Raw genomic sequence first — 72,089 nt, forward strand, 5'->3', positions numbered from 1 at the left:
GCCTTCCTTTGTGGCTATGGTTTGCATGACCTCTTGGTGACAGCTTTCCTGGAGAATTGTTGAATTACACCACTTCCACTTGACTCCCTCTGGTCCCTCCTCTCCTCTATACTCTCCTTAGGACAGTGCCTTCCTGGACTGTCCCAGCCTTCTGAGACTGACCAAACTGGTCATGATGGATGCAAGGGCACTCCTGAGACAACCAGATCATCCTCATGTCAAGCTGTTTTTCTGCTAACATGCATCTAAAAGGAGATCAGATGCTGCAAGGAGATTGACATCTTAATCTGCCCTAAACATAATTGTGCCATGTGTCCTTGAGGTATATGCCTGTAAGGGTTCGTGTGTGTGATTATCAGATAGTCATGGGGAAATGAAAGATTTGGACTGATAGCTTTCAGACCAATTAAGTTATAAAGTGCATTTCAAAATGGAAAACACTGTGTAAAAGTTGTTCCTGTTATCTCAGGAGTGTTTCAGTTAATTAGATCATAATCTGGGGTCATAATCCTTCATGAGTTGCTCCATGGATTTTCTGCAATGAAGGTGTGATTCCTGCTCCATGGTCATGGTTATGTCTTCCCAGGCAAGGCTAGTATGGAATGTGTAAATTATCTGAAACACCTCACACACGGACAATTTTGCTTCATCAGGTGAAAGAAAATTTACATTCCATACATTTCACCAATTAAAAGTGTACAATTCAATGTTTTGGGGTTTATTTTGGTATAATCACAGAGTTATGCAATCACCATAATCTAATTTTAGAATATTTCATCACGCCCAAAAGACACTCCATACTCACTAGCAGTCCTTCTCAAGTACCCTTTCCCCCAACCTCTGGAAACCACTAATCTATTTTCTGTCTCTATAGATTTGCCTATTCTGGACATTTTATATGAATGGAATCATATAATATGTGGCCTTTTGCATCTGGCTTCTTTCATTGTGTATAATGTTTTTGAGGTTCATTCACATAGCATTTATCAGTACTTCATTCTTTTATCACTGGATAATATTCCATTTTATTTATATACCACATTAAAAAAATCTATTGATCCACTGATGGACATTTGGGCTGTTTCCAACTTTTGAAAATTGTGAATAGTGCTGCTATGAGCATGGATGTATGTGTACTTATATGAGCACCTGTTTTCACTTCTCTTGGGTATATATCTAGGAGTGGAATTGCTGGGTCATATGGTAAACCTATGTTTAACTTTTTGAAGAGCCACCAAATTGTTTTCCACAGTGGTTGAACCATTTTACATTCCCACCACTAATGTATGAGGGGTCTAGTTTCTCTACATTCTCAGCAATTCTTGTTATTTTACCTCACTGATTATAGCCATCCTAAGGGCGTGAAATGGAGTCTTATTGTGGTTTTGATTTGCATTTCCCTAATGATGTTGAGCATCTTTTAATGTGATTATTGGCCATTTGTGTATCTTCTTTGGAGAAATGTCCATTTTGATCCTTTGTCCATTTGTTAATCAGGTCATTTAAATTTTTCTTATTGATTTTTATGAATTCTTTATATATCTGGATACAAATCCCTTATGGAATACATGATTTGCAAATAGTCTCTACATTCTATTTTTTAAGGTTATATTCCATTTATAGTTATTATAAAATACTGTCTATATTCCCTGTGTTTTATAATATACCCTTGTAACTTGTTTTATACATAATATTTTATACTTCTTAATTCCTCACCCCTATATTGCCCCTCCCCTTTCCCTCTAGGCATTGGTAACCACTAGTTTGTTCTCTATATTTGTGAGTCTGCTTCTTTTTTGTTATATATACTAGCTTGTTGTATTTCTTAGATTCCAAATATGTACTTGTCTTCCTCTGTCTGACTTATTTTACTTAGCATAATACCCTCCAAGTCCATCCATGTTGTTGCAAATGGCAAAATTTCATGCTTTCTTATGGCTGAGTTGTATTCCATTATAATATATGTACCACATCTTTATCCATTCATCTGTTGATGGACACTTAGGTTGCTTCCATGTCTTGGCTATTGCAAATAGTGCTACTATGAACATTGGGGTGCATGTACCTTTTTGAATTAGAGTTTTCAACTTTTCCGGATATATATCCAGGAGTGGGATTGCTGGGTCATATGGCAGCTCTATTTTTAGTTCTTTTGAGAAACCTCCACATTGTTTTCCACAGTGGCTGCACCAATTTATATTCCCACCAAGTGCAATAGAGTTCCCCTTTCTCCACACTCCATTCTATTTTTGAGAATAGAAATAAAAGGTTAAAAATGTTGTCTTTTTACTTTCTGGATGGTAGCATCTGTTTTTTATATTTTGTCACCTGTATTTTTGATGTGGTATCTAAGAGCTTATTTGTGCCTTCCTTTTGCTGGTGCATGTGCTCTGGTAGCTTCCTGAGAAGCAGGTAGGGAGGAAACAAGAAGCTAGCTGAGATTAATCCTTTGTCTGTTGCTTCATTTGCAAATATTTTCTCCCATTCTGTGGGTTGTCGTCTTGTTTATGGTTTCCTTTGCTGTGCCAAAGCTTTTACGTTCAATTAGGTCCCATTTTCTTATTTTTGTTTTTATTTCCATTACTCTATGAGGTGGGTCATAAAAGACCTTGCTGTGATTTATTTCAAAGAGTGTTTTTCATATGTTTTCCTCTAAGAGTTTTATAGTGTCTGGCCTTACATTTAGTCTTTAATCCATTTTGAGTTTATTTTTGTGTATGGTGTTAGGGAGTGTTCTAATTTCATTCTTTTACATGTAGTTGTCCAGTTTACCCAGCACCACTTGTTGAAGAGGCTATCTTTTCTCCACTGTATATTCTTGCCGCCTTTGTCATAGATTAGGTGACCATAGGTGCATGGGTATATCTCTGAGCTTTCTATCCTGGACCATTGATTTATATTTCTGTTTTTGTGCCAGTACCATACGGTCTTGATTACTGTAGCTTTGTAGTATAGTCTGAAGTCAGAGAGCCTGATTTCTCCAGCTCCATTTTTCTTTCTCAAGATTGCTTTGGGTATTTGGGGTCTTTGGTGTTTCCATATAAATTGTAAAATTTTTTGTTCTAATTCTGTGAAAAATGCCATTGGTAATTCGATAGGGATTACATTGAACCTGTAGATTGCTTTGTTTAGTATAGTCATTTTTGCAGGGCAGGAATAGAAACGCAGATGTAGAGAATGGACCTGTGGACATGGGGATGAAGGGCAGGGTGGGATGAATTGGGAGATTTGACATAAATACACTACCGTGTGTAAAATAGATAGCCAGTGGGAACGTGCTGTGTAGCACAGGGAACTCAGCTAGGTGCTCTGTGATGACCTAGATGGGTGGGATGGGGGTGTGGGAGGGAGGTCCAAGAGGGAGGGCATATATTTATACATATAGCCAATTCACTTCACCATACAGCAGAAACTAACACAATATTGTAAAGCAATTATACTCCAATAATAAAAAAAAAAGGAGCTAGCTGATTTGTGCTTCAGATTGTTGCTGAATGCCCCCTACTCCCTATGTTCCAGACAACCCCTCCCTCAGTGGTCTGCTCTCCAGGCCCTCTCTGGCTCACTCTTTCAATAGTGATCTGCTTTGTTCAGCAACCATGGGGAGGAGCAGCTTCTGCTGTGTGGCTGGAGGAAGGGATCTGTTTTTCTTTGTACATAGATCTTAGGTTTTTACACCTCTTTGCTCTTTTTAACCTTACCCTGTGAGCTCACCACAGAGTGTCTGTAGTCCCTGTTTCTCTGCTCTTCTAGAGTTCTGCAATTGAAGCTGCCTTGCTTCCTGATGCCTCCAAGCAACTGCAGGTACCGAGGTTTCTGCTTTCTCTGGTCCACCAAGTCAGTTACTGCCTTCTCAGCTGCTCTACCTTCTGCAAAATGTGGTTGATATCTGTCATCTCTGGTTATCTTTTCATGTGTTTTCTTTGTGCTTGAAGGTTTAGACCTTTTGATCTTTTTACTGTTATTTTGTGAAGAAATAGACATAGACTTGTGTTTTCAATCTACCTGTATCAGATGAAGTACACTGAGGATGAAAGAAACCATCCTAGGCATTTCAATTAGAGGAGATTTAACACAAGGTATTGGTTACACAGAGCTGAAAGAGCAGAGTGAAAGGAACTCTGCAGTAACTCAGGTATGAGGAACTGCAGGAAGCAGCTATTATACTTAAGGTTATAGAAAAAAATGGAAATGATGTTCCCAGATCTTAGGAACTCAGAGACAGGGCCACTGAGGTCTTCAAAGGGGCACAGTTGGCTGGTGGCTGGACCTCCGAGGGCACAGCATATATGTTGAGCTGCTGAGACGTACATCAAGGGCAGCTGTCATAATCCTAGTGGTGTGCTTTAGAGCCAGGGCTGGAGTTCCGAAAGACGTTGGAGCTAATGTGTTTTACTCCTCTACTGGGAGGCAAAATTGGGTGCCGACAGGAGCCCATTCTCCCTTTCTCTCGCCATTGTCTTCCACTGGTGTATCTTAACCAGAGCCAGCTGGCTCCTAAGTCTGGGAATGGCTGTCTGCAGATTTCCATCCTTGAATCACAGAATAGAGTAGGGAAGGATGGGCTTGGGGATGAAAAACATGATTTTTTGCAGCAAGGTAACATGGCCACCTTGGTGGTCCAAGTGGAGGATGGAATGAAAAGGATGCAGTCAGGAGGAGCTTTTAAAAGGATGTTGCAATAGTTTGGGAGCTAAGCTATCAGAGCTGGCCTGCAGAGACAAGGTGAGTTGGACAGTTATTTGAGAGGTAAAGTCAATGATATTTGGGGAGTAGTTAGGGTAGTGGATGAAGAGGGAGAAGGAGAAGTCAAGGATGATTTTCCAGCATTTGATTTGGGAAACTGGTTGACTATTAGTCGATTCATTGGATCTGGGCACACAGAGCAATGCTGAGCTCGGTTCTGAGTGCAGGTACCTGCGGGATATCCATGTGACAGGCTGTGGGATGTTAGGTTGAGACTCAGGTGAGAAGTCCGTGCTGCAGTCCCAGATTTGGGAGCCGTTGGCATTTGAGTGGTGATTTTAGCTCTGGAAATGGATGTAGAGGGTCCTGGAGCAAGCTTCAGGGGACATTAACCTTTACCTACAGACAAGTTGTCCTTCTAAGCCGTAACTTCCTCAGGGACAAGCACCAGGTCATCCTGTGCAGTTCGTGGTTGGCTGCTCTGTAGAGTGAACCTTGTTCCCAGCCGGCCTGGGAGACCCCGAGCACTGGGGCCTTCACACGTTATCTATCATCCAATCAACGCTGACAGCTGAGTCCCGTGTAGCAGCGTTGGAACCCTCGAGGTTCTGTTCTCCTTTCAGGAAAGCTGCCCCTGTGGGGGTAGGGGGCAGGGTGTTTTGGCCCTCTCCCCCTGCAGACAGCTACCTTCCAGCCCAGGAGCACATCCAGCTGCTATCCTGGGAGAGTCCTCCTCGTCTCTCCACTGAGCTGTGCTGGCTACATGGGAGAGTTTATCTACTCACTGGAGCACAACAAAACATGCTGCTTAGAACAGAAAGGCTGCCATCAGCCTTGCTGGGCTTATCACGGGCTCATTCACTCTGCTGGTTCAGGCTGTGCCTTAGCCCCAGTCTGGAGAGAGCATGGCAGACGGAGCCCTGGGCCTGGCCAGGACTGGCTTCTGACACCAGTCGCACTCAGCCCCTCTTTTGCTGTCATTGTGTTCACAGGCCTCCTCATCACAGCCCAGGCAAGATCTGATCAGAGACATGGGCCGGCTCTGTCAAGTGCTTCCCCACTCACTCAATTATTCATCTATTCCACGGAATATTTCTGAGTGCCTCCTGCAGGTCAGACACAGCTGATGAGATGCTTTGGAGTCTTGGAACGTGGGTTCCGGGAAGTGCACCTGAGCTGGTCCCAGCAAGTCAAGAAGTGGGCAGGGGAGTGGGCAGGGCTTGGAGCACAGAGTCAGCTGGAGCCAGCATGGGGGCTCCAGAGGCAGGAGAGGGCTGATGGGGTCACTAGGCTCAGGTTGTGCAAACCTCATGAGCCACAGCAAGGAATTTGGATTGCAACTTGGGGCCATCAAGGCAAGGGGAGGTTTGAAGCTGCCCTTCAGGAAGGGCTGCATGGTGAAGAATGACTTGAAGATGGGAAGATGGTGCCAGGAAAGGCTTTTGGGATCGTCCTCTGTACACATAAACAATGATCTTATCTACTTCTGTTCCTCCTGTAAAGATGGTTCTTAGAAAAAAAATCCTTTCCCACTTGTTTGTTTGAAGGAAGGCTGCCTTATCTTTGTGCTGAAGACTGCTGCCCCAGTCTGCTGTGATAATTAGCTTCTTTTATATCTCTTGCTAATACTCTTTGTCTGTCCAGGTTATTAATTAAGAAAAAGATGCTGTGTCTATATTTCATAGGACCCATAATTGCATATGCCTAGTGTTTGTCTCAAATCCCTTTAAAATGTACCAGGCAATGGGCAGTGTATTATCTGTAGAGGACATATTGATACTTTCCTAAATTAACATTTTGTATTTCTTCAGCAGATTTGAGCTATGAAAAATATTCCGATAAATTCTTATTGTTCTGTTAATTAAAGTGTTTCTCTCTTGAATATAGAATTAATGGTTAGTGGGCCCATGGATAATCTTTTGAGACATAATGAAGACCTACATAATAGGCATTGGCAAGAAAGTTCTAGAGGAGAATTTTGGCCATCTCAATACTGGGAAAGGGAGCGGGGAGCAGGGGTAACTGGGTGTCATGCTGGGTGTCTTTTCAGTAGAACAGTTGCATCTTGACGCCATAATCAGAATCAAAGCATCTTCCTGAGCAACTTCTCTGGTTTAGTTGCTTATAGGATACACTGTACATACAGACTATGCTGGCTGATCTGCCGAACACTGCTCGGTTGAATCTCTTTTTACTTTTTGTTAAACTCAAATTTTTTGGGGGGTCCTAAGTCATTCATTTTCCATAATCAATTTCATTGACCAAGAATCTGCTAATTACTTTTGATAATTGATTCCATTTACTCACCAGGTAGGTTCATGCTTTTCATGATCTAATTTGAACCTCATGACACTTGTGTACAGTTTGAACAACAGGAGTGAAAGCTCCCACTTGATTGACAGGTAAACTGGGGCTCAGGGGTTGCATGTTTTCTCAGGTTCACACAGACAGTAATGTGAGCTGGGCAGTGAATGAGCCTGGGTTCCTTCCTTCAGTACTGGGTTTGCACCATCATATCCAGGGACAAATGTGCTTTGAGTGAAGATCAATGACGCGTTTTATCACAAGGTTCCTGGACTTGCCCCTCTGTGAGAATTTTGACATGAGGCCCACCTTCTGGAAGACGGAAGTACCATCAGGGGTTCACCTGCATTCCTTACAGTTGGATCTATCTCCCTCCCACAGTAAAACTGCAGAGAAGATGTCAGGGCTAACACGCTGGAAACACTCTTCTGGGACAGGCCCCTGGAGGAGCCCTTAGCTCACATGTCCGTGTGTTATTAATATTGACATGTATAACTACATCATTTTAATGACTGTGTCCTGAAGTAACTTCTCCTAATTTTTTCACAGAGGTGGAACTAGTACAGCTCCTCATTCACAGATAGAAACCTAAGGAGCACAAACATCTGTGACTGGTGAGGATGCCGCAGAGAGCCAGGTCCCGTGGCTCACGCGTGGGGGTCTCCTTGACTCCTGTTGACTAATCCACGGGGTGGGTATGTGCCCATCTTCCCCACCTAACGGCAGCTCTGAGTCAGGCTGATGGAGTGATTCCCTGGAGAGCATGGGGCAGGCTCTGAGCTGGACCCCGGGGGCCCGGCCTCCCTGCCTGTCACCGTGTGGTGCCCTTCACCTGGCCTTGCCTAGCAGACGCGCCCCCGACTGCTGCAGCCCGCAGTTCTCCTTTCCAGGCACATGTGCCCGTCATCCTGTCTGTGCCCACAGCTCCTCTTAATGATTGTCACAGCGGTGTCAACAAGCCTGTCGCTCCAGCTCACTGCCCCTGTAGCTCTGATTGTCACAGCGGTGTCACCAAGCCTGTCGCTCCAGCTCACTGCCCCTGTAGCTCTGATTGTCACAGCGGTGTCACCAAGCCTGTCGCTCCAGCTCACCTGCCCCTGTAGCTCTGATTGTCACACTGGTGTCACCAAGCCTGTCGCTCCAGCTCACTGCCCCTGTAGCTCTGATTGTCACAGCGGTGTCACCAAGCCTGTCGCTCCAGCTCACCTGCCCCTGTAGCTCTGATTGTCACAGCGGTGTCACCAAGCCTGTCGCTCCAGCTCACTGCCCCTGTAGCTCTGATTGTCACACCGGTGTCACCAAGCCTGTAGCTCCAGCTCACTGCCCCTGTAGCTCTGATTGTCACAGCGGTGTCACCAAGCCTGTCGCTCCAGCTCACTGCCCCTGTAGCTCTGATTGTCACAGCGGTGTCACCAAGCCTGTCGCTCCAGCTCACTGCCCCTGTAGCTCTGATTGTCACACCGGTGTCACCAAGCCTGTCGCTCCAGCTCACTGCCCCTGTAGCTCTGATTGTCACAGCGGTGTCACCAAGCCTGTCGCTCCAGCTCACCTGCCCCTGTAGCTCTGATTGTCACACCGGTGTCACCAAGCCTGTCGCTCCAGCTCACTGCCCCTGTAGCTCTGATTGTCACAGCGGTGTCACCAAGCCTGTCGCTCCAGCTCACTGCCCCTGTAGCTCTGATTGTCACAGCGGTGTCACCAAGCCTGTCGCTCCAGCTCACTGCCCCTGTAGCTCTGATTGTCACAGCGGTGTCACCAAGCCTGTCGCTCCAGCTCACTGCCCCTGTAGCTCTGATTGTCACAGCGGTGTCACCAAGCCTGTCACTCCAGCTCACTGCCCCTGTAGCTCTGATTGTCACACCAGTGTCACCAAGCCTGTCGCTCCAGCTCACTGCCCCTGTAGCTCTGATTGTCACAGCGGTGTCACCAAGCCTGTCGCTCCAGCTCACTGCCCCTGTAGCTCTGATTGTCACACCGGTGTCACCAAGCCTGTCGCTCCAGCTCACTGCCCCTGTAGCTCTGATTGTCACACGGGTGTCACCAAGCCTGTCGCTCCAGCTCACTGCCCCTGTAGCTCTGATTGTCACAGCGGTGTCACCAAGCCTGTCGCTCCAGCTCACCTGCCCCTGTAGCTCTGATTGTCACAGCGGTGTCACCAAGCCTGTCGCTCCAGCTCACCTGCCCCTGTAGCTCTGATTGTCACAGCGGTGTCACCAAGCCTGTCGCTCCAGCTCACCTGCCCCTGTAGCTCTGATTGTCACACCGGTGTCACCAAGCCTGTCGCTCCAGCTCACTGCCCCTGTAGCTCTGATTGTCACAGCGGTGTCACCAAGCCTGTCGCTCCAGCTCACTGCCCCTGTAGCTCTGATTGTCACACCGGTGTCACCAAGCCTGTCGCTCCAGCTCACTGCCCCTGTAGCTCTGATTGTCACAGCGGTGTCACCAAGCCTGTCGCTCCAGCTCACCTGCCCCTGTAGCTCTGATTGTCACACCGGTGTCACCAAGCCTGTCGCTCCAGCTCACTGCCCCTGTAGCTCTGATTGTCACAGCGGTGTCACCAAGCCTGTCGCTCCAGCTCACTGCCCCTGTAGCTCTGATTGTCACACCGGTGTCACCAAGCCTGTCGCTCCAGCTCACCTGCCCCTGTAGCTCTGATTGTCACAGCGGTGTCACCAAGCCTGTCGCTCCAGCTCACCTGCCCCTGTAGCTCTGATTGTCACAGCGGTGTCACCAAGCCTGTCGCTCCAGCTCACTGCCCCTGTAGCTCTGATTGTCACAGCGGTGTCACCAAGCCTGTCGCTCCAGCTCACTGCCCCTGTAGCTCTGATTGTCACAGCGGTGTCACCAAGCCTGTCGCTCCAGCTCACTGCCCCTGTAGCTCTGATTGTCACAGCGGTGTCACCAAGCCTGTCGCTCCAGCTCACTGCCCCTGTAGCTCTGATTGTCACAGCGGTGTCACCAAGCCTGTCGCTCCAGCTCACTGCCCCTGTAGCTCTGATTGTCACAGCGGTGTCACCAAGCCTGTCGCTCCAGCTCACCTGCCCCTGTAGCTCTGGACCTGCACATCCAGCTGCCCCTTTGATGTCCCAAAGGCATGTCCAGCAGACCTGCTGGGGACCAGGTCCCAATCTTCCCCACCCAGCGGGTCCTTTCCTGTGACCACCTGTCTCAGCTGTGGCCCCCTCGTGACCTGGTGGGCAGAGAACTCGGGGTCCTCCTGGCCACCTTCTCTTTTGCTCCCTTGGCCTCTCTTCCTGAGCCCACTTTCTAATTATGTTTTGAATGCAGACAGCTCTCCAGGGCCACTGCCAAGCGCCCTTCATCTTTCCTGTTTGGATGAATGCAGCCTGATTTCTGCCTGATTTCTCGGTGAGATGTCTTTACAAACTAAAAAAGTCATTGCCTGGCTTAAAATTCTCCTTCAGTTAAAACAAAAATCATAGCTGTGGTTCACTAGAGCTTGCGCCCTGGTCACCTCCCTCTTCCTCAGACACACTGGGTGCCACTCCTCCCTCCCCCACCCCGTGCACAGCCACATAGGCCTTCCTGGCTTCTGGCTGAGTGTGTCCCCTGCACCCAGGGCCCTTGCAGGCTGCTCCCCTGTCTGAAGCACCCCAGGTAAGGCTGTGTGCCCCTGGCCTGGAGCCCATGGCTGTGTAGGATCGGGGTGCTCCCCTGGGCATCTGCCAGAGGCTGCTCAGGACCCGACCTGCTCTCCCCCCTCCTCCCCCACCCCGCTGCACCCCTCTGTCTCGGCCTCTCCTGGACTGTGCCGGCTCTGAGGTTCTGAGCGAACATGATCCGAGAACTGCTGGTGCCAGGTGGGGCTTGGATCTTCTTAAAGGGCAGGAACTTGACTGTGACCCACGGCGAGGCGTTTCCTCCTCTGAGTCTCAGCTGCTCCTTGACGTAACAAGGACCACTTCTAGCCCTTTCTCTTCCCTCCCTACAAGCAACTCACCTGTCTGTGTTTCCTCTCGCTGGACCATGTGCTGTCTCAGGAGAACACTGCTCTCCCCCCACCATGCTGGCCAGGCAAGCTCAGCGCTGCGGCTGCATGAAGATGAGAAGGGGTGGCTTAGGGGGGATGGACAGATGATGGATGTGCTGCAGAGGGGAAACACGCTTTGTTCACCGGATCCCTCACTGGGCAGAGCGCTGGTTCCTGAGGGAAGACCTTACGGGACTCAAAGAACACGTGCACCTCGGCTGCCTTCTAAGGAGCCCTTTGTCCTGGTGGCCACTGGGGGCTGTTACACAGATTTGGGAAGAGACACTGGGAAAGCCCCGAGTCCCCTGCAACATGGAGGAAAGAGGGCCCCCAGAGTTTAGGGGACAGTGGTGATGTGTTATGGGTGGGGTTGGTTTTAGGAAGACTAAAAGTCTAACAAGAATTTAGAAGTTTCTGGCTAAGATGTGCATGATTTAATTCCCTCCCTGTCTGTCCATTCTGTGTCTAGTCTAGATGCCTGCTGACTTTTCTGTGAGAGTTGATTCTTTCTGGGACCTTGAAGAGGTGCTGTGTTTTAAAGGAAAACAGGGACTGTGTGTGGAATGTAGGGGTTAGAGAACTGGGCACACAGATGAATTGCAAATAAGCCAAAGCATTTTATGTCCCCAGAACTTATACCCTTAAGGACAGAGATTCAGAATCATCATCCTATCCCACATGAGGTCACACCACACTTCCTCTTCTTTTCTGAGGTTGTTCAGGGTCAGAAGCACCCTTTCAGAGATGGGTTTCCGGGCATGCTCAGTCCCACTGCCCTGGCAAGGAGCAGAGCCCTCAAGGCCAGTTTTGGAGACCTGTACTCATCTGCATTGCCCGACTTCCTCCAGCCTCCTGGAGACAGGGAAATTTAATGAGGTCAAAGTAGACAGGCGTGAGCCTTACTCTCCAGGTCCCAGGCAGGCTGGCACGTGTCTTGGGCCAGCACTGGGGATCAGAGGAAGTGCCTGGAGGTACAGGCCTCCTTCACATGGCACAGATCCTAAAGTTCTGCGGGCTTCCGAGTTGACCAGCAGAGGCTGAGGTGGGCAGAGCCCACAGGCAGGGTTTATAAGGAGCCTCTCTGCACTGATGCCTGCTCCTCGAATTTTAAAGGGCCAGAGCAAGTTCTAGGAAGAGAGAAGAAAGCAAGAGGTAGAAAAAGAAATCATGGCTTTTAAAAGCATCTATTGTTACTATGATGCCTCCCATAACATTTGTGTTAGTCGGGATTACTGATGCTAGCTAATGTAACAAACCACCCAACACCCGACATAACAGAGGTTTATTTTTGCTGACATTAAATCCTGAGAAGGCATTCAGCAGGCAGCCTTCCACTTGGTGATTTGTGAATCCAGGCTCCTCTGTCTTTTTGTATTGCTATCTGCTAGGGCTTCCTCAGCGTCCTCCACTGGGTGCTCTGGATCCAGCGGCCAACGGTCAGGGCAGAAAGAGGAGAGCTGCTCAGCATGGGTGGGCCTAGCCTGCAGGTGCTGTGAGCTACCTGCCACTGGCCCCGCCGAACTCCAGAGAGGCTGGGGGATGTGGCCTTCCTTGTGCCAGGAAGGGGAGAGGGGACTGGGGGGCACTGGCTCCACTTCCTCCAGTCCTCCTGACAGCTGTGAGGGCAGGTATTGGCCACAGGGGAGGAAGGAAGGCCCCGGGAGGTCAGGGAGGCTAAGGCTCCCCACTGGTGAGATGCAGAGCCACGCCTTGACCTAATGGCATGTCTCTGATCTGAAGTCCCAGCTCTTTCCTTCTTGCGTGAAGGTTCATTGGCTGAGGCCAGGCACCCAGGCTCCATGCCAGTGTGTCCCACACTCACAGCAGGATCCATGTCCTTGGGGTGAGGTGAGGACTAGATCACGGGTATAGGTCATTTTCCAAGCCTTGCTCTCTCTCTTAGTTGAGATGCTCCATGAATCTGAGCTCTGTTCCCTCTTGGACACCAGGGAATCCCCCAGGATCTCCCAGTCTGAGACCAGACACTCAGAGGATCACCTCTTTAACCTAGAACTTTGGTCCTAAGTCAGACTCAAAAGCACAAGCAAACTGCACCCTAGGGTGTTAAACTGCTAAGAGTCTACACCCATGTATAAGTGGAGGGCCTTGAGCAGGTCTGCACTTTCACTTGGCAGTGTACTTGGCCTTCCAGGTGAGCTGGAGCCTCAGAAAGCAATCTTCTGGAGTGTCAACTGAGGCTGGATGGCTCTGGGTTTAGTGAATCCAGTCTTTCAACAATGGATCATGTCCCTGTCCACATTCCCGCTCTGTCATTCTCAGCCTGCCAGTGACAGCATCTTCACGGTCCTAATGTGGCTGCCACAGTGCCAGGTGTCACGTGCTGATTCACCACCCTCCAGTGGAAGAAGAGGGAGTGTTTCTTTTCCTAAGTCCCTTTTATCAATGTGGAAAACTTTCCCAAGAAGCTCCCTAGAAGATTCTTTGTGTCTCAGTGGCCAAAATTATGTCACAGGTCCATGCCTAAACAAATTGCTGGCATGAGAGATGTTTGGTGGGTCCCCACCCACTCCCAGTTCTGAGGATAGGCCCTTTTCTCTGGAGCACACAGATACGTGGAGGAGGGTGGCAAGCTGAACAGATTGGAGTCTGTCGGCAAGAATGAAGGGGAAGCATGGTTGAGTGGATGCCCAATGGGGGCTGCAACGTCCACTGTGGTTTTGAGGCCCCTTCTAAGTCTAACAACAGTTGAATATTGCATTTGATGTAAGTCCACACGTGTTTAAGTGGTTTCCTCCTTCAGGAGGAAAATTCATAAGAAATAAGTCACTTGGAGGAATTTCAGGAGAAACCCAAACTTCTTCACCCATACCCCCTCACGGCTTTCTGCCTGGAGGTTCTTCATGACTCTGGGTCTTTACACAGACAGTTCTGTGTCTTTCTTTCCCCGCCTTCCTCTGCCCAGCACACTCCATCTGAAGGAGCACCTCTAGGAAGTACCCCCTGCTACCCCAGGCGATGTCCGGTGGTCTCTTGATGTGCACGTGCTGTGCCTTTTTCCTGTGTCCAGTCCTGCACTGCCCCGTGACACGGTACTGCTCATGTCCTTCTCCCCCAGACTGGGGGCTCCTGAGGGCCTGGGGTAGTCTGGCTTCCTGTCCCAGGTGCTATTGGGTGAATGGGTAGATGGATGAGTGAGGGGTGGTGAGGCTGGTAGAGGTGGGGGGATCTTTGAAGTTGGAATGTGAGAAAGAGTTGAGGAGAATCCCCATGGTCTTTAGACAAAACATGCCACCATCTCTGGCCAACCAGAAGGTGAGCATCTTGGGGAGACCCCCCTCTCTGACCTTAGCCAAACATGGCGGTGCTTGCAATGGAGCCTCCAACTGAGATGTATCTGTGTAGAGGTCGTCCTCCCAGAGCATGGCACCAGGGCATCCCTGAGGAGGACCCCAGATGGAGCAGAGATGAGCCAGTGCTGCTTCAGGGCCTCCCCGAAATGCCAGCCTTTTCTTAGATACCTGAAAACCCTCCAGGGGCTTCTCATTACACTTAAGAGAGATCACGGCCTCCTTACTGTGTCCTACCCACACTCTGGCCTCGTTCCCATCCATACAGCCTTCTTATTCTCTCTCAGACATGCCAGGCTCATTCCTGCTCAGCCCAGGGCCTTTGTATCTGCTGCTCCTCCCTCTTGGGATGACTCTTCCTCAAAGCCACATATAATTGCCTAGTTTTCATTCCTCAGGTCTCATCTCAAATATTACCATCTCGGCGTGGAGGTCCTGGCCTGGTGTAACTAAAGCAGCTCTTCACCTTTTATTTTTTCCATAGCACTTCTCCATACCTGAAGTCATCCTGTTTATCTACTTAAGTATTTGCTGGCTGTCTTTACCGGTAGACCGTAAGCTCTTTTTTTTTTTTTTTTTTTTGCAGTATGAGGGCCTCTCACTGTTGTGGCCTCTCCCGTTGCGGAGCACAGGCTCCAGACGCACAGGCTCAGCAGCCATGGCTCACGGGCCCAGCCGTTCCGCGGCATGTGGGATCTTCCCGGACCAGGGCATGAACGCATGTCCCCTGCATCGGCAGACTGACTCTCAACCACTGCGCCACCAGGGAAGCCCCGGACCGTAAGCTCTTTGAAGGCAACTACTCTGCTGTATTTACACTATTTCGTGCCCAGGACAAGGCGAGACTTGATGCTCATACATACATAAACTCGCCTGCCTTCTAGACTGTGGAGTGCTCTGGAACGAAGAAACACTCCCTTGAATTTCCACTTACTGTTTAAAAAACTAGCATGTCATGTATGAGGGTGTCCATAAAAGTAGCTCTATTTTCTAATGTGTGGTCTCATTTTCCCCCTTGGGGAAAGATTTTGCACACTCTTGTTACTTCCTTCCCAATGTGGTATTATGCACAATACAACCAGAGTGGGTGTTTTGGGAGGGAAAGGGTTACCCAGAGGCCTGGTGCTCCCAGATGCAGCATCAGACCTCTCAGAATGCATGCCCTCTCCTGAAGGCTCCATCCACCCCAGGCAGGCCAATTAAGTGGAGAGGCTCCTGCCCTGAGAAAAAATAAGCAAACTGTGCCGAAAACAAATTGGCAACTTGGTCATAGAATCTATAAAACAAAGCGAGGTCTTAATAAAGCAGAGGGAAAATAGATGAAATCCTAAGACAAATGGTGTGTTCTTTGCAGCGACCTCATTCTTTCTTCCTTTACATTCCCGTAGCTCTGGAAAGCTCTGTAATTAAAAAAAGGCAATATATGTGGGACTTTAAATAATTGATCGGCGTTTAAAGCCCCGCCCCATCAGAAAGCTCTGTGGGAAGGTGTCAAGTAATATTTAGTTTCCCCATCAAAGCCATCACACAAATAGCCCTGCCAACCATTGCTACACCCTCAGTCCCTTGATTAACAGTTATGGTTTTTTTTAATTAGTAAATAATTAGAGAGGCTGTGAAACAGTGAGCCGTACCTACTTTCACAATTCATTTAACCTCCTCCATTCCACAGGGGCTGGCATGGCTTATGCCTGTGTAGGGAAGGAGTTGCCCAGCAAAGCAGCCAAGTGACCACAGCTGTTTCTTGGGGAGGTCAGAGTCCTGGGGACAGCAGGATTCTTCCCCAACAAAGGGAGCGAACCCGTGGGCTTCTGGTGGAAAACCTTGTCTGCCCATGCAGAGTTCTTTCACAATTTGGAGCAAATTGAGTTTGAAGTAGGAACATTGGGAGGAACGCCCAGCCAAAGCTGGGAGGAGGTGAGGTCTGCAGACCTTGGAGACGTGCAGTGGGGGTGTGAGTACTTCTGTGGACCACGGGGAGCGTGCAGCTGGAGGAAAGGGCTGGTCTCAGCCTCATTTTAATGTAATTGCTCACTTGAGGATTTTTCTTTTGTGGCATGATTCTCAATAGGGCGATACCATCCCCACAGGAGTAAAAAATTGGTGTTGGGGGCGGGGGGACAAAAAACTTAGCTATTACGATGGCTTATTTTTCTCCAAGACTCAAGTTTACATCACAAACTCCTACTCCTTAGTCTCTAATTTCCCTCTTACTAAATTAATGTACATTTGACATGGAATAATCAGACATTATTTCTCTTCCCTGTGAACTGCTCCCCCTGCCTTTTCCTATTAGTTCTCATTTATTTCTCTCATAAAGTTAAACTTAATTTTTCTCCTTGGGGGGTGATCTGATGATGATGATATTAAAGGCTGAGAAGCTCTGCTCTAAGGAGTGACTGAATCAGGTCTCTTGCCTATAGTGCAATCCCAGAACACACCCTGGCTTGCAGCCTGTGGGGGAAATGAGTGAGTGTCTTGAAGGACGTTCAGTGGCAAGACACAAGCATCTCAGCCAGAGGGTCTGCTCTTAAGACAGGGTGTCAGCGGAGGGTTTGGACCAGTGGAGTGGCTCTGATGGGACTTTGAGCTGAGGATCTGGGGTGAGGCTTTCTGGGGAGGTGGCATTAAGCTGGCACTCTAGGCCTGTGGAAGGGGGAGCCTGTCTTATAGAGCCTGTGCCAGACTGTGACCCAGAGAGCCTGGAGCTTCCTGAGCTGCCCAGGAAGGGTCTAGACTGGAAGGATGGAGCCTGGGTGGTGAATGAGATGGGGGATGGGGGAACAGATGTGCTCACAGGAAGAGGCTGCACCTTGGGCTCTCGGCACGGGGGTGTGGCTCTCCTCCAGGGCTCTGACGTGCTGAGGCCCTGCTACCAGCTTGAAGCCCTGTGTTCTGGGGCTGAAGCACGTGAGGGCACCTGCTTTACACCCTCCTCTAAGTGAGCACTGTCTCCCAGGAGGCCAGAGGGGTCACCCCCGGGACTAGGGAGTCAGTGGTTTTCAACGGGTTGCCTAGGCAGGGCTGATGAAAGGAAGAGAATCACGGGCTGTCTACTCCAAGCTAAGCCAGGTCGAGTCATTGTTAGAATAGCAAATCTGCCCAGGGAAGTCATCTCCCAAGGGCTGCTCAGGTATGTGGATGCTCGTCACAGCTGCATCCCTGGTTAATCCCTGGTTGGTCAGCCCCCAATACCGCACACAGATACCACATCCCTGCCTCCAGGCCACGGATAGCACAGACCTCTCTCTCCCCACCAGGCCGGCCTTGGGTGGCGGGGTGCCTACCCTGCAACTGTGTGTGGCAGCAAGGGGCACCTGGCCTGTTCTTCTTGGCCTTCTGAATTCTGACCTCCTTGAGACATTGCGGTAACTTCAGTGCTTACTATGGGTTGCTCCATAAATCTTGTTCAATTGAACTGAATTGAGTATTTAACTTTGTAGATTATTTTGTCTAATCCTCCCTCTTAAAGACTGGAGAAAAAGAGACATTTCTGCCCCCTAATTCAAGCTGTTTGGGTGCGATCATATCTCTGACGCTTTGCGGTAACGTTGGTGGTATCACTGGTTACCTCCAGAGTTTGGGCAAGCAACTCTGGGTGGAGTGGGTGAAAGCCCACCAGCCTTGGTGTTAAGGAGAACTCATTCTGGGATCAGATCCGTCACTCTCCGCTCTTATAAAATGGTAATAATATTAATAATAATCCCAATAGTCCCTGACCTGTGTACCCTAAGGACTTTTTGTGAGTCCCAAGTAAGCCAACGTAAGTAAAAACAGATGAGATTCTCACCTTGGGTTCAGGAGTGTCTGGGCTACTGGCCTTTTCCACCAGGACCAACCGCTTAGGAACTTCCACCAATTGCAGAAGAGGTGGCTCCTTGGCAAGCACAAAACCATCAAGTGAAAGCTCGAGAACTGATGAGGATGGTTCCTGGGGCTTCATGGGGTCAGGAGCTGTGCTTCTCACTTGGCCGCTACTCTCTGGGGCTCATTCCAGGGCTGTGCAATTTATAGAAGTGATTCTTGAAGACAGGTTGCCCTTGTCTTTAAGCAAACCCATTAGGGGAAAATTAGAACTTTTCTAAAAGAAATAGGCTTATTCATAAACATCCAGCTCCTTTAATGAATTTAAAATAGAAATTTAATTTTCAAAAATTGATTTGATTTTTAAGACTCTGTCATATTCATTTACATATTGTGTAATTTGAGGTACATTGTTAATCATCTTGGTCACACAGGAGCCTTGAAGAGAATATATAAATATTTAAGGGTTCTTCTTCTCCCTTCACTGTAGAGTAAGGATTTAAGGGGTGGGAGACCAAGGGTAATTGTTGATCATCTTATAGAACTTTCAGAATAGTCCCATCATTTCCCGTTAAGTCTCTGAAGGTTTTACATATAAACCCACTTACAGAGGAGGTATGGAGGTAAAGATTTTATTCCCCCAGCAAAATGAAGGCACCATTTGCTGTGAGAATGTACTTTCAACAGCATCAACAATACGCAACGCAATCTTAACCATAGCCATGACCATCACCACCTCCACCACCACCACCACCACCACCACTCATAGAGAAGTCTGTGTAACAGGATCTCATTTACCCTTCAGAATAACTATATAGAGAATAAATCATTATTTTTATTTAGTAAATGGAATGGAATCTAGAGAACTGAAGATAATTTGAAGGATACTTTAGACATTCCCACTCAGTCATTCATTCAACAACAAATAATTATTGATAGACTCTATGTTCTAGATACTCTGTTAAATACAGGCTATATTAGTTGAAAAAAGAATCCCCTGACTTAAAAAATTAAAAACATTAAGCACGACATCAAACACTTAACATACCTTTATAAAGTGCCAATTATGTTTTCTTCACGAAACAATTTTACTGAGGTATGATCTACGTGGTGAAATGCATATAAGTGTAGAGTTAGACAAACGTACACGCTCATGTAACCTACAACTACATCATGATATAGAGCATTTATATCACCCCAGAAAGTGTGCTGAAGCTCATTTACAGTCAGTCCCTCCACCCCAAGATAGCTACTGTTTTGATTTCTATCAACATGGAGTAGATTTACCTTCTCTAAGAGTTTCATGTAAATAGAATCCCACGTATATATTCCTATGTATTTGGCTCTTTTTGCTCTAAAAGGTGTTTTTGAGATTCATCCGTGTTCTTGTATGTGTCAGTATGTCATTTGTTTTTATTTTTCCTTCCTAATTTCTTTTGCTAGTACTTCCAGCACAATGTTGGATAGCAGTGATGAAAGTGGGCGTTCTTGCCTTGTTCCTGATCTTAGGGAGAAAGTTTTCAGTCTTTTACCATTGAATATGGTGTTAGCTGTGGGTTTTTATAGATGCCCTTTATTACTTTGACAAAGTTTTCTTCTAATCCTAGTTTTCTGGCTGTTTTTATCATGGGAGCATGGATTTTGTCAAAAGAATATTTTTTCATTGAGATGTATTCTTCCCCTCATTTTATTAATGTAGTATATTACATTGATTAATTTTCTTATTTTGAACCAAATAAAATATTAATATTTAACCAGCTTATTGGAAACATGAAATGAGATAGTGTCCATAAAACACCTAATGTAAGGTTGGCAATGCTTTGTGCTACAATCCTCCTATTCATCCCCTTCCCATTTCTAAAGTCTTTGAATCTTGGAATAGTTAACTCTTAGTTCCAGTAAAAGTTCTACCTTACATAAGGATTTTGGTAACATATTTAATAATTTAAAAATTTGTTTCTGTGTTGAGAAATGTCATTATCTGAGGTAGAACTTGCATTGAAAGCTTCACAGTATACTTCTGCATTGGTGGAGGAAAATTAACAAAGCCAAATTTTCATCTTTACCATTAACTAACATTAAACATGTATGAAAACACAATATACATATTTTAATAGGAATTTCAATCTTTGTTATTACTTAAAAGTGAGCATTCTTACAGTTACTTTAGTTCTTCCACATCTATAAAAATCACAGAGGTGGGCTGGACTTTCTCACCAACCTCTTCTTGTCTCACCTCCCTCTTCTTGTCTCACCTCTATGCCCTACAATGCTCAAGAATAAAAAACACACACATGCACCCCTCCCCCCCCATAGATTGCCTAAAACTATCTGCTAACAAATACAAAAGGCTCCAGCATTTTAAAAAAGCCACCTGTTATAAGGGGACATCCATCAGCATGCTGGTGTCTGTCTCTGTAGAACCCTGTGAGGGGCTGCCAAAGGTTCTTCACAAAAAACAATTTTTTAAAACTGAGATTTGTTCATATATGGGTTTTAGAATGGAGGTGCTGTAGCCTTCATGTCTGTCATTGGTAACTGGGACAGCACTGAGAAGCATTCCTCTGGGGAGGGGTACCAGGGCAGGCCCGAGCAACACGGGCCCTTACGAGAACATGGAGCTGTGTGGGCAGAGGGGTGAGAGGGTGCAGAGGTTAATGTCCCCCATTTCTCTTGTGCAGTCCTGCACAACCTCCCCACCCTCCACCCTGGCTCAGATGATCTCTGAGCTGTGCAGTGACTTCTCACCCCTTGCCCACCTCCTCCCCCCTACCTCCCCATGGCTCTTAGGAATATCTCCAAGCTAGGTCCTTAGTGATTAGGTTGTGTTGTTTGCATGTTCATTGTTGAATGATTTCAGTTTAACTCAGCAGCTCTTGACCTCAGCTTTTTTGTTATCCAAACAAAGTATCCTCTTTTTATTATCATTGTATCTGCCCAGTTATCAAAGTCAATTTGACCTTGACTCTTGGCCAAACAGGAGCCGGTTGCTCTGTCATTGCCAGTCTCTGAGTTGACCTAGACAGAGGAGGTTGGCTCTGTGCTCACCTGGTCCACTGTTGGGAATGACCTTTCAGCCACTCTGTCCATCACCTTTCCTGACAGGCGTCTCCCTCCCCCTCTCCGGGCTGGTTAACCTCAGCATCTGTGCTCTGACTGCTGTTGGTGGTACCCTTCTCCTTTGAATTCTCTCCACCTCTGGTGGGGTAATAATGACTTGACCCAAGAAATTACTTCAGCAGTTATTTGTCATCTGGGCCTCCTTCTCTCACAGCTGCAGTTTCTGATGTCGAGAAAGCAAAATGTAGGATAATAATCCTGTACTAGCTGACAAAAATGCAGTGTCTACTCAGGGTTCCCTCAGAGCTGTTAGAATCTCTGTCCCATTTCCACTGCCCCATCCGAAGGCGCGAATCTCCCCCCACTCACTGTCCTCTTCCCACTCCACCCCCAGGCCTCCAGAAGAGTCTCCGGTTCCCCTTTCTATCATTTCCACCCACTTCCTCTTTGGCTATTTAACGGGCTCGCCCCCACCCCCAGTGCATATGTGCTCCTCTCTTGACCTGAGAACATTATCACTTTATGTCTCAAACTACTGCCCCAATCCCTCCCTAGCAGTCACATTTCCTGAAAATTTTGCCTATTCTCCTATTTTCACTTCTTCACCTCTTTCTTTTGTTCAATCCACTGAATTTGGATTCTCCCACATTCCCAGGACACCGGAACTTCATGTTCTCTGGTCGCCAATTAGTTGCCAAATGCAGCGGATACTTGCAGACTCCTCTGCAGGGTTGTGAGACAGGATGGGACCTGGGACCTGGGACCCCAGCCTTTGCTGCAGTGCTCGCACCTGGACAAATGTCTCCTCAAGCAACAAAATACAAAGAAACTATAAGGGACTAAAAATAACTGTGTACATGAACAGTTGGGGCAAATTGTGGACAAGATACAAAACGACCAAAAAGCCCAACTGCCACTTCTGGAGCCGGGAGAAAAAGCAGAGTGTTGGGAGCACAAGCAGGGTACTGTGCATGCCCCCTGCACACAAATACCACCAAAGGGGTGGGCAAAGCACCTAAGCCACCCCTCTGGCCCGACCCCTGGACCCACCCCTACCTTCACCCCATACAGCGCAAGGAACCAGCTTGAGCGAACAAGGAAACCTGTTACTTGTTCTTGCTTCCCCCGGCTGCAGCAGGGACCACAATAAAGCCTTGCCTGAACTTCTTGTCTGGCATCTGATCAATTTTTATTAATTAAGGAGGCCAAAAACCCGGGTCGGTAACACTGTCATTAAGCTCACACCCCAGCACAGCTCCTGGAAGCTAGGCCTGTGTCCTAGAAGGAAAATGATGTGTGAATTTGGGCATCTCACTACAGTTTCTGAGAGCAGAAGGAAGCCAGCCAGCTTCAATACCTCTGGGTCCAGCAGGCTGAGAGATGGTGGGGCCCTCAGGGAGACTCCTCCCTGACAGGGCACATAGCTCTAAGCATCACCAGCAACAGCGGTTTTGGTGGGAACGATGGCAAAATCATCAGGGCCCTCAGTATTGCCAAGGGCAGGAGACATTGCCACCCAAGTCATAGGAGTGGGAGGGAAATGGTAGCCCCAGAATGGCCTAGAGGTCCAGTTCATGACAACTGTGAATGTCCCAGAACTATCTGGGGCTGAATTCTCATAGTTTGGACTGGGCCTGAGCCAGGAAAATATGGAGTCCTGACTGTTGATAGATATCGTACTTAATATGTTGTTTGTCCAGGTTTTTTTCTTAACAGTTAGCTCCAGAAGCTCCAGAGCCCTGCATCTTCACACTGGGAGCTCAGCCAAATCTTGAGCAGTGGATGAATATTTAACACTGAGTGACCTGGTAATTGAGATCGTAATATTTCATATTTGTAGCATTCTTCATCCGATAAAGAGCCTGCATGCTTTCTCAATGGATGCTAGTAAGGATTGTTAACATTTTCTGAATCGGCACATTGAGGCTTAAAGCAATCCAGGGCTTACGTAGAGCTACTCAGCTACGGAGTGTGGAGGCAACACAAACCCAAGTCTCCTGGCCAGTTTGGCCCTCGGCTCTCCTCTCTGTGTTTCCCGTGGAGCAAAGGTATGCTTAGCTAGTCGTCCCCTTGAGAACGCCGCTTTGCAGTGAACATGTTTAGGAGGCTGTTTGGGAGAGTCACACTACACAGTAACATGTCAAAGGCTTGGAGGAGTTCTGCAAATGTTAGGAAATGTAACATTTCCTAACATTTTTAGAACACCAACTAATTTTCTTTTTTCTACAATTCCCACTGACATCGAGGAAAAACAATGTGGAAATTTGTTCTTTACTAAAAGTGAAACTAGCTTATACGGAGGTATTAATTGTTAATAGCTTAATTTATTTTCCCAGGCTGCAGATTCAACATTTCAGCCACCCAATAAAATCAGAAATTCTGTATGGTAGAAAGAAGAATCAACCAACTGGCAGGATAAATTCTCCCTGTCTTTTGGATAAATGCTCCCTGAAACATCTGCCCACAGGAAAGTCCTGACAGCTAGTCCTGGGCATTGAGAGGAGAACTGGTGTGATATGGACCCCAAGGGCCAAGAGCAGCAGAGGCCTAGGCAGAGAGTCAGGGCAGATTTAGGGACATTCAAGTCATCCCTCATGTCTGAACTTGGCCAAGTTTTAACATGTCCAGGCCTCAGACTCCCCATCTGTAAAGTGAGGAATCTTCCCATCCTGTGGGTGCCCCAAGTGTGGATCAAGCAGGGATTTATTAAGCTTCCATCTATAGAAGAAACAGTCTCCATTGTCAAAGAGCTTCAGTCTAGGAGAGAAGAGTCAGATGCAGAGCATTTTAGAGAACAAAGCAAGACAGATGCTGTGGGAACCAGGCGGAACACCAGGTGTGGCCAGAGGCTGTGCTTTGGCACAGGTGGTGCTGCGGCCCACCTAGGTGCAGGTCTTGGTCGGGAGCTGATCGAAAGGTCAGAGAGACCGAGGTCAGGAGCAGAGCTTGGGGGGGCGAGGTCCCCAAGCCCAGAGTCCTTCTGGCCAAGACTGCGGCCTCTTGTCAGGAAGAGCTGGTATTAGATGTGAATCATGATACTTGTGAACAAAATGAAGGCACTCACCCCATATATGAAAAAGTAAAAGCAAACAGGGGTAAAGGAAGGAAAGTCATCCTGGCTGTGGGGATCCATGCTGTACATTACCTTTATTTTCTAGAGGATTCCTCCTTTATCATGCAGTCAGCCACTTCACTAAGCTATGCACCTCACTGTATAGAGGATATATTTCTATTCCTTATTCCTCATCTTCTCTGGGCTAATAACTCCTTGATATGAAATAGTGTTACCTGTTAGCACATTCGTCCTTGCTTCTCAGCCATTCATCTCTTAAGAAATAGAGCCAGTGCACGAGGGAGCTGGAAAATTTAGTTCAGTTCCCAAAATACTAAAAGATGTATCCATCACCAATCCCTTTTTCGTAACAACAGGTCAAATGTTGAATAGTGGTAGAAAATGAGCATGTAGGATGAAAAGTACTCTGCACTTGAATGAGTCCCAACTTCTCCATGCCTCAGCTTCCTTCTCTACATAGTTGGATTCATATCACCTGCCCTTCCTACCCACAGAGTTCCCATAAGGAAATAAGAGGATTATGTCATAGTGTATAAGCCATCAAATAAGGGGAAATGACTTTTATTATTATCTAAACAGATAATGGTAGTGTCTATGTTGATGGTACATTGTGTTATTTTCATCAAGTAGCATGGAATTAATCAGCTACTAATAGTTAAATACCTGCTACTGTGGAAGCCCTGGGAAAAAGAGCAGGCGTGAGGAAAGAGTTTATGAGTTGGTTTCGGTGCAGGACCCCAAGAAGGCATGGCACGTGCAGGTCTGGAGCATGGGAGATACAGATTAGGGAGCGGATGAGACCACAGAGTGTCCCCCACCGGTAGCCCAGCCTCCTACCCTTGGTCTCAACTGCGGAAGTTCCTCTTCCTCCTCCCAGTAAGCGGCCATGGTCCCCAACATGGCCGCAGACCCCGGTCTCTCTCCTTTCCCGGGAGGCTCGCCCTTTAACGGTCCCCCACTCTGATCCCCCAGTCTCTCCCTCTCCACCGATCATTCCTATCAGCAAACAAGCATGCTCTGGAATCTCTGTGAGAAAACAAACCATTCCTTCCAGAAACTTCTGCATTTATCTTATTTTCTCCTCAGAAGAAACCCTTTCAAAAGAATTGCTCACACTCGCCGCCTCTCTTTCCCCCTCCTGCTTACTCATGGGTCCATGGATTCCAACCCAGCTGCCCCTTTTGTCTGTACTGACCTCTCACAACATCGATGTGGGAACAGTCCCTCTTGGCTCCTATGACACTCTCCAGTCTACTTTCTCTCTAGTATCTCTGACTCTCCTCTCTCAGCCTCGTCCCCCTTCTCCCCGCCCTGTCCTCTCAGCTTTCCAAACACCCTGAGACATTGCCCTTGGAGTTCCCTCCACCTGCAGTACAGCTGTCACACCCTCAGGATGCTGCACACTGAGATGTCTCTGGACCCCTTATCCTGGAGTAGGTCCCCCTCATTTTCACGCTCCATCACATGACATGTATCTCCATCATAACAGTATGTAATTGTCCTGTTTATTATTCAATTGCTTACAGCCTGTCCTTTTACTAGGATGTGAACACCATGAGGGCAAGAACTTTATTTGTCTTGCTGTCAAGTTACACTTTGATCCAGCATAGGAACCTAATACAATTTGCTGAATAAATGCATACACATTTATTTATGAACGCACAAGGAAGAGCCACTCATTGATCCCCATAGGTTGGGTTGTGCTATAGTAATAACAACCCCCAAATCTCTGGGCTCAAGACAGTGAAGGCTATTTTGTTGTTAAAATTCCAATGCAGTTGTGGGTAGGCAGAGGAATCCTGCTCATTGCAGTCATGGGGAGCTAGGTGGACAGGACAGCTGTCAGCTCAGAGGGAAGAAGAAAGCCTGGGGGGTTGCATGGCAGCAGTTAAATGTCCCTGCCCCAAAGTGATGCATGTCACTCAGGACTCGCTGTCCAGATCTGACCACAGGGCCATGGCAGGCACGAGAGGATGAGGAAGCCCAGCCTCCCGTGAGCCTGTTGGGAAAGGCAGGCGGACATCAGCATAGCACAGGACTGCCATGGCCACTGAGGGACACTGGTGGAAGTCAGCCTAAGAGGTGAGAGTCCTACCATAATTAGGCCTCTAAATAGTTTTAGATTTCAGTTTTGATTTCCTTTTAGTCTGAGTTATTGAAAAATATTTTCTTTTTATTTTTAGAGTTAATCAATTTTGAGGGGGCTATCCTTTTGTGGTCCATATTAACTTTTACTGCACTGTGGATAATGATTGTGGTTCCTATAATTTCTGCTTTACGGAATTACTTGACATTTTCATTTGGCCTTATACATAACCAAATTTTGTGGTTACAAGTTTTCTTGAAAATAATGTGTGTTCACTACATATATGGAACAAAATTATTATATATATAGGTTTAGAAGCCAATATCTAGTGATTTGATGATGGACTGGCTGTGGGATGAGGAAGGAGAGGGACGATTTAATACTCTACCTCAGGTTCTGGCTCACGTGATCCAGCTGATGGAGGTTCCACTGAGATGAGGGCATGGAGAAGGACCTAGCTGGTGTGGGTTAAAAGGTGAACTCAGCTGGACATACTGAGTTTGCTATACTTTTGCAATACCCAAGAGGAGGGGTTGAGGTAGGGCAGGATAGCAGGTGAGCTGGTCACCTCCACCTGTGGAGGCCACAGATGAGATCAGGTCCGGGCACACAAAAGAATCAGTTGCTGGCATGCTGGTGGCACCTGTGGCTAGGGTTGTCCAGGGCAAGCCAAACAGGAGGTGAAATGGGGGGCTGAGTGGCACATCGATCAGCTCAGACATTTGTAATCAGGGACTAGGGAGTGAGTACAAAGGAGGCTGAGAAGCATCTTGGGAGATAGGAGATGTGGGAAGACAGCTTGTGGGAAATGTTGACACAGAAGCCAAGGAAGAGGGTGTTTCAAGAAAAGTCAAACACTGCTGAGAGTCAACTGTGTTTTTTTGCACCTTTTTTGGGATGCCATTTTTATTAAATTCCTAAGAACTAATATTGTTGAATTGCTGCTTCCTTTCTGTAGCTTAGATTTTTCTTGCTATAACTCAAACCATCTTTTCCATAAAATAGGCATCCAATAAAAAGGGTTTTTGAGAGAACTCCCTGGGGACACTTTTCATTAAATTTATTAGCAGCTGAAGTGGGTACTAGAAATTTAAAGGTATGCTAACGCAAATTTGTGTGTTTCTGGGGGTAAGGGGTGGAAAAGGGGGAGGCAACATCTACGCAAGACTCAGAACGATCCTACCACTCAGCTGTTTCAGTGCTCATCGTGTACTTTGGAGCATGATTTGTCCCCATGCCTTTTGATCACTGTGGTGATGATGTGTGTCTGAGATGGGGCAGGGAGCTCTGTGGTGGGGCCTGACAGTCACTCACTAGTGTTGACCAAGATGAAATGGTGGCAGACACTCCATTTAAGGTGTCCTTTAGCATTTTTTTTTAAGGGCTTCAAATGCTTGGCTTTTTATTTATTTACTTATTTATTTCTGGCTGTGTTGGGTCTTCATTTCTGTGCGAGGGCTTTCTCTAGTTGTGGCAAGCGGGGGCCACTCTTCATGGCGGTGCACGGGCCTCTCACTGTCGCGGCCTCTCTTGTTGCGGAGCACAGGCTCCAGACGCGCAGGCTCAGTAGTTGTGGCTCACGGGCCTAGTTGCTCCGCGGCATGTGGGATCTTCCACAGACCAGGGCTCGAACCCGTGTCCCCTGCATTAGCAGGCAGATTCTCAACCACTGCGCCACCAGGGAAGCCCTAATGTGTCCTTTAACATTTTTAATTAGCTTCATCTTGGGTGGCAAATGCAGTTTGCATAATTCACAAGATGGGCTTGTGGTGGAAAGGAGGACAGTAGATGGAAAAACGCATAAGCAAATTGATTTTCTTTTAGAAAAAGCAAAAACAGCTGTTGGGAAGAACTGCAAAACATAAAATCATCATGTTTATGCCAGAGCTTAAAAGGCCCTCAGAGAGTCATCATTTGGCTCACTCCCCTCATTACATGACGGGGAAACCAAAAGACCCAGGGACGTTGTGATGGGTCAAGATCATGCGGTGTCCTTGAGGAACGCCTGCCCTGGGACTCAGGCCTGTCTGGCTTTGCCAGAAGCGGGTGAAGAGCTGGCACATCCCCAAGGCACCTTCCTGTTGGGCTGGTCCAGGGTGGCCTGTCTTACCCTGAGCTGTAGAGATCAGCGTGTTCCAGCGGGGTACCTGAGGGCAGTGACTTCCAGCTCTGGTGACCCCGCCAGGACCCTCCAAGGAGACTCTGGTCCTGTGGAGGGCTGGGTGACATTCTGATAACTCACAGTTTTCCAGGCAGTGACCCAAAGGCACTAGGCTAATGGTGGAACCTCCAGCCACATGAAAAATATAGAAACATACTTTCCACCGGGAGATGGGCTTTCCAGTGGTCACCCTCCTCCGTCACTGCATGAAAAGCCAGTCCTCCCCTCACTGGTCAAAGGCCCTCACTTCCAAGTGGGCTTGGGTTCTTTTCGCTTTCCTTCCTCACTTTGAAGTTGTTTGGGTGCCTTTAAGGAGAAACGGACCTGGCCCATTACCTCAGGCCTTGGGCAGCAGATGCCTGTGAAATAAACAAACAAGCACTGAATAAATAAAATGAAAATGGTTACAAAATAAACCATGTATGTTGAGACTCCCTGTGGCTAGTTTCCACCCAACTCTGCTGTCCTCTGCTACCAAAGGTGTGATGCTGGTCTCAGCTGGTGAGGCCTGCAATGAATGAGTGCTTCTTGTATTGGATTCATTACCCTGATTTAGTTTAATAATAATAATAAAAAAAAAATGATAATAAAACACAACCTTCCTTGGTGTGAAAAATGCTCTAAGATATCCACCCCCACAGGCCAAGAGCAAATAATAAATGGTAACTGTCTGTGCTGGTGGAAGTAAGACCTTGTTAGCATGGGGGCAAGTGATTTAAAAAGAAGAATTTCTCCAAGAAATGCAGGGTCTGTTCTGGCTTTCCCAGTGGGCTTTACTCCCCTTGAACATACACTTTCCTCAAACCATTGTTTTTCCTCTGAGAAGATTTATTTCCTCTGTCTTTTATTTTATTGTTCTAAAATAACTGGCTTACTGCAATTTTGAAAACTGAGTACATGGGTATCTATTGTGTGGCAGCGTGAATTATTTTTGTAAGTGGAGTAAACCTCCTGGGCTCATCCATTAGTTCATTTACTCACTCACTCACTCATTCATTAATCTACCCCTTCCTTTACTGCCACTCATAATTACCGAGCACCTCCGTGGCCTCCCTGTACCCGTCAATCGTGCCTCCCTGCCCCAGCCTCCCTTGCTGAGCTTGTGGTCTTCTAAGGATCCTGTGTGATGATTCATGAGATCTCGAGTGAGTTGAAGGTTTATGCCATGGCCACGAGGGGCAGGTCTGCTGCATCCATGAGCAAAGTACGGTGGTCCTGCACCCTTGGAAAGGGAAGAGGACGGTGAGACATGGAGGTGGCATGGGCATGAGGCCCTCGTGGTGTCTTCTGCTCTCACCCATGATTTATGCTTCTCTCCACAACTCTAGTTCTCACGAGGCTAAGGGTAGGAGTTGGGCCCCGAGCAGAGGCTGTAGCCAGCTGAGGATGCATTGATTTCAATTTAGCTCTCAACCAGGAAGGAACTCCCCAGGGCCTCTCACGGACCTTGGCTGCAGAAGGGCTGCAGGGGTGTCCAAAGGAAGGGCAGCGAATTTGGTTGGGCTCCTTCCACAGACCAGCGGTGGAATTCATTAAGGCAAAAATGAAGGCATGGCTCAAAGTCTTGCAAAGAGCACATGGCAGGGCTGGGAGTCAGACTGGGGCTTATCTTAGCCCATGTGTTATGAGTCCAATCTCATACTGCTTGCCCTGTGACAGGCCAATAAATCAAGAGACAAGTTGTTGGGTCAAAGGACTAACAACTTTTTTTGGAAAGCCAGCAGACCAATGAAGATGGTGGACAAGTGTCCCAAAGGACCATCTTACCCGAGTTAGAATTCAGGCTTCGTGGTGCCAAAATCCTGTTAGGGTTAGGGTCCACGTAGGTCAGGTCCTGATGCTCCTGTAAACCTCCAACAAGACAAATGCTATTCTGTGTTCTGAAACTTTTTGTCTCTATATGAATGGAAAAGTGTTATACCTTTAAAGGTCAGAGCCTTGAGAATGGGCTATCCTGTATACTTCAGGCTCTAGGCAATATTCTTAACTTTTAGCAAAAACAATAGAATACAAAGGTTAGAGTAAAAGAAACAGGTGTAATATGGAGTGAGATTTGTTCTTCCCTATTACACATAGACCATGCTCGCTGTAGGTGACCATGCTATAAGAAATGTACAAGGCACGTGCCCTATCCTTCAGGGCCCTCTGGCAGAAGTAGGAGTGTCAGACTGCAGCCAGAGCTCTCACTCCCAAGCCACGTAGCTGTGACCATTACATGGCTCAGAGGAGAGTAACTGCTGAAGGTTTGCACGTGGCAGGGGCCTGTGGGTGTGGAAGAGGCACAATTGGGGCTCCTATTGCACAACAGCCTCCTTCTATGGAAATTGCCTCTGTGCTGTTGTACTAACAGAAGAGGTGAGCCCAGGCACCTGCACTTGTCTCAGATGTGAGAGGTACTTCAACCCAGAGCTTCAGGCAGAGGCAAAGAGTTTACATGAGAACAACTGAAGTCATCCCACAAAGGAGAACTCTATACAGTTTACCACAGAATCAATTTTATACACACACACACACACACATGTAAATATTTACACATGTACACGTATGTATATGTAAGCTGATTCTGTAGTAAACTGTATACAGTATATCTATATATATATAGATATATGCAAGTTGATACATATGTAAATCATATACAACACAATGCATACACATATGTGTATATTTACATACACACATAGAATATAGAACACATGCATGCATGTGTATCTATATACACACATATCATAGATAACACATGCATACATGCACATCACATACAACATACATATCCTCAGTATTGTTCTGATGTAACTCCCACCCCTTCCACTGTAGAAGTGCTGCACCAGCCATGTTGTTGCTTGTCCCCTGTGCCTCCCCATAGACGTCTGTGACAGCAGGGTCACCTCCCCAGCATGCTCTACTCTTACAGTGCCCCCTCTCTATTTACAGTTGCTTCTGGCTCATGCAGTGAGTACTGAGTCACCACCAGCTGTAATTCCATGTCTAGCGTGGTAGCTTATTCTCCTGTGAAGATTAGTGAAAATGATGAAACATACAGGGGCTTATGTCCTTTCAAAGCTTGCTCTGTAAAACTTTTACTACAGCCTCCTTTTACCTGTTTTTCTTTATGCCCATGCCTTCTATATTGAAGTAGTGTAAGAAATATTTAGTGACTTGCTTTTGGCAGGAGGGAAGCAAGCTCCATATGAGCTGTCCATTAAAAACCTCTCCACTGTGTGGGGCATCTTCCAGCCATAATCACTCTGTGCCCCTCTCCTCTAGCCTGTATAATAGTCTAGGGCCTCATTGGTTCACCTCCTTATTCCTGGATTACCCCCAAGAGTAATGTTCCAAACATTTAGCAGCCAGGGTGGCTGTCCTGGAGGACCTAGCTCCACATCACCTCCTCCTTGAGGTTGTCCCTGCCTGAGATTGTGCTCTCAGATGGTTCCAAGGGGCTGTATGCTCATCTCCATTAATTACAAATGTATATTTTTGTAGTAAAAGGACTCCTGCAGAAACCATGTGCCAGAGCCAACTTTGTCACTCAAACTCATTTCCCCACGAGCACCTCTTAGGATCTTAAAGATGCTTGTTTTGAATTCAAATAGGCCTTCAAGACAGATTTTAGCACTGTGTACAGTGTTAAAATCCTCAGTGAGAACCTGTGGTTTGACAGGTCAGTCTGCCCTCCATTTCTCAGGACAGGATCCCAAGAGCGAACCAGACTCTGGGATAATTGAACTGCTCTTTTTAGTAACTTGGCAATCAATACCTTATGATTGGCTTTACAATACTAATTAATTAAAAGATTATATCTTAAAATTTTTAAAAATCCTGTTGAATATTGTTTGTTTACTTTTTTGGAGGACAGCGGATTTAGCCATTTTCACATAGGTTGAATTTATCCTTTGACATTCTGGCAGATGGGTTTTCCAATTTTAGCTTCTGCCCTTCTATCTCTCCCTCATGCTGCTATTATATTCACTTTACTGGTCTTTTAAAATAAAAAATATGGGGTTTTTTTGTTTGCGGTACGCGGGCCTCTCACTGTCATGGTCTCTCCTGTTGTGGAGCACAGGCTCTGGACGCGCAGGCTCAGCGGCCATGGCTCATGGGCCCAGCCGCTCCGCGGCATGTGGGATCTTCCCGGACCGGGGCACGAACCCGTGTCCCCTGCATCGGCAGGCGGACTCTCAACCACCGTGCCACCAGGGAAGCCCTGTTTTTTTTTTTTTTATAAAGGCGATATACTTTCATTATAGAAACCACCCAAATATAGAAAATAAGGAGAAACAGATTTTTAAAAATCACCCTTAACCTTCATATCCAGAGATAATATCTGTTAAAGTCCCTGGTGAATTTCCACAGGAAATAGTCATATGTTTAGTTCATTGGTTTCTTTTGCATAAATGTCACCGAACCGTCATACTTTTCTCTTAGGTCACTGCCTGATCTAAAGCGGTATATCAAGATCTTATTTCTTTGTCTGACAGTGCTGGCCACTGGAAGTCTGGTCCAACCCAGCACCGCTCTGACCTTGTCCTTAGCATATGTAACTGCTCTTGATCTCGGAGAGACAGCAGCGAGTGGTCCTGAAGAGAGGTCTTAGTTCCCTGCCCAGGAATTGAACCTGAGTAACCTGGATGAAAACCAGGAATCATAACTGCTAGACCACCAGAGGCTAGAAGCTAGAAGCTAGAAGCAAGAAGCAAAGTTTCCCTGGCTCTTACCTCTATTGAAAGCAAGAATGGTTCAAGGAGGCAAAAACTGTAAAAAAACAGGTGCAAACTTTATTATTAGAGACACAGCACAACTGATGAGAGCACACACAGAGAAACAATTTAAGTCAGAAGCAGGGCAGAAGTACACACCTGGAGAGGAGTGCAGGGGTCCTGAATGAGGAGCAGGTGATTTAAATCACTTATACAGGACAGTTCTGGGTCTTTGTTTACCTTTGGCCAATTATCTGGTTTGTTTTTCCACACCTGCCCTGCTCCAGGACCCTCCCCAACATGCATGTGCAACTTTTGCTAAGCTGGATCCCACCCCAGAGGCCTGTGGGTGCATGTCCATGCTTATTATGGGGTGGCGGCCTGTCCCTTTTTGACCGCCAAGGAGCCTTCCTGCACATGTACAGACAGGGAAGTTTTTCTTGACCTGAGGAGTGGTCATCTATTTACTTCAGCAGAGCTCACCTTCTGCCACTAGCTTTGTCCTTGGAGTGTCTGGGTGAGAACAAAGCTTCAGTTTTACTCCACTTGACAAACCCCGGCTGTCTGGTCCAGGGGCCCAGCTATCTCCTACCTCATTCTGGCTCTGGGGCCTTATATTTTCATTCATTCATTTATGCACTCATTCATTTGTTCATTCAACAGACATTTACTGAACACCTACCATGTTCCAGAATCTGTTCAAGAAGCTGGGCATTTAGCAGTGAACAAGGCAGACAAAAATACTGCTCTAATGGAGTTCACATTCTACCATGGGACAATAAACAGGCAAACAGATACATAGATAAATACAGAGCAAGATTTCAGATGGTGGTTCATGCTATAAAACTAGAAGGGGTTGGAGAGCAATGGGGTGGAGACTGGCTTTTTTATAAGGTCATCCAAAAAGGCTGTCTGATATGAGGCAGGAGGGCAGAGTCTTGAAGGGGGTTAGGGAGTGGCCCCCAGCAGTGTTTGTGGAGGGTGCTCTCCACCATCTGCCGGTCTAAGGTGTATTCATCCTTAAAGTTCAGCTCAGGGTTCTTCTCTTCCAGGATGGATGACATCTTTTTCACCTGAGCCTGCGTCCATTTCCCTTTGGAACAACTGTCACGTTCACTCTCTTTATTTTGTATTTTTATACTGTGTTATAAATTTTCTCTGTTGTTTTATTTCTCTAAAACAGATAACTTTCTTCAAGGCCAAGACTATGCCCTTGTACTTCTGTGAATCACCTCACATTAAGTTGCATAGTGCCAGGGCCATGGAGGGTACTATATCAATATTCATTGAGTGGAGTATTGAGGTCACTCTTAAATCGATTGTGTGGGCTGCAGTTAAAAGATCTATGTGAATAGAAGGAAACTGTCTCAACATAATAAAGGTTATATATTAAAAGCCCACAGCTAACATTACATTCAGTGGTGAAAAACTGAAAGATTTTCCTCTAAGATGAGGAGCAAGACGAGGATGCCCAGTCTTACACTATTATTCAATATAGTACTGGAAGTCTTAGCTAGAGTGATTAGACAAGAAAAAGAAATAAAAGGCATCCAAAGTGGAAAGGAACAGTAAAATTATCTCTATTTGCATGATCTTATATGAAGAAAACCCAGAAGAGTCAACCAAAAAAAAATGTTAGAACTAATAAACAAGTTCAGCAAATTTGTAGGTTGTAAAATCAACATATACAAATCAGTTGCATTTCTTCTTGTTAACAATGAACAATCCTAAATGGATATTAAAATACAACTCCATTTTCAATAGCATCCAAGGAGCAAAATATTCATGAATAAACTTAACCCATGAGGTGAAAGACTATTATACTGAAAAATATAAAATATTGCTGAAAGAAATTAAAGACACAAATATATGGAAAGACATCTTGTTCTCATGGATTGGAAGAATTAATATTGTTAAGATGTCAATACTATGCAAAGTGACCTATAGACTCAATGCAATTCCTATCAAAATCATAATGATGTTTTTCACAGAAGTAGAAAAATTTGTATACTGAAATTAATATGGAATCTCAAGGAATCCTGAATATCCAAAATAATCTTGAAAGAGAAAAACCAAGTTGGACTCACTCTTCCTGATTTCAAAACTTACTACAAAACTACAGTAATCAAAATGTGTGGTACCTGTCTAAAGAAAGACACGTAAACTGATGGAATAGAATACAGAGCCCAGAAATGCACTTCTACATATATGGTCAAATGATTTTTGATAAGGGTTCTAAAACTATTCAATGGGTAAATGATAGTCTTTTTGACAAATAGTGCTGGAAAAAATGGATGCCCACATGAAAAAGAGTGAAGCTGGACTCTTATTTCACACAGTATGCAAAAATTAACTCAAGTGGATCAAAGACTTAAGAATAAGGCCTAAAACTGTAAAACTCTGAGAAGAAAATATTGGAGAAAATCTTCATGACATTGGATTTGGCATTGATTTCTTGGATATGACACCAAAGCACAGATAACAAAAGTAAAAATGGATAAATTGGACTCTACCAAAATTAAAAACTTCTGTGCATTAAAGGATGTAAGTAACATAGTGAAAAAGCAACCTACAGAATGATAGAAAATATTTGCATATCATGATAAAGGGTTAATATCCAGAATTTAAAAAATCTCCTAAAACTCAATAACAATACAATAGAACAACCCAAATAAAAATGGGCAAAAGACTCCTCCCCCCAGTTTTAATGAGTTATGATTGACAAATAAAAATTGTATATATTTAAGATGTATAATGTGATGTGTTATATATGTATACATTGTGAAATGATTACCACAATAAAGCTGATTAATATATTCATCACCTCACATAGTTACCATTTATGTGTGTGAGTGCACACATGTGTGGTAAGAACACTTGAGATCTACTTTCTTGGAAAATTTCAAGTATACAATACACTATTATTAACTATAATCACCAGGCTATATGTTAGGTCTCCAGAATTTACACATTTTATCACTGAAAGTTTGTATCCTTTTATCTCCCTATTTCCCCACCCCCAGCCTCTGGCAACTTCCGTTCTACTCTCTGTTATTATGAGTTTGGCTTGGCTTTTTTTTAAGATTCCACATAAAATTGAGAACATGGGATATTTGTTGTTCTGTGTCTGGCTTATTTCACTTAACATAATGTCCTCTAGGTTTATATGCTGTAGCAAATGGCAGGGTTTCCTTTTTTTTCTTGGCTGAATAATATTCCATTATTTACATATACCATATCTTCTTTATCCATACATCCATCAACTGACACTTAGGTGTTTCCATATCTTGGCTATTGTGAATAATGCTGCAATGAACATGGAGTGCAAATATTTCTTTGAGATCTTGATTTCATTTCCTTTGGATATATATCCAGAAATGGGATTGCTGGATCATGTAAGAGTTTTATTTAAAATTTTTTGAGAAACCTCATACTGTTTTCCATAATGGCTATACCAATTTACATTTCCATTAACAGGATTCCCTTGTCTCCACACCCTCACCAATACTTATCTTTTGGTGTTTTGATAACAGCCATTCTGAGAGGTGTGAGGTGATATCTCATTATGGTTTTGATTTGCATATCCCTGATCATTAAACATAAGGCCTTAAATTATAAAACTCTGAGATGTTGAGCATCTTTTCACGTGCCTGTTGGCCATCTGTATGGCCAAAGAAGACATCTGTGTGTCTTCTTTGCAAAAATATTTATTCAGGTCCTTCACCCATTTTTAAATTGGGTTATTATTATTTGCTATTGAGTTGTATGAGTTCCTTATATAATTTGGATATTAATCCTTTATCACATATTTGGTTTGCAAATATTTTCTCCCACTGCATAGGTTGCCTTTTCATTTTTCTGAATTTTTCCTCTGCTGTGCAAAAACTTTTTAGTTTGATATAGTCTCACTTACTTATTTTTGCTTTTGTTGCCTGTACTTTCTGTCTCAAATTTAAAAAAAAATCATTGCCAAGACCAACATCCATAAGTTTTTCCCCTATATTTTCTTCTAGGAGTTTTATGGTTTCAAGACTTAAAACCTTTTTGAGCTGACTTTTGTATGTGGTGGTAGAGGACTCAAATAGACGTTTCTCTTGTGCAAATGGCCAACAAGCACATGAAAAGATGCTCAATATCATTAAATATACAAATCAAAACCAAAATAAAATGCCATCTCACACTCATTGGGATAGCTGCTATCAAAAAACCAGAAAATAGCAAGTGTTGGCAAGGATGTATAGAAACTGGATCTCTTGAGTACTGTTGAAGGGAGCATAAAATGGTGCAGCCACTATGCTGTTCCCTCAAAAAAAAAAAAAAATTAACATAAAATCCAGCAATTCCATTCTGGGTAAAAGGATTGAAAAGAATTGAAAGCAGAGTCTCAAAGAGGCATTTTACGCCAATATTCATAGCAGCATTATTCACATACCTAAAATGTGGAAGCAACCCAAGAGTCCATTGATGGCTGAATGGATAAATAAAATGCAGCATGTACATACAACGGAATGTTATTCAGTCTTAAAAAAGAAGGAAATTCTGACACATGCTACAATGGGGATGAACCTTGCATACATTATGCTAAGTGAATAAGCCAGTCACAAAAAGACAAATACTGTATTATTCCACTTATATGAGGTACCTAGAATAGTCAGAATCATAGAAACAGAAAGTATTGAGTGACCTTGCCAAAGTTATTTAATAACCTCTCTCAGCCTGAGTTTCCATACTTATAAGAAGAGGAAAATAATACATAACCAATGTGTAAAACGCTGAGCTTAGTACCTGCTCAGGGGCACAGTGCTAGTTAAAGAGTAGAGAGAATGATGATGAAGCCTGGGAGATCACACGTGGGGGCATGCATGAGTTTCCTCTTGCCCTCCACTTCGTTTAACCTTTTGCAAATATAGTTTGTGTGATCTCTGGGAAATCAAAATTTCATAAAACATTATTTACCTAGTTTATGTATTTCTAAGGAACATAATAATACCTCCTCATAAATGTTCATATTTGTTATCTATCAATTACTTTTCTTAATTAAAGTTACCTGCAATTAGAATTCCCACAGAGGGTAAGAATTACAGATTAAAATGGCAGACTGTAACACATGTCTTAATTAAAGGAATCACGTTGGTCAAATTAGGTTATTTTGCTCTTCATTCCTTACTCTTTGCTGTTGGAACCATGAATGCTTAAAGAATCCCAGAATGTTTCTAGTGGTTGCCAGGTGTCAACTGGAGATTCTCAGCTGCCAGAATGCAAGTTTCCAGCCTCTGAGGGAGGCTGACCACATGGGCAAATAACAAGCTCCGTTCATCAATGAAGACTTGAGAAATTAAGTTTATGGTTGTTTCTCTCCTTCTTTCTATCCCTTGATCATCATCACGGACACTCTGTGTTAGTGGTGGTCAGTGCAACAAAATTTCACTTAGCAATGTGTTGGCCAGTGTTTATAATGTACAGTGGGCTCTGATCTCTCTTGTTCACAGATATACTGAAGAAGGTATAACCCCCACTCTCAACGAGGACTATGTATGTATGATCAGAAAAGCAAAAATGTTTTCCATTTTGGGAAAAATAATCTACAACTAAGGAGTTAAGATTAAAAAACATGAAAAATAAATAAGAGAATGGTAAGAGACCCTGTAAATTTAAGTGGGTTTTAAAGGCTTTGTGTTGTCTGTCATTTTGGGGGACAGTACAATATCATGGGGACTTCATAGGTCTTGATAGATGGAGCCCACCTCCTGCTCATGCAGTCCTGGCATAGGAATTTAAGCCTTCTGAGTCTCATTTCCCTTGTTTCTAAACTGGGGACGATGATAACTGGGATCTAGCATTCGTCAGCTTATTTATGTGGTTCCTGGCACACAGTACATGCTCAGTAGGTAGTAAGCAAATAAGAAGTAGTGTGGTACTGTTCCTTCTAGGCACTGAGTCACCAACTAAGCCATTATGATTGGGGGAGCATTGCGGCCATTTAGAGATGCACAATAGGTTTACAGGGGTGTGGATAACGGATGCCTCAGATCACCTAACATTAAGCACAGTTATGCTTATCCTACAAACAATGTCATAAAATAACAGTATGGAGTAGTTGTTGCACTTCATAATAGTTGTGTAGACATGGACGTCTCATCTAAACATAATTTCAAAATAAAGTAGCAAAATACATTCTTTAAAAATACTTTTTGATGAAACATCAGTTGCCATTAATTATTGCTTGATTTTATCCTAAATTTGACAAATCAAATTTGACCATTTTTTGTCTGGTTTTTAGCCATTTTTTTTTTCTAATACAAAGTTCCTGCTATTTTTCTGAAGAATATACTTTTTTTTCAGTGTGGTCATATTTTTTTTTCCACAAAATTGCATGCAATTTTTTTTCAAAATTGTATTTTATGGAAAAATATGTCAGCCCAAATATCTCAATAGAAATTATCTTATGGCTTCCCCACAGAGCACTTTCTTTAGAAAACTTTTTACATTACAAAACTTATTAATATGTTATCTCTATGATTCCTTTGAAGGCTTTGCTAAATTTAAATGCTGCAAAATCGTGCGGTTTCTTAATTTTATTTTATTACAATTTAGAATATAAATTTATCCATTAAAAAATATAGCTCTATCAAAACATTATCCCAATCAGTTGAAATTTTACGAAGCACAATTATAATATTTTAGATAAACCTCATACATAGCTTGAGCTTTAATTGCTTATTTTGTTCAGCTCATTTGAGGGGAAAAAATTCCAATGGTTTCCTGTTTGTTTTCAATAATTACATTTTGATAAAAGCCTTAAAGCAGTTTTTTTTTTTGGTGTGAGTATTTCTTTGAACACTTTTGATCTAAATGCAACTAGAATTTCATGGACTCATTTGCAAAAGGTTTAGTATCACTGTCAGCCATTTAGGTTGGTTCACAAAGTAGTTATTTGAGGTCTCAACTATTTCTAATACCAGCTTGATAACAGACCACAAAGAGAGAAAGCACAGTGATGTTTTGTTTTCCACATCTGTTTTGTTATAAACATTTTGAAGTCTGTTTCCCTTTGTATATATAGAAGTATTTTTAATGTGAAAACTGTGCTTTCTATTCAACTAAAATAGTGCAGCTTGCTGGAATGCAATTGTCAATTATATGCACACTACAATTTATTCCAAATACATTCTGCTACAGATGTTTTTTAAATTTAGTTAAGAATATAGTTTTACCACATGTGGTGTGCTACTAAAATTTTTATTCACATAGTCATTGCAAAACAATAATTTTATCTTCAGCTTTGAATCTTTAAACTGATTTATAATAGCACTCATAATAATGTCAAATGTTTCACCTTTAATGGAATGAACTTACAAAAGTTTGATGTTGAGTCCATTGATTGATGAGGAAATCAAACCGTTAATGGAATGAACTAATTTCTACTTGAAGCATCTGAGGACAGTGGTGTAAACTTGGCATGATTTCACTGTGTGTGATGTTCTTCTGCTGATGAAGTCAACTATCATTTTACATTTTGAAACTACGCAACAAACACTGGAATCAAAACGAAGGAAATACATCCTAGAACACAACCTGTGGATGTAAATAAAAAGTCATGCTAATTAGGAGTTTGGGATTAACATGTATGCACTACTATATAAAAAATAGATAACCAACAAGGACCCACTGTGTAGCACAGGGAACTATACTCAATATCTTGTAATAACCTATAAAGGAAGAGAATCTGAAGAATATACATATTCTGAATTGCTGTGCCGTACACCTGAAACTAAAACGATGTTGTAAATCAACTCTACTTCAATAAAAAATTAAATTAAATTTAAAAAAGAGTAAATCAGCTCTACAAAAATACAGTGATAATTATGTTAAAAAAAGTCATGCTTCACAGACAGAGGGGTACATTCTGCAGTTATGGGGATTTAATAATCATCACAGGGCACAGTCTTAAAACACGTACACACAAACCTTTGAAATTTTGGATTAAAAGCTGATCTCTTTCTTTAAGTTTGGGGGTTTGGGTTTCCAGGGTTCTCATGGTAAATGTTGATATTTTGTGCATATCCATGAATGACTTCCTTGAGAAGTAGAGATTCAGTAGTTAATTTTTTTTAACATCTTTATTGCAGTATAATTGCTTTGCTATGGTGTGTTAGTTTACTATGGTGTGTAACAAAGTGAATCAATTATACATAAACATATGTCCCCATATCTCTTCCCTCTTGCATCTCCCTCCCTCTCACCCTCCCTATCCCACCCCTTTAGGTGGTCACAAAGCACCAAGCTGATCTCCCTGTGCTATGCAGCTGCTTCCCACTAGCTATGTATTTTACATTTGGTAGGGTATATATGTCCATGCCACTCTCTCACTTTGTCCTAGCTTACCTTTCCCCCTCCCTGTATCCTCAAGTCCATTCTCTAGTAGCTCTGCATCTTTATTCCCGTCTTACCCCTAGGTTCTTCATGACCATTTTAATTTTTTTTTTTAGATTCCATATATGTGTGTTAGCATACAGTATTTGTTTTTCGCTTTCTGACTTACTTCACACTGTATGACAGACTCTAGGTCCATTCACCTCACTACAAATAACTCAATTTCATTTCCTTTTATGGCTGAGTAATATTCTATTGTATATATGTGCCACATCTTCTTTATCCATTCATCTGTTGATGGACACTTAGGTTGCTTCCACATCCTGGCTATTTTAAATAGAGCTGCAATGAACATTTTGGTACAAGACTCTTTTGGAATTATGGTTTTCCCAGGGTATATGCCCAGTAGTGGGATTGCTGGGTCGTATGGTAGTTCTATTTTTAGTTTTTTAAGGAACCTCCATACTGTTCTCCATAGTGGCTGTATCAATTTACATTCCCACCAAAAGTGCAAGAGGGTTCCCTTTTCTCCATACCCTCACCAGCATTTATTGTTTGTTGATTTTTTGATGATGGCCATTCTGACCAGTGTGAGATGATATCACATTGTAGTTCTAATTTGCATTTCTCTAATGATTAATGATGTTGAGCATCCTTTCGTGTGTTTGCTGCCAATCTGTATATCTTCTTTGGAGAAATGTCTATTTAGGTCTGCTGCCCATTTTTGGATTGGGTTATTTGTTTGTTTGATATTGAGCTGCATGAGCTGCTTGTAAATTTTGGAGATTAATCCTTGTCAGTTGCTTCATTTGCAAATATTTTCTCCCGTTCTGAGGGTTGTCTTTTCATCTTGTTTATGGTTTCCTTTGCGGTGCAAAAGCTTTGAAGTTTCATTAGGTCCCATTTGTTTATTTTTGTTATTATTTCCATTTCTTTAGCAGGTGGGTCAAAAAGGATCTTGCTGTGATTTATGTCATAGAGTGTTCTGACTATGTTTTCCTGTAAGAGTTTGATAGTGTCTGGCCTTACATTTAGGTCTTTAATCCACTTTGAGTTTATTTTTGTGTATGGTGTTTGGGAGTGTTCTAATTTCATTCTTTTACATGTAGCTGTCCAGTTTTCCCAGCCCCACTTATTGGAGAGGCTGTCTTTTCTCCACTGTATATTCTTGCCTCCTTTATCAAAGATAAGGTGACCATATATGTGTGGGTTTATATCTGGGCTTTCTATCCTGTTCCATTGACCTATATTTCTGTTTTTGTGCCAGTACCATACTGTCTTGATTACTGTAGCTTTGTAGTATAGTCTGAAGTCAGGGAGCCTGATTCTCCCAGCTCCATTTTTCTTTCTCAAGATTGCTTTGGCTATTCGGGGTCTTTGGTGTTTCTATACAAATTGTGAAGTTTTTTGTTTTAGTTCTGTGAAAAATGCCAGTGGTAGTTTGATAGGGATTGCACTGAATCTGTAGACTGCTTTGGGTAGTATAGTATAGTCATTTTCACAATGTTGATTCTTCCAGTCCAAGAATATGGTATATCTCTCCTTCAGTTGGTATAATCTTTAATTTCCTTCATTAGTGTCTTTTTTTTTTTTTTTTTTTTTTTTGCGGTACGCGGGGCTCTCACTGTTGTGGCCTCTCCATTGCAGAGCACAGGCTCCGGATGTGCAGGCTCACTGGCCATGGCTCACGGGCCTAGCCACTCCACGGCATGTGGGATCTTCCTGGACCGGGGCACGGACCCGTGTCCCCTGCATCAATAGGCGGAATCTCAACCACTGCGCCACCAGGGAAGCCCTTTTCATCCGTGTCTTATAATTTTCTGCATACACGTCTTTTGTCTCCTTAGGTAGGTTTATTCCTAGATATTTTATTCTTTTTGTTGAAATGGTAAATGGGAGTGTTTTCTTCATTTCACTTTCAGATTTTTCATCATTAGTGTATAGGAATGCAAGAGATTTCTGTGCATTAATTTTGCATCCTGCAACTTTACCAGATTCATTGATTAGTTGTAGTAGTTTTCTGGTAGCATATTTAGGATCCTCTATGTATAGTATCATGTCATCTGCAAACGCTGACATCTTTCCTTCTTCTTTTTTGATTTGGATTCCTTTTATTTCTTTTTCTTCTCTGAATGCTGTGGCCAAAACTTCCAAAACTATGTTGAATAATTGTGGTGAGAGTTGGCAACCTTGTCTTGTTCCTGATCTTAGTGGAAATGGTTTCAGTTTTTCACCACTGAGGACAATGTTGGCTGTGGGTTTGTCTTCTATGGCCTTTACTATGTTGAAGTAAGTTCCCTCTATGTCTACTTTCTGGAGGGTTTTTAGGTGTTGAATTTTGTTGAAAGCTTTCTCTGCATCTTTTGAGATGATCATATTGTTTTTCTCCTTCAGTTTGTTAATATGGTGTATCACATTGATTGATTTGCATATACTGAAGAATCCTCACATTCCTGGGATAAACTCCACTTGATCGTGGTGTATTATCCTTTTAATGTTCTGTTGGATTCTGTTTGCTAGTGTTTTGTTGAGGATTTTTTCAAGAAAACCCCAAAGTTAGCTGAAGGAAAGAAATCATAAAGATCAGATCAGAAATAAATGAAAAAGAAATGAAGGAAACGATAGCAAAGATCAATAAAACTAAAAGCTGGTTCTTTGAGAAGATAAACAAAATTGATAAACCATTAGCCAGACTCATTAAGAAAAAATGGGAGAAGACTCAAATCAATAGAGTTAGAAATGAAAAAGGAGAAGTAACAGCTGACACTGCAGAAATAGAAAGGATCATGAGAGATTACTACAATCAACTATATGCCAATAAAAGAGACAACCTGGAAGAAATGGACAAATGCTTAGAAATGCACAACCTCTGAGACTGAACCAGGAAGTAATAGAAAATATGAACAGACCAATCACAAGCACTGAAATTGAAACTGTGATTAAAAATCTTCAAACAAACAAAAGCCCAGGACCAGATGGCTTCACAGGCGAATTCTATCAAACATTTAGAGAAGAGCTAACACCTATCCTTCTCAAACTTTTCCATAATATAGCAGAGGGAGGAACACTCCCAAACTCATTCTACGAGGCCACCAACTCCCTGAACCAAAACCAGACAAAGATGTCACAAAGAAAGAAAACTACAGGCCAGTATCACTGATGAACATGGATGTAAAAATCCACAACAAAATATTAGCAAACAGTACTTAACTTTCATTAAATATGGATGTGGGTTTCTTTGAGTTCATTGCTACTGAAAGAGCTTATTGAAAGAAAATTCCCTAAGTGTTACGGAGTAAGAAAATAAGTAAACGGCCGCATGACAAACACTGTAGCAGATCCTTCGACCTCCTCTCCTCATGTGCCACAGCGGGAGTCCTCAGCTTCAGTCTCCCACGTGTGCTCGTGGTGCAACAGGACTGCAGCCTAGTCATGGCTGACTTGCAGGCCTGCTGAGCAGGAGCGGTAGCCTTGAATATTCCTACCACCACAGAGGTCAGGAGCAGTTAGCTGTCCCTAACGGCTTGTGTTTGAGTGAGCTTTCTCATGACAGCAATGACCTGGCATTCTATCCTGGAAAGGAAGATGTTTACAGATGACTTATCACTGTCACCTTTCAGATGCCAATGGAAGAGCTCTGGATCCATTCATCGTAAATGATACTTAACAGACCTCAGAAGAAGCTGGAAGTGTAAATTGGAAGTCTGCAAATTCATCCTGGGTTATTTCAATACAACTACTAGCAATGATTCTTCGTTAATACACCCAGGACAAATGCTAAATTGGACATGACTCCAGGACAGTGGTGGGCCGAGGCTGGTCATCCTGTTAGTAGAGAGCCAGACTTTCTTCTTATTGCTCACTGTAATCAGATCATAAAATGTAGGAACAACTCAGCTGTGTCTCCTCACCCTTGCTTCTGCTCAGGTGCTCTTTCTATCCCTTGGTGTGGTTTTGAGTTCTGGCCTGATGGCAGGGACTTCAGAAGTCTTGGTGTCATGGACTTGATGTCACCTCTGGGGCCTAAGAGCATTGGTGGGTTATTTCTTTGTCTGGGGTCTAGGTCTCCTCACTTATGAATTTACAGGATCAGTGTGGGTGGTTTCCAGGGTCCTCTGAACTCTCTAGCCACCACTGTGGCATGAATGAACCCCTTGAAACTCTTTTTCATTGGGATGTGGTTACTTGGGTGACCACCAGCAGGTACCAGGCTTCTTGGCCTTGGAAGTTCACCATGATTGTGGTATCTACTAAAGAGTCACACTTAAACTCTTTTTTTTTTTTTTTTTTAATTAAACAAACTTCTGGAATAAAATAGTGCAGCGTGCACCATTCTGATTTTTCTACTCTCTGAATATCCCTGTGAAAAGCATCTTGGTGAATTTGTTTTTTCTGTATTCATAACACTGCTCTCAATGCATAGAGTGACCTTTGTGTTTCAGCACAGTCCGCTGGGCTTGCGACTATGAGTCACATGCTAAAGAGCAGGAGGTGATGGGGCAGGTAACTTTCCCACGCCACCCAGTGAGTCCATGTAGAGTCAGGATGGGAATCCTGATTTGTGTGAAGTTCAAGGCTGTCCTTTTTCCACTCTGCCATAGTTGCATTCCCAGAAGCGTAATGACTGGGTCTAATGACGTGAATATTTTAAAAGCTCTTGGAACATATTTTTACCGCCTTGTGAGCTCTCACAGACCCTCAGAGTTCAGGACATAATAGTATGTGTGCCCCTTATACCAGGAGGGGAGTGGTGACCATGCACAGAGCAGTGAGGCAGGCCCCCTGGGAGTGGGGCCGCAGCTCCCCATCTTGAACAGCAGCCAACCAAAGCCGGGAGCGCCCAAGCACTGGGGGATCAGTTCCCTTCTTCCTGCTCTTCTTAGTGCCTGGACCATAGGCTCTGCCACCTGTCATGTGGGCACCAGAGAGGCCCGGCCTATTGAGGCCACTCCCTCCGTGTGGCCTCGGGTCAGCCTCTGAAGTCCACCTCCAGCTCCTCCCCTGTCAGAGGCGGCGGATCACAGCACTGGTCTTGCAAAGTGATCTGGTGAGGGCCAAACAAAACAGATGTTATCAAGCTTTGAAATATCACAAAGCATTGTACTGTCAGAAAGTGTCACTGTAATTGATAATAATAATATTTCAGCCCAGGACTTCCCCACTGGGCCCCTTTCCATCTCATTTTAGAAGGCAGATGAGGGTATTCTTAGATCTTGCCACCTGTCATACTCCCCAGGCACACTCTAGACAAAAAGAAATGTGTCGTGGGAGGTCTTTCACACCAGGCACGGGGGAGATGCGTGTATGATGAGAAGTGCATGTGACAGGTGCTGCAAACTCTCCCAGGGGCCAATCGCCAGGCTCTTCTTTGGGCTTTATCATTATTCATGTTCCTCCAAGGACTGCTCCGGGGTCACCTGCTGTCTGCCTGCTGGGAGACCACAGCCTGTCCTACCTGCAGTGCCCTCACCTCCCCCGGCACGTGTCCACTGCCTGGGAAGCTGGAGTTGAAGGTGGGTCCTCACGTGGTCTGGGTCTGATGGTCCCCCAGACTAGGCTTTGCATAGATAAAGGCTCAGGATTAACTCTTGAGGAAGGCGTGAATTATCATCTCCTCTTCCTTTGCAGCTGGGCTGCTCAATTGGTGGAACAGGAAACAGCCGAGTCATGAATATGGACATCTGTGGGACATACTCGTTCCTGCATTCAAGGCACCAGGTTTACAAACGCCCACAACCCGACCACTGTTTCGTCTAGTTCAGGGCATATTTACAGTGACCAGAATTGCAGTAGTGATGAGGACAATAACAGTGGCAGTGGGCGCGGGGTCTGACGCTGGGGCCGGAGTGTGGGCCTTTGGGTTGGATCCCGTCTTTTCCGCTGCGGCGTGAGCTGCGTGGTGCTGAGTGTGCAGAGGAAAGAAGCAAGGACCCTGCCTCAGCGGAGCTCACAGCCATGGGAGATCTCATTACCTGAATAATTTTAAAATGTGACACAAATCTTATTTTCTTGTCAAAATACACCCCAGTGAGAATGACTGCGTTGATTTCGGAAACCGCTTTTCTCTCGCTTGCGAAGCAAATCCAGCAACCAAGGAAATTCTGGGGGCATGTGGTCTCCCTCTCCACCCAAACCCCTTCCGAGTCCGCACCGTACAGCCTCAAGGACAGAGCGGTTTGGAATAGGGCGGGATGCCCCCTTTGCAGGCTGTGCGGGCGCGCATGCGCGCTCATGCCCCAGAGCGCTGCTCTGGCTCCTTTATGCGGGGTGAAGAGCGGAGGCTGCAGGGGGCCAGCATGCACTGGGACCGCGGAGGGCAGTGTAGGAAAAAGAAGAGGCAAGATGCGGAGGCTGGGAGGGGGAGGAACTTGTGGCAAAGAGTAGAATTAAAGAAAGGGGGTTTATTCTGCTTCTGTCGTGTAGTGTGTGGTATGGCCTGGATGTTCGTTCAGTGTCCAGTCAAATCATCATTTCTCAGTGCGAAATCAGTGGTGCATTTGGATTTATGTGTGCTACGTTTGGAAGTTTTGAGTGAACACTGGGATCCACCTGTAACGCAAGAACAGAGTGCTATGGACACAGAAGAGTGGAAGTCCGAGGGAGGAACCAGAGAATGTCTGGGGCTCCTGGCACCTGAGCTGCGTCCTGGAGAAAGGGCACGTGTGGGTTGGATGAGGAAGCCAGGATCGGCGTGGAAAGAGCTCGGGGTCCCAGGATTTCCTACAGCCCAGGATGAGGAGGGTGGAAATGTGGGGGAGGTGTGTGTGTGCATGTGTGTGCGTGTGTGTGTGTGTGTGTGTGTGAGAGAGAGAGAGGGATTTAACAAAGAGGCCTATGCCGTTGTTTAGAGGGGACGGAGCTGCTGGGTAGACTACTAGCTTCTTCAGGGAGGTATTTTGGCAGGTCAAGGTTCAGAAGGGTGGGACTAAGATAGTGGGACTGTAGACCACCAGGGGGCAGTGTGAGGGTCCTGGAAACCTTGGGGACGGTGGTGAGACAGAAGACAGTGAGCAAGGAACCCCAAGAAAACAAAAACAAAACCAGGAAACAAACCTCTCCTTTCCAAGTTCTGGGCAGCTTGGAGAGCTGCCTTCTCCCCCATGGCCCGCTGAGACAGCATCCTTCCTCATGCCTCCTGGGGTGCCGCTGATGAAGTGAGGAGAGGGGGCCCTCTGTGAGGACTAGAAGAAGACACCCCTCCCCAGGTGAGTTTTTCATTCCCTTCTTGCCTGGTGGCTTTGGGGCTTCATCTCTGATCAAACCTCAAGGTCAGGTTCTGGCCTAGGGGAGGCAGGCAGCTGGCCCAGAATGACAAACCCCCTCAGCAAATTGCTGGGAGTCTCCGCTGTTCCCCACCTCCCTTCTCTGCCTCGGGGAAGTATTCTCACTGCCAGCCCTAAGCTGCAGCTGCTTTGCCGCTGTGTGTCCTCTTTTCAGAAGGGAGGACATCAAGAACCGACCTCCCCCCTCCCGCCCCCTGCTGGCCACATGTTTGCAGTTTGAAAGAATACAGAAAAAAAAGGGGTGGTATTTGTCCACCTCAGACTAGCCAGTGGGGGAGAGATTTTGGTCCCTACTGTTGGGGTAGATCTCTCTCAGATGCAAGTCTGACCCCTCCATGGAACAACCCCCTCTGTTCTTTCCCTTCCCCAACACTGTCACCATCTGCCATTATGGTCACATGTCCTGTCTATTTCACAGTCAGACTTGCTGCTCCTTGGGATTAAGGCCCTGGTGGTACTTACTTCCCAGAATCAGCTGTGTGCCTGGCCCCTAGTGGTAGTGGCAGCTATGATGGTGACGATGATGATGACGATGACATTAACTAGTACATGCAAGTTACTGTACCCCAGGCAACTTTACAGCAATCCTATGAGCTGGCAGTGATAATTATTCTTATTTTACAGGTAAGGAAGTTGAACACAGAAAAGAAAGTTACTCATCTGCAGTCACACAGCAGTGAGTGGTGGAGGGGGCGCAGGAGCTTGTGGATCCCAGGGGAGCAACAAGTGTTTGGTGAGTGAGCAAATGAATAAATGAGCGAGTGAAGGAAGATTTTCAGTTGAAAGCACCAGAGACCAACTCTGGCTGACTGAAGCAGAAAAGCGTTCCATTCAATGGTTCCTGGGACTCCCAACTGACTAGAGGTCTGCGGAGGAGTGAGGACGGCAGGCTGCATCCAGGCTCCTGGTCTACCTGCACCCCGCCTGGGCCCAGCACAGCACTGCTCCTGCCTGGCCCAGCACCAGGCCGCGAGGGCAGAGCGTGGGATGGGGCGTCTGCAAGTCTTCCAGCTCTGAGCCTTCACTCCGACTGCCCAGGAGTCTGGGGAAGTCAGATCATGACTATGAGCTTCTGAGGAGGGGCTGGGGTCTTCCTCCAGGGCTCACACGGTTGACATTTCCTCAAATAGGGGGAAGGGCTCTGGGGTTTGGCAGTAGAAGTGAGTAACGAGCTGGGCGGGTGGCTGCTCCAGAGGCTCTGGAAGACTGAGAGCTGCTGCAGAAGAACTCGGCCCAGGTCACTGCAGGGTGGGGAGCTTCTGTCCTCAGCTCCCTGCCTGGCCCGTGGTGGATACTGCTTGACCCTTGGGGCTGGGGCAGGAGGCACAGCTGGGAGGGTATCTGGGAGCGGCATGGGGATCCAGCTCCTGCTGGAGCATTTGTCTTCTTGAAGGAAGAGTCTGGTCCAGTGGGCCCGTGTGGCCCACCTGGGTCCCCATGGGCTCCCACACAGGTTTTCTTTTTTTTTGGCTGTGCCACTGGGCTTGTGTGATCTTAGTTCCCCGACCAGGGATTGAACCCAGGCCAGGCAGTGAAAGCGCCGCATCCTAACCTCTGGACCACCAAGGAAGTCCACCACACAGGTTTTCTTAGGGGTGAGGGCTGACCTGGCTCCTGGCTGTGGGTTTTTCATGGACCTTCTTGAGGATCACTTCCATTATCTCTGATTCGCGAATAGTAGGCGAATCTATACTAACACTTGGGTGGCACGGGGCACTGGGGCATGAAGGGTCTTTGGAGCTGTGCAGCCTGAGTTCAAGCCTTGCTTGCAGTCCGTGTGACCTTGGACATGCCACCTGCCTGCTGAGCCTCGGTGTCCCTGTGTGTAAAATGGAACGGGCAGTACCTGCTAGGGCTTCTGTGAGCATCAAGTGTGAAATGTCTTTAATGTGCCCCCTTTGTCTGGTATTCTGTAACGGTAGCTATTATTAATTTTTAGAGTTATTAGCACTTATCACCCATGCATGTTCTAGCTAAAGAGCCCTACCTGAGAGGAAGGCAAGGTTGTGCTGCATAAAAGAATCTATTTGTTCACTCAAGCAGCTGACAGTGGCCTCTCTCTCTGATTCCTTCCAGGGTGAGGCCCACCCTAGGGGTCTTTGCCTCTTCCTCAGCCCCACTGAGTGCAGGGAACATGATCTTTGCATGAGCCCTAACCTTGATGCCTTACTAGCTGCATGCATGACCTTGATTAATTACTTAACCTCGATGAACCACTACTTTCTCATCTGTGAAATGGGTCCAAAATACCCAGTCTGGCGCCTGGGGGTAGATCAAAGTCTCCTTCACTTCCTTTATCTGCTGCCAGGGCCTCAGCCCTCCCATCTTTGCCTGTGGGAGCTTCCTCCCATTCTCTTGGGCCCCAAGGGAGCTTCTGCAAGAGGGGTTCTTGGCTGGTGGAGGAGGCCCATGGTCAGGTCCCCAGGTGAAACTCTAGTACCTTTGGAGGCACACATTCAGGCCTGACACTGTAGGTTCCATTGAGAGTTTAATGTCCTTGACCTCACCTTCTCTGGGTGACCTCAGTGGTCATGTGATGACTCCCTTTGTGGACTGGAGACTCAATCCTGTGGGTCTGGACACCCCATGTGTACTTAGTTATCTTTACTGTCCTTCAAGGGGCCCAGGGAGACTTCTTTCTCTCCATCCCTCTCTCTCTCTCTCTCTCCTTCACTCCCGCATCCATTCTCTCTCTCTCAATCCCTCACTCACGCCCTCTTCCTCTCTCACTCAATCTTCTCTGCAGCCTCTGGTGCTGGCTCTGGGGCAGCAGAAAGGGGGGCAGTGCTCTTATATCATCCTCAGAAGCTCACAATCTGCAGAAGTGGCAGACATGCAAACATCCTATATGAGTTGATCATTAATACCATCAGGAAGCCAGATGCCTGGTCTGGTCAGGAGGTGGAGTTGGGGTGACAGGAGGAGCACCCAAATTGACTGAGGGAGTGAGAGGGGTAGGAAACATTATCTTCCAGAGGTGGCAACATTTGAGCTTGTACTGCAGGCCAATATTTTACATGTATTATTTCCACCATGTACAAGAAATCTGCAAGGTCAGCTTATCCCTCCTGTCCCACAGAGAGGAAAACCCAAGTTTCAGTGGACTGGAGGGGCTTGACTTGGACTTGTTTGAGGACTGCTTTTTCAACTACTGAAGCAGGGTTTTGACACAGATTCAAGGACAGCTGCTACCCTCTCTTCACCACACCAGGTTTATTACCAACACAAGAGATTTGCAGTTGTGGAAGTCTGGGGATGAGTGAAAGGCCATGAGAGGAAGTTTGGGGACACATTGCCCTTAAGGGCATTCCGGAGAGGCTGCAGCTCCTTCCAGGAGGGTGTGGCCATGGGAGAACCCGGTCTCCTGGGCCCAGGACTCATGTACCTCCCTAGAGATAGAGGCTTAGAGAGACAGGGTGGTGGGGGCATGACTGCCAGCCCTGGGGCACATCTGCACATTCCCAACCATGTCTGATTCTCTATTCTCCCCAGAAAATAAATTTCAGCTTGCAGAGAAATCTCCAGTGAAGGAAAATCTACTCTTTGAGTGGATTGTGGCTATCCCTGCTTCTGAGAGAAAATCATTTTGCTTCTAAACAAGCTCAGCTACTGAAGAAAAGGAGAATGAAACTTGCATCCTATATAGCGGTCTTACAAGAAGAGCGAGGTGTGAAAGAATCCCCTCCCCCCAACATAAGTACTTCTCATCCCTTGTCCTTCGTGGGGTCCTCCCATCTTTGTGTGTAAGATGGAACAGGCAGTACCTGCTAGGGCTTCTGTGAAACTGGGGTCTAGTTTCTTGGCTAAGATGATGAGATGAAGCTGGCTGGCTTCCTGTGGGCTCTGACACTAGATCTGGAGAGAACAGCTGATTTTCCCCACCAGAAACTAGGTATGGACAATTAAATTCCCAGACCCATTGTTATTTACTTATTTTACTATCAAAAGGTTTTATTATGAAATATTTCACAGTTGCAGACAAGTATAGGGAATTATATAAAAGAATATACATGTGTACACCACATAGCTTCATTCAGTCTCAAGGTTTCATCATATTTGCTTCATATCTTATTTTCTCAAAAGAAAGAAAATCCTACGGGTAGTGTTAAAGCCCTCCATGAACCCTCTCCTGTCCCATTCTACTATTTCTCTCTCCAGAAATATGGCTATCATGGTGCTTGCATTTCTCATCCTCATGCATCTTTCTCTAGTGTTTCAATGTATTCAATGTATTCAATGTATTCAATGAGTAGCAACTCTTTATAAGCTGCACCTAATCAATGAGTAGCATTGCGTTGCATGTTTTTAACTCTATATAGGCTGTACCATACTTTATATGTCTTTCTGCCACTTGCTTTTTCCTCTCACTACTGTGCTTAAGGTTTGCCTATGTTGATGTTTTAGGACCAGATCATTTATTTTGAGTATTGTATAATATTATGTTGCCAAAACATGGCTTAGTTTATTTGCCCATTTAGATGATTTCCAAATTTTCTCATCCTGTCCGTATCTCTCTGTGGACATAAGTAAAAGTTTCAAGAAGTCAAGTTGCTGGTCTAAGAGTATCTGCTTTAACCAGATAATACAAAGTCGCTCTGCAAGGAGGTAAGTCCTTTCACATTCATATCTTCAGACCGTGAGCAACCTTGTTTTTCTATATCCTGCCAACACTTGGCATTTTCAGACTTTAAATTTTGCCAGTATAATGCGTGTGGTTTTTATTTGTATTTTCCTGTTCACTAGTGAAGTTGAACATCTTTTCATGAGTTTATGGCCATTAGGGTTTTTTCTTCTTCTGTGAATTGCCTAACCATAGTCTTTGCTCATTGTTTTGTTTTGCTTTCCTTGTTTATTTTCTTGTTGTCTTTTTAATATTTTAGAATTTTTATTTATTTGCAAGGGTTCTGTGATTACTCTTTGATACTAATCCTTTTTGTTTATATGTAGAGTGATCATATCATATGTCATGCCAGCTAGATAGTTTTGAGAGTGAGAATAGGGTATAAATAACAGTTACACTGAGGCCATAGATGTGCACCAGGACTGTCCCAGGCAGACCAGGACAGATGGTTATGCTGGTCAAATGCATTGCCTCTAACTGTATACTTCACTATCTAATTCTAGCATGTGGCTCATATTTTCACCTTTTAGAAGGTAAGTTTTGTTCTTTTGTTTAGATTCTTTCCTTTTAATGAAGCCAGGTTTCTTATTTTGATTTTCTTTATGGTTAGTTAATTTTGTGTCTTAATATAAGAAGTTCTTTTCTATCAGTAGATCATAAGTGTATCTCCTGTCTTTTCTTCAAAAAATTTAAAATTGTTGCTCTTCACCTTTCAATTTTTAATCTACTTGGAATTAATTTTGTTAATAGTGAAAGTGAAAAAAAATTGTGTTCCTGTTGTTGTTATTATTATTGCTATAATTTTGCCATTTGGAGAGCCCCAACATCCTTTATTGAATAGTTCATCTTTCCCCCTCTGATCTCTAAATTGTGTAATTTTTCAAGTTCTGTTTCTGGGTTCTCTTTTCTGTTCGTTGGTTAATTTGTCTATTCTTGAGCTAATATCCCATTCTATCTTAATTACCCTAGCTTTATAATAGCTTTGGTAATTGTTAGGACGTGTATCTACATTTATTCTCCAAAATTATCCTGTCTCTTTATCATTCTATGCATTTTAAGATGAGCTTGTCATGGAACATATATTGACACTTACCCCATACCCACACATTCACACATACACAAACAGACACACCCACACACAGACACCCACACACAAACATGATTTTTGCGATTTTATTGTATTTATAGATTGAAGTTTATAATATTTCATCTTCTAGCCATGAAAATGATCAATCTTTCCGCTTAATCAGATCTTTATTTATATAAAGGCATGAAGGGGAGAATTTCTTTATGGGAAAAGGGACACATCTAAGAGGAAATGCTGACAGGCACCAAATGCTAAAAGCCCAGTGGAATGGCCATTCTGCAGAGAGAACCGTCAGCCCGAGTGGAAGAACTTGTTTAAGGAATAATAAAAAAAAATCCAGAACTGAAGGATCATGTTGTTAGATTTAAAGAACTAGCTATTTATTAGGTAAAGTATTAGGTAAGATAGCATTGCTAATAGCACCATTGAAGGTTAGAAGACCGTGGAACAGTGCCTTCACATTTTTGTAAGAAACGGATTTCTCATCTGGAGTGCTATGCTCTGCCAAAGTGCGTGTGTGTGTGTGAAACATTTCTCCAAGGGGAAATATTTACATGTCTCACATAGATTGTAATCTTAAATCCTAAAACAACTTATTCTACTTTCTTTATTTAAAAAGAGAAAGCATGATTCAGAAGTGCTAAGTGACTTGCCCAAGGCCTCCCCACTGGCAGGTGCCAGAGTCAGGATTCAAACCCATTCAGCAGGAGCTGAGCTGCTTGCACTGCACCGCACTCTCCCCTTCCATCTCCACACTTTGTTCATGAGAGCTCTAACAAGAAGGCATCATTTTATTTGATTTCATCTGAGAAGATGTGTGAGAGCTACTCAGATTTTTCTCCCATCGGCATATTGTCTGCAAATGACTGCAAAAACTGCAAATATTGATTTTGATGGTTACCAGTAAATTTTAGCCAGCAGGCAAATTCACAAATACAAAATAATGAGATGACTATATATATATATATATGTTTTATATATATATATACATATTGCAGTGATGTTATATATTTATAGATCGTTATTGCACTATGTAGTCTTTTGCAGTTTGCTTTTTTCTTTCAATATGATTATTGTGAGGTACATCCATGTTCATACGTGTAAATCTCATCTATGTAAATGCTATATAGTACTCCATTATGTAAGTATATCACAGTTTGTTTATCCATTTGCCTCTTGGATGGAGATTTAGATGCGTCTAAAATAAAGATAATTTGGGTCATTTACAGTCTTAGAAAACTTACCTCCTTGTCATCCTTTTTCAAGAACTTATCCAGAAGATGTGCGCCAAGAAGATAAGGCAGATAGTTTGAGAAAATGGAGCACAGAGAATCGAGGAAACAAGGGATCCCATGCATGTGGAGAAGTGAAGGGAGTACCCAGAAATGGTGAGGGGAACTGTGCAGGAGCACAGAGGACTCCATGGAGATCACTCCAAGAGAAACAAACGAACTAATGCATTTTTGGGTTCATTTGATATTGAAGAGCTTAAACTAGGGAAAGTCACATAGAAAACTAAAGAAACAGGGACTTATTAACTCCCATAAAAACAAAAAGTCATACAAGAAATAAAATGTAATCATTGTATACTCTTGAATCTGACATGAAAAACGTTTATGTCCATTGTTATGATAATTCAAACCTCAGGTAATTATTTAAACAGAAAATATGATGCAATCATAATGGCAGGCTGAGAGGGAGATGAGTCTGTGTAGGTGGGCAGGGAGAAGGTACAAAAGGCAGGAATTCAATCGGTAAAGCCTGAACGTGAAGAAGCAGCAGGCTGGACCCACCGTGGGACGTAGGTGGGTACATCCCACATGGGAGCAGGTGCAGAGGCTGAAGCAGTGCTTTTGAGCAGCAGGCTTTTTGAGGTGAGAAGGAGTAAGGCAGGGCCCTGCTTACACATCTTTTTCATCCTGTGATGCTATTTTAACTTTCAACCTCTGTTCGTGCACTGTCCTGTTAAAACACAGAAACAAAAACACCCCTACAATGTAATTTTAACAAATTCCTCTTAAAAATCAATCTTCTTTAGGAAGTAGCCATTTACTCCTATTGAGCTTGTTCTGGCTTCTCATTGCTTTAATATCCAGGTGTCCAGGGTCTAGTAGGAGGTGTGGAGATATCCCTTAGTGGGTGTGGACTCCCCAGAATCTTCTGCTGTCCTGGGTTTCAAGCAGAGGTTCCTGCCACCTTTTTAAATTAAAACCATCTTTGCCATGGCAACCACTGTTAAGATGATGTGGCTGAAGACTGAGGTACAGGCACGCCTGAAGGTGATGTGATTTGCGTTCAGTTACGGTGAAATAGCTCTTGTCCAAATTAAAAACCTTAGGTAATCTAATGTCTCTGCTCGTGATTCTTTGATTTTTGAAACTCTAACGTGTTTTAAGTTCATGTTGTTCATTGTTAGCATATGCAAATACAATTAATTTTTATACTTTGACCCTGGATTATCCAGCCTTTCTGAACTCATTTACTAGTTCTGATAGTTTTTTAGTGGATTCTTTAAGATTTTCTGTATATAAGATTATGCCATTTGTGAATAAAGATAGCTTTACTTTTTGCTTTCCAGTATGGATGTCTTTTATCTTTTTTTCTTGCTTAACTGCCCTGACTTGAATCTCCATACACTATGGAATAGAAGTGATGAGAACAGATATCTTTATCTTGGTGTTGATTTTAAGGGGGAAAGAACTCAGTTTTAAACCAATAAGTATGATGTTACCTGTAGGTTTTTGGAGATATCCATTATAAGGTTGAAGAAGTTTCCTTCTAGTACCAGTTTGCTGAATGTTTTTATCATGAAAAGGTGTAGGATTTTGTCATATGCCTTTTTTGGCTAGTCTGGAGATGATTGTGAGGTTTTTGTCCTATAATTTTTATATAAGGTATACTATAATACATTGATGTTTGGATGTTAAACCAACCTTGTATTCCTGGAAAAATCCCACTTGGTCACCATGGATTGCTTTCTATATGTAGTTGCATTTGATTTGCTAATTGAAGAATTTCTTGAGGATATTTGGGTCTATATTCATAAGGATTTTGATCTGTAGTTTTATCTTATTGTGATATCTTTGTCTGGTTTTTGGTATCAGCCTAACACTAGTCTCACAGCATTAGTTTGTATGTATTATCTTCTCTAATATTTTGTAGAAGAGTGTCTGAAGGCTTGGTTTTAATGATACTTTTGTTAGGATTCTTCAGTGAGGCCATATAGGCCTGTGACTTTCTTTCTGGGGCATTTTAAAATATATGAATTCAATTTCTTTACTTATTATAGGCTTATTTAGATTTTTAAACTTGTTCTTGAGTGAGATTTGATAGTTTATTGTCTTCCTAGGAATTTGTAAATTTGATCTAAGTTTTCTATGTTGGTGTATAATTGCTCATAGTCCTTTTTACTTTAAAAAATTTTTTACTTTTTTATATCAATCACAACCTTGATTTAACATTTTGATCGTTTTAGTATTACCACAAATGCTTTTTCTCAGATTATGAACATTTCTTCTTTTAATAAATGCATTAAGATGAATCTCTAAACTGTTGTTTTTTTCTGTGGGTAAGATTTATTTTCAGATTTTTTTGTTCATATAAATAACCAAAAAACACAGCAAAGTGATTTAGTTATATTATAACCAGGTCAGAATTTATTTTATTATTTATTTATTTATTTATTTTTTAACATCTTTATTGGAGTATAATTGCTTTACAATGGTGTGTTAGTTTCTGCTTTATAACAAAGTGAATCAGTTATACATATACATATGTTCCCATATCTTTTCCCTCTTTCATCTCCCTCCCTCCCACCCTCCTTATCCCACCCCTCTAGGTGGTCACAAACCACCAAGCTGATCTCCCTCTGCCATGCGACTGCTTCCCACTAGCTATCTATTTTATGTTTGGTAGTGTATATGTGTCCATGCCACTCTCTCACTTTGTCACAGCTTACCCTTCCTCCTCCCCATATCCTCAAGTCCATTCTCTAGTAGGTCTGTGTCTTTATTCCAGTCTTACCCCTAGGTTCTTCATGACCTTTTTTTTTCTTAGATTCCATATATATGTGTTAGCATATGCTATTTGTTTTTCTCTTTCTCACTTACTTCACTCTGTATGACAGACTCTAGGTCCATCCACCTCATTACAAATAACTCAATTTCGTTTCCTTTTATGGCTGAGTAATATTCCATTTTATATATGTGTCACATCTTCTTTATCCATTCATCCGATGATGGACACTTAGGTTGCTTCCATGTTGTCTGTATGTATGTGTCTCAGTACTTGCATTGACTGGTTGAGACGAATAACAGGGCTCACATATGACAACACCAAGGTACCCTATCATGTCGGGCTTTGCCTGTGGCAGAATGTTGGTTGGGATTTTCCCTTTTGGACTACCCTTGTTGAACCTGTGTACCTCAGATTGGGACTTGAAACCACGCGACTGAGACTCAAACCCGGCCAAAACTTAGGTTCGGACTTGAACCCACATGGCCAGGAATTGAACCTGGCCAAAACCCACGGTCTTCCAACTGAGATCACATACCTGGCTTCAGGACTTAATGAAGTTCAGGTTCTTTTGGTTTTTTTTAGAAGTAATGGATTTACTTTACTTTATTTCTTTAACATCTTTATTGGAGTATAATTGCTTTACAATGGTGTGTTAGTTTCTGCTGTATAACAAAGTGAATCAGTTATACATATACATATACATATATTCCCATATCTCCTCCCTCTTGTCTCTCCCTCCCACCCTCCCTATCCCACTCCTCTAGGTGGTCACAAAGCACCGAGTTGATCAGAAGCTCAGGTTCTTGATGTCCCATCGCAGAAAGAATTCAGTGAGAGACAAAATGATAGGTAAGAAGTGGATTTATTTAGAGAGAAACACACTCCACAGACAGAGTGTGGGCCATCTCCGAAGGTGAGAAAGGCCCAGAATTTAGATATTTATATTACATACAAATAAAAATTATAAAGTTGAAATTTACTGTCATAAATTCTATTTCTTTAAGATGTATGTCTGTAGATGTTTTTATTTGTTTTCATGCTTTTCCTACTACAGGAGATCATCTTCTAGCAAAACCTTAGCCATGAACATGAACACAAACAAAATAAAACAAAATTGTGTGTGCTTGCATTTTTTTCACCTATTATAAAGAATTAAGAGACAACTGGAGGGGGAATATCAGGTACAGTAAGTCCCCTACATACGAACCTTCAAGTTGCAAACTTTCAAAGATGCAAACGTGCTTTCCATCAGTGTCAGGCATGAGTGAAATTGCAACTTGACCTCTGTCTCCTATGGCTGACGATGCTTCGGCTCTACCATTGCCCATCTCCTCTCCCTCTTCCAGTCAGTAAAGCTTGTTGCCTGTTCACTTGATGTCAGGCCCCGTATGCCAGCTGTTGTACTGTACTACTGTATTTTTCAAGGTACCGTACTGTAAGATTTAAAATGTTTTCTTTACCTTTTGTGTTTGTTTGTTTTTTATGTATTACTTGTGTGAAAAGTGTTATAAACCTATGACAGTACAGTACTATATAGCCAATTGTGTTAGTTGGGTACCTAGGCTAACTCTGTTGGACTTATGAACAAACTGGACTTAACGAATGCACTCTCAGGAATGGAACTCATTCATATCTAGGGGACTTACTGTAATTGTCTCTATTCTGAAAGTAGATAATACAGTCTGACTGAAAAGTTGATGTAATTTAATGGTAAATTTGAATTTTCATTGTGTATCTGATATTCAAGGAGTTCTAGTCATAGTTTATATAATGTTTTTAGTGTATTAGGTTGTTTAAACCATTGCTGTATTGCTGAAAAAATACATATTGACATTTGGAAATCAAAACCGTATTTTACATTCATTTAGGTGGTTTACTGTTTTAAAGAACTCTGTTGAATTCCGTCATAAATCACATCAATATTTTGAAAACCCTAATTTATCTTAAATTTGGAAACTTGAGCTCTTATAAAATTCTTATAAGGTGAGTGCTAACTCTAGAACTTCCTTCCTCCATGTTGTTCAGTAAGCTATGATTTGTATTACTGTCGTATGCAACGCTGTAATTTTTTTATATTAATCAAGTAATAAATAGTATCCACTAGCTGCTGTATACATTTTTTGTTGCTCTTCTAAAATTGGATTTGTATCTTGTATGTCAGGAAGGAAGAGCCAGAGTAGTATAATTAGCATAGGTTTAGGGGGAAATTATAATTATTTAAGCCATATTTAATTTTATTGATATGTTTCAAAATATGCAGAAAAGATCTTTTGAAAATTTAATCAGATTGGATCCTCAACTTCTAAATGTAGCTCATAATTTAAGAATTAGTATTAGAAGTCAGAATGAGGCCACCATAAATTTCACTGAATTCCCTTTCATATACCCAGTTACCCAAGGGAAAGCAGAAAGAGGTAATTTATAGGGCAGTTTGGGAATATGGGAAAGATTTACAATTAAGAAATCCAAATGTCAAGAGATGGTTTAGACTAGGTTAATACATCAACTTAAAGGCATTTGCTGACCCAGGTGAGGAACAGAAATATGTAAAATGAGTAATTAACACTTGCATCTTATTATTTTTTTAACATCTTTATTATATAATTGCTTTACAATGTTGTGTTAGTTTCTGCTGTATAACAAAGTGAATCAGCTATACTAATACATATATCCCCATATCTCCTCCCTTTTGCGTCTCCCTCCCACCCTCCTTATCCCACTCCTCTTGGTGGTCACAAAGCACTGAGCTGATCTCCCTGTGCTATGTAGCTGCTTCCCACTAGCTATCTATTTTACATTTGGTAGTGTATATATGTCCATACAACTCTCTCACTTCATCTGAGCTTGCACTTTTCCCTCCTAAAATCCATTCTCTACGTCTGCATCCTTATTCCTGTCCTGTGCATAGGTACTTTAGAACCATTTTGTTTTCAATTCCATATATATGTGTTAGCATACGGTATTTATTTTTCTATTTCTCACTTACTTCACTTTGTATGACAGTCTCTAGGCCCATCCAACTTACTAAAAATAACTCAATATCATTTCTTTTTATGGCTGAGTAATATTCATTGTATATATGTGCCACATCTTCTTTATCCATTCATCTGTCAATGGTCGCATAGATTGCTTCCATGTCCTAGCTATTGTAAATAGAGCTGCAATGAACATTGTGGTACATGACTCTTTTGGAACTATGGTTTTCTCAGGGTATGTGCCCAGTAGTGGGATTGCTGTGTCATATGGTAGTTCTATTTTTAGGTTTCAAAGGATTTCTATGCTGTTCTCCATAGTGGCTGTATCAATTTACATTCCCACCAACAGTGCAAGAGGGTTCCCTTTTCTCCACATCCTTTTCAGCGTTTAATGTTTGTAGATATTTTAATGATGGCCATTCTGATTGGTGTGAGGTGATACCTCATTGTAGTTTTGATTTGCATTTCTCTAATGAGTAGTGATGTTGAGCATCCTTTCATGTGTTTGTTGGCAATCTTATATCTTCTTTGGAGAAATGTTTATTTAGGTCTGCCTCCCATTTTTGGAATGGGTTGTTTGTTTTTTTGATATTGAGCTTCATGAGCTGCTTGTATATTTTGGAGATTAATCCTTGGTCAGTTGCTTCGTTTGCAAATATTTTCTCCCATTCTGAGGGTCGTCTTTTCATCTTGTTTATGGTTTCCTTTGCTGTGCAAAAGCTTTTAAGTATCATAAGCTCCCATTTGTTTATTTTTGTTTTCCTTTCCATTTCTCTAGGAGGTGGGTCAAGAAGGATCTTGCTGTGATTTATGTCATAGAGTGCTCTGCCTATGTTTTCCTCTAAGAGTTTTATAGTATCTGGCCTTACATTTAGGTCTTTAATCCATTTTGAGTTTATTTTTGTGTATGGTGTTAGGGAGTATTCTAATTTCATTCTTTTACATGTAGCTGTCCAGTTTTCTCAGCACCACTTATTAAAGAGGCTGTCTTTTCTCCATTGTCTATTCTTGCCTCCTTTATCAAAGATAAGGTGACCATATGTTCGTGAGTTTATCTCCGGGCTTTCTATCTTGTTCTCTTGATCTATATTTCTGCTTTTGTGCCAGTATCATACTGTCTTGATTACTGTAGCTTTGTAGTATAGTCTGAAGTCAGAGAGCCTGATTCCTCCATCACTATTTTTCTTTCTCAAGATTGCTTTGGCTATTCGGGGTGTTTTGTGTTTCCATACAAATTGTGAAATTTTTTGTTCTAGTTCTGTGAAAAATGCCATTGGTAGTTTGATAGGGATTACATTGACTCTGTAGATTGCTTTGGGTAGTATAGTCATTTTCACAATGTTGATATTTCCAATCCAAGAACATGGTATATCTCTCCATCTGTTTGTATTGTCTTTAATTTCTTTCATAGGTGTCTTTATAGTTTTCTGCATACAGGTCTTTTTTCTCCTTACTTAGGTTTATTCCTAGGTATTTTATTCTTTTTCTTGCAATGGTAAATGGGAGTGTTTCCTTAATTTCTCTTTCATATTTTTCATCATTAGTGTATAGGAATGCCAGAGATTTCTGTGCAGTAATTTTGTATCCTGCTACTTTACCAAATTCATTGATTAACTCTAGTAGTTTTCTGGTAGCATCTTATGATTCTCTATGTATAATATCATACCATCTGCAAACAGTGGCTGTTTTAATTCTTCTTTTCCATTTGGATTCCTTTTATTTCTTTGTCTTCTGTGATTGCTGTGGCTAAAATTTTCACAACTGTTTTGAATAATAGTGGTGAGAGTGGGCAATCTTGTCTTGTTCCTGATCTTAAATATGGTTTCAGTGTTTCACCATTTAGAACAATGTTGGCTGTGGGTTTGTCATGTATGGCCTTTATTATGTTGAGGTAAGTTCCCTCTGTGCCTACTTTCTGGGGGGGTTTTATCATAAATGGGTGTTGAATTTTGTCAAAAGCTTTCTCTGCATCTATTGAGATGATCATATGGTTTTTCTCCTTCAATTTGTTAATATGGTGTATCACATTGATGGATTTGTGTATACTGATGAATCCTTGCATTCCTGGGATAAATCCCACTTGATCATGGTGCATGATCCTTTTAATGTGCTGTTGCATTCTGTTTGCTGGTATTTTGTTGCAGATTTTTGCATCTGTGTTCAGCAGTGATATTGGTCTCTAGTTTTCCTTTTCTGTGACATCGTTGCCTGGCTTTGGTATCAGGGTGATGTTGGCCTTGTAGAATGAGTTTTGGAGTGTTCCTCCCTCTGTTATATTATGGAAGATTTTGAGAAGGATAGGTGCTAGCACCTTCTCTAAATGTTTGATAGAATTCGCCTGTGAAGCTGTGTGGTCTTGGGCTTTCATTTGTTGGAAGAGTTTTAATCACAATTGCAATTTCAGTGCTGGTGATTGGTCTGTTTATATTTTCTATTTCTTCCTGGTTTAGTCACAGAAGGTTGTGCTCTGCTAAGAATTTGTGCATTTCTTGAAGGTTGTCCATTTTATTGGCATATAATTGTTTGTAGTAATCTCTCATGATTCTTTCTATTTCTGCAGTGTCAGTTGTTACTTCTCCTTTTTCATTTCTAATTCTATTGATTTAAGTCTTCTCCCTTTTTTTCTTGATGAGTCTGGCTAATGGTTTATCAATCTTATCTTCTCAAAGAACCAGCTTTCATTTTTATTGATCTTTGCTATTGTTTCCTTCATTTCTTTTTCTTTATTTCTGATCTGACCTTTATGATTTCTTTCCTTATGATAACTTTGGGCTTTTTTTGGTTATTCTTTCTCTAATTGTTTTAGGTGTCAAGTTAGGTTGTTTATTTGAGATTTTTCTTGTTTCTTGTGGTAGGATTGTATTGCTCTAAACTTCCCTTTTAGAACTGCTTTTGCTGCATCCCATAGGTTTTGGGTCATCGTGTCTTCATTGTGATTTGTTTCTAGGTATTATTTGATGTCCTTTTTGATTTCTTCAATGATCTCTTGGGTTTTTACTAGTGTATTGTATAGCCCCATGTGTTTGTATTTTTTACAGAGTTTTTCTCTAATTGATATCTAGTCTTATAGCATTGTGGTTGGAAAAGATACTTCATATTATTGCAATTTTCTTAAATTTACCAAGGCTTGATTGTGACCCAAGATTTGATCTATCCTGGAGAATGTTTCACGAACACTTGAAAAGAAAGGGTATTCTGTTGTTTTTGGATGGAATGTCTTATAAATATCGGTTAAGTCCATCTTGTTTAATGTGTCATTTAAAGTTGTGTTTCCTTATTTATTTTCATTTTTGGATGATCTTTGCATTGGTGAAAGTGGGGTTTTAATGTCCCCTACTATGATTTTGTTGCTGTTGATTTCCCCTTTTATGGCTGTTAGCGTTTACCTTATGTATTGAGGTGCTCCTAGATTGGGTGCATAAATATTTACAGTTGTTATATCTTCTTGGATTGATCCCTTGATCATTATGTAGTGTCCTTCTTTGTCTCTTGTAACAGTCTTTATTTTAAAGTCTATTCTGTCTGATATGAGAATTGCTACTCCAGCTTTCTTTTGATTTCCATTTGTATGGAATATCTTTTTCCGTCCCCTCACTTACAGTCTGTATGTGTCCATAAGTCTGAAGTGGGTGTCTTGTAGACAGCATACATACGGGTCTGGTTTTTGTATCCATTCAGCCAGTCTTTGTCTTTTGGTTAGAGCATTTAATCCATTTACATTTAAGGTAATTATTGATATATATGTTCCTATTACCATTTTCTTAATTGTTTTGGGTTTGTTATTGTAGGTCTTTTCCTTCTCTTGTGTTTCCTCCCTAGAGAAGTTCCTTTAGCATTTGTTGTAAAGCTGGTTTGGTGGTGCTGAATTCTCTTAGCTTTTGCTTGTATGTAAAGATTTTAATTTCTGCATCGAATCTGAATGAGATCCTTTGTGGGTAGAGTAATCTTGGTTGTAGGTTTTTCCCTTTCATCATTTAAATATGTCCTGCCACTCCCTTTTGGCTAACAGAGTTTCTGCTGAAAGCTCAGCTGTTAACATTATAGGTATTCCTTTGTATGTTATTTGTTGCTTTTCCCTTGCTGCTCTTTTCTTTGTATTTAATTTTTTATAGTTTGATTAATATGTTCCTTGGTGTGTTTCTACTTGGATTTATCTTGTATTGGACTCTCTGTTCTTCCTGGACTTGATTGACTCTTTCCTTTCCTATGTAAGGGAAGGTTTCAACTATAATCTCCTCAAATATTTCCTCAGTCCCTTTCTTTTACTCTTCTTCTTCTGGGACCTCTATAATTCTAATGTTGGTGCATTTAATGTTGTCCCAGAGGCCTCTGAGACTGTCCTCAGTTCTTTTCATTCTTCTTTCTTTATTCTGCTCTGCAGTAGTTATTTCCACTATTTTATCTTCCAGGTCACTTATCCATTTTTCTGCTTCAGTTGTTCTCCTATTGATTCCTTTTAGAGAATTTTTAATTTCATTTATTGTGTGGTTCATCATTGTTTACTCTTTATTTCTTCTAGGTCCTTGTTAAACATTTCTTGTATTTTCTCCATTCTTTTTCCATGATTTTGGATCATCTTTACTATCATTACTCTGAATTCTTTTTCAGGTAGACTGCCTATTTCCTCTTCATTTGTTTGGTCTGGTGGGTTTTTACTTTGCTCTTTCATGTGCTGCATATTTCTGTCTTCTCATTTTGCTTAACCTACTGTGTTTGGGGTCTCCTTTTCACAGGCTGCACGTTCATAGTTTCATTGTTTTTGTTGTCTGCCCCCAGTGGATAAGGTTGGTTCAGTGGGTTTTGTAGGCTTCCTTATGGAGGGGACTGGTGCCTCTGTTCTGATTGGTGAGGCTGAATGTTGTCTTTCTGGTGGGGAGGATTGCCTCCGGTGGTGTGTTTTGGGGTGTCTGTGAACTTATCATGATTTTAGGCAGCTTCTCTGCTAATGGGTGGCTTTGTGTTTCTGCCTTGCTAGTTGTTTGGCATGGGGTGTCCAGCACTGGAGCTTGCTAGTTGTTTTAGTGGAGCTGGGTCTCAGTGTTGAGACAGAGCTCTCTTGCAGAGCTCTCACTGATTGATATTACATGGGGCCTGGAGGTCCCTGGTGGTCCAATGTCCTGAACTCAGCTCTCCCACCTCAGAGGCTCAGGGCTGACACCCAGCCAGAGCACCAAGACCCTGTCAGCCACACGGCTCAGAAGAAAAGCGAGAAAAAAAGAAAGAAACATATTATAAAATAAAATAAATTTATTAAGAAAAATCAAAACATTATTAAAATAAAAAACTAAAAAGCAATTTAAAAAAGAGAGCAACCAAACCAATAAAGAAATCCACCAATGATAACAAACACTAAAAACTAAAGTAAGAGAGACATATAAATCAGAAAATAATCAGTCGCATACAGCAAACCCCACATCTATTGTTGCTCCCAAAGTCCACTGCCTCCAGTTTGGTATGATTTATTGTCTATTCAGGTATTCCACAGATGCAGTGTACATCAAGTTGACTGTGGCAATTTAATCTGCTGTTCCTGAGGCTGCACAGAAATTTCCCTTTCTCTTCTTTGTTCACATAGCTCCTTAGGTTCAGCTTTGCATTTGGCCTCACCTCTGCATGTAGGTCACCCTCTGGCCTCTGTTCTTCACCCAGACAGGAGGGGGTTAAAGGAGCAGCTGATTAGGGCCCTCTGGCTCACTGAGGCTGGGGAGAGGGAGGGTACAGAATGTGGGGAGAACCCGCAGTGACAGAGACCAGCATGATGTTGCAACAGACTGAAGTGTGCTGTGCGTTCTCCCGGGGAAGTTGTCCCTGGATCACGGGACCCTGGCAGTGGTGGACTGCACAGGCTCTTGAGAGTGGAGGTGTGGATGCTTGAACACAGGATTTTTGGTGGCTGCAGCAGCAGCCTTAGCATTTCATGCCCATGTCTGATGTCTGCTCTAATAGCCGCAGCTCTCGCCCATCTCTGAAGCTTGTTTAGGTGGTGTTCTGAATCTCCTCCCCTCCCGCACCCCAAAACAATGGTCTCTTGACTCTTAAGCAGTTGCAGACGTTTTCCTGGACTTCCTCCTGGTTAGCTGTGGCGCACTAGCCCCCTTCAGGCTGTGTTCACGCAGCCAACCCCAGTCCTCTCTCTGGGATCTGACCTCCGAAGCCCGAGCCTCAGCTTCCAACCCCCATCACCCCCACCCCCGCAGGTGAGCAGACAAGCCTCTTGGGCTGGTGAGTGGTGGTTGGCACCAATCCTCTGTACGGGAATCTCTCCACTTTTCCCTCTGCAACCCTGTTGCTGCGCTCTCCTCCATGGCTCTGAAGATTCCCCCCACCCACCCCCATCTCCGGCAGTAAAGGGGCTTCCTAGTGTGTGGAAACTTTTCCTCCTTCACAGCTCTCTCCCAGAGGTGCAGGTCCTGTCCCTATTCTTTTTTCTCTGTTTTTTTCTTTTTTCTTTTGCCCTGCCCAGGTACATGGGGAGTTTCTTGCCTTTCGGGAAATCTGAGGTCTTCTACCAGCATTCAGTATGTGTTCTGTAGGAGTTGTTCCATATGTAGATGTATTCCTGATGTACTTGTGGGTAGGATCTCCACATCTTACTCCTCTTCCATCTTGAAGGCCCTTCCCCATAGTCCTTTATAATTATGTATGATAGTGATGTTCCCTCTTTCATTCCAGATTTTAGTAATTTGAGTCTTTTCTAACTTTTTCCCTGGAAAATTAGGTAAAGCTTAGTCTGTTTTATTGACCTTTTCAAAGAATGAATTTTTATTTAGTTGAGTTTCTTTATTGTTTATTTTTCTCTGACTTATTTCTGCCTATCTATCAACTATCTATATCTATCTATCATTTATCTGTCTATCTATCATCTATGTATCTATCTATCATCATCATCTTTGCTATTTCCTTCCTTATTCTTGCTTTGGATTTATTTTGCTCCTCTTTTTTTAGATTCTTAAGCTTGAAGGTTAGGTTTGAACTTTGTTTTTTTAACATTGGAATTTAGTTATAAGTTTTCTTATGGACATTGGCTTAGGTACATCTTATAAGGTTTTTATCTGGTGTTTTCATTTTTATTTATCTCAAAATATTTTATTATTCCCTTTCTGATTTCCTCTTTGACTCATTGGACATAGGAGTATTTTGTTTAATTTTCACCTATTTGTTAATCTCACAAATATCCTATTATTGATCTCTTGAATTTAAATTTATTGAATTTAATTCCATTGTGGTTGAAGATCATAATTCATATGATTTCAATCCTTTTAAATTTACTTAAGCTTGTTTTTAATGGCTTTGCAATGGTCTATCTTGAATGCTTCATCTGCACTTGAACAGAATGTGTAGTTTGGGTGGCATGTTGTAGAGATGTCTGTTAGGTCTTCTAGTTAATTTGTAGTGTTGTACAAGTCTTCTGTATCCTTGTTGATCTTCTGCCTAGTTGTTCTATCCATTAATGAAAGTGGGGTATTGAAATCTCCAATTACTATTTTTGAATTGTTTATTTCTCCTTTTAATTCTCTCAGTTTTTGATTCCTATATTTTGGGGCTCTGTTGTTAGGTGAATATATGTTTACAATTATTGTTTATACCTGATGGATTGAATCTTTTATCATTATAATATCCCTTTTATTCTCTAGTAATTTATGTCTTAGTGTCTATTTTTTTCTGGCTTAGTATAGCCACTCCAGCTATATTTTGTTATTGTCTGCATGATATTTCTTTTTCAATCCTTCTTCTTTTAGACTATTCATGTCTTTAACTTAGAAGTTTGCCTTTGTAGATGGCACATAGTTGGATCATTTTTTAAAATTCACTATGATTGGAGTGTTTAATCTATTAACATCTAATGTAAATACTAATAAGGCAGGAAATACATGTGTTCTTTGATTTTTATTTTCTATGCGTTTTATAACTTTGTTCTAGTCCAATACTTCCTTCTTTTGTGCTAAGTACTTCCTTCTTTTGTGCTACATAGATATTTTCTAGTATACCACTTTAATTTCTTTATTGCTCCTTTTAGTATATTTTTGTGTTATTTTCTTTATGGTTTCCCTGTGGCATTACAATTATTATCTTAACATTTTATAGTTCTGAGTGATACTAACTTGATTTCAATATTACAAAGAAAATTTAATATAGCTTCAATCCCCCCTCACTTTGTGTTATTATTGCCATACAAATTACATCTTTAGATATTATAAACCCATCAACACGGTATTATAATTATTACTTTATACAGCTTTAAAAACAGCTTTATTGGGTTATAATTCACATATATAAGATTCACCAATTTAAAATGTACAATTCAATGGCTTTTAGTATATTCACAGAGGTGTATATATATCACATCACTTTTAGACAAAAAATAATTAAAATGCATTTTTACTATCTTTTATATACCTATGTGGTTACCTTTACTGGTGCTCTTTTTGTTTGAATTTGAGTTATCTTCCAATGTTCTTTCATTTCATCTTGAAGGACTCCCTTTTAATCTCATAGGGAAGATTTGCTATTGATTGATTCTTTTGGTTACTGTTTATCTTGGAATGTCTTAATTCCTCCTTCAGTTTTGAAGGATAGTTTTGTGGCATGTAGAATTCTTGACAGTCTTTTTCTTTCAGTACATTGAATATCTCATTTCATTGCCTTCTGGCTTCCATGGTTTCTGATGAAAGATCAGCTCTTTATCTTTTCTCAGGAGTCCTTGTACCTAAGTTATTTGTCTCTTGCTGCTTTCAAGATTCTCTCTTTGTCTTCAACTTTCCACAATTTGATAGTAATATAAATAAGGTATGAATATCTTCGAATTTATTCTATTTTGAGTTCATTAGCTTTCTTGATTTAATGTTTTTCATTACATTTGGGAAGTTTTTGATTGTTACTTCTTCAAATATATATATATATATATATTTTTTTTTTTTCCGGTACACGGGCCTCTCACTGTTGTGGCCTCTCCCGTTGCGGAGCACAGTCTCCGACGCGCAGGCTCAGTAGCCATGTCTCATGGGCCCAGCCGCTCCACGGCACGTGGGATCTTCCTGGACTGGGGCATGAACCCGTGTCCCCTGCATCGGCAGGCGGACTCTCAACCACTGCGCCACCAGGGAAGCCCCAAATATTTTATTTGCCTATTTCTTTCTTTCCTTTTCTACTGTGACTCTGAATATGCATTTGCTAATATTCTTGATTATGTCCCACAGGTCCCTAAGGCTCCATTAATTTTTCTTCACTCTTTTCCTTTCAGTTCTTCAGATTGGATAATCTCAATTGACATATCTCTGAATTCCCTAATTCTTTCTTCTGCCTGTTCAACTGCTGTTTGGCCCTTCTAGCCAATTTTTTATTTCAGTTATTGTATTTTTCAATTTCAGAGTTTGTATGTTTTTTTTTTATTATATTCTTTCTCTTTATCAGTATTCTCTATTTGGTGAAACATCACTTTCATACTTTTGCTTAACTTTTAAAACATGTTTTCCTATAGTTCTTTGAACATATTTAAAATAGATGATATAAACATTTTTTCTAATAAGTCCAGTGTCAAGGCTTCCTCAGAGATAAGTTTCCAATGATTGCTTTTTCCCTGTGTATAGGTCATGCATTTTTAAAAGGATTACTCAAGTTTATACCATCTCTCTCTTCTTTTAAATTTCCAGGAGATCTAATTCAAATTTGAGGTTAAAAACTTTATTGCTGATGCCCAGCTCCATTCAGTAAATATACAGTTGATTCCCTATTAGGCTGCTTAGTAAGACTTTGTAAATAACCGAGTACTACATGAACATTTGTTTTTCTCTCAAGTTTTCAAAAACACATAATTACCTTATATGCACAGTGAATGAGGTTCAATAACATTTTTGGTACATCTGTTGTACAATACTGCTTATTATGAATAAGACCCAAGACAACTAACAGTGGCATTTCTGAGTCAAATTTTAATAAAGATATTACTTAGATCATATTTTATATTAAGATATAAACACTGAATTATTAAAGAGGCCATATCATATAATATTTTCTTCTAGAATGCATTTGATAACTAGAAGAAAAATAAAAGGCATAATGTTTTTACCTTAAGCAGTTAAGTATAACTAGCTCCCTCAAATCCAGAGGAATAGATTTTTTTCTAAATGATTGCAATATTATATTGACATATAATACGTGTAAGACTAAAGTGTAAAATGTAGTGATTTTATATACACACATATAGTGAAATGTTTACCACAATAAGGTTAGTTAACACTTCCATCCCCTCACATAATTACAGTTTTTTGTGGTGATGACATTTAAGATCTACACTTTCAACATTGCAAGTATACAATGCTGTATTGTTAATTATATACATGATGCTGTACATTCTACTACCAGAACTTATTCACCCTACAGGTGGACGTTTGTACCCTTTGACCAATATCACCATATTTTCCCCACCTCTCAGCCCCTGACAACTACGATTATACTCTCCATTTCTATGAGATCAGATTCTTTTAAAACTCTACATATAAATGACATGTAAACATATAGTCTTTCTCTGCCTGCATTATTTCACTTAACATAATGCCTTCAAGA

This window comes from Phocoena phocoena, chromosome 7 (assembly GCF_963924675.1).
Source record: "Phocoena phocoena chromosome 7, mPhoPho1.1, whole genome shotgun sequence".
Lineage (NCBI taxonomy): Eukaryota > Metazoa > Chordata > Mammalia > Artiodactyla > Phocoenidae > Phocoena > Phocoena phocoena.